Raw genomic sequence first — 60948 nt, forward strand, 5'->3', positions numbered from 1 at the left:
CTGCGCCATATCCATGCTACAAATCACTCCCTCCAGGCCCGTAGCCAGGAATTTTTTTCGGGGGGGCACTTGCTATTTGAAAAAAACACCTATTTTAATATTTATTTTTGGTAAAACACCGTGTATCATAAAAATTTCGGGGGGGGGCCCCCCCCCCCCAGGCAATGGGCCTGACTCCCTCGCAGAAAAGGAGCCGTCATGGCGACCTAATGAACAGGTACGAGTGGCGGGTCATAGTGCGGCTTCAGTCGGTCAACGTGAACAGTGTCGCGGCTGTGACGGTGGCGATCTGTGGATGATTGAACAAGCTCAACATTATAGTTGACCAGGAATGCTTGACGTAGGACGTGGTAGGGGCCTTTGTACTTTGACAGTACTAGCTTTGTCGAAAGGCCAGAAGCAGAGGAGGGAACGAGACGCCACACCAATGTTCCAGGCGAATATGACTGAGGAGGCAGGTTTTCATCTTGACGGTTCTTCTGGCGTGCTTCGTCTTTTGTGGTAAAAGAACGTGCGAGTTGCCTGCATTCCTCAGCATAGGTGGCGACTTCAGATAGAGTTGTGGACTCAGAAGTGTCCGGGCAATACAGAAGAATAGTATCCATAAATGAGGAAGGTTTGCGGCCATAAGGAAGGAAGAAGGGAGGGAATCCTGCTGTAGACTGAGTGGCGCTATTGCAAGCGTACGTAAGCATGTAAGCGTGTAAGCGAGAGGTACTGGGATCGATACCCATCACTTCCACCGCTTGATGGTACGCGTTTAGCGTCGAGTCCGTGACACATTTATTAGAGTACTAGCGCAGGCGAAGCGATCAGCGGTCCAAAACGGAGCAAGCTTGAGCACCAGCAACAACTGTCCTCGTCTTCATCTTTCACTGGCACTCCTGTCTGTGCCATATCTATGCTACAGTGTCTTTAATGTGCATGTGACATTAATGGGCACAGTCTCATAGCATGCTGCTAAGCAGGAAATCACAGTGCGACAGCATGCCTATATAAACAGTACTTTGCGGAGTGTGACTGGCGAAGATCCACAGAGTGCATCAAGTTGCATAACATTGGCTAGTGTGGAAGTACGTAAGAGGATGGATTCAGTACAGAGGTTTGCTATGCATTCATTGTGTGTGGAAGACAGTAATGGCTGAATATACAAAACAAAGTATTTATTTGGCCTTGTCTGTACGGACAGCATTGCCTGGTTGCTTTTATAATGTTTGAATGTTGTTGCATAAGTATTGGTGCGAGGTATACTGGTAGACCTTTCTTTTATTTATTTTATAATTGTTTTTGTTTCTTTTTTCTTGATGTAGAAGGGTGGGGGCGGGAGGAATGCAGAGGCACACTATGCACACACTCAAATGTAAAAATTTTGGGATAACACTAATTATTGCACTTTTCTGTATTGTGTCAGTGATGTATCAATGATTTCACTGTTGCTTTGTTTATCGAGAGAATGCAAGCTTTATATGTGCTAGAAATATTATAAGAGCTACATTATAGCTCTTATCCTCACTAGTACATGACATATGGAAATTTTCTATGAAATCGCTTGTCTTATTATTAGCATGATCAAGAGATGTTCTTCATCTTTGACTTCCACTCCATAATTGAACATTGACAATTTTTTACAAAGTTGCTAAGAATGTATACTAAATGGCAAGGTAGCTGATGACTCCTGCTTCTGATTTAGTAGAGTTGGGTGTCTTAGTAAGAAACATTCCACTGACCTCTGTCTAGCTACATTTGGCTAGTGTATGCTCTGATGTGTTTGGCAGAATGCGTAATCTTGGTGGTGAAGGTAGTGTGAGAAAACAAGGACAAAGAATTAGACTAAACGCCGCAAGTGCTTACTCGGAACTAATGATTTATTGAAAGAAATGGACAGTTGAAGGCTGAAAGAACCAGCTGTGCTGCTCTAGCAATTGAACAATCACCACGTCTTAAAATTGGGGCACAAAGGAAAGTAGGATGTTGCAGTTTTTAACGTCGACTCGTTTCAGGCAACAAATGGGGTTGATATAGGACAGTCACCAGCACTATGCAATACTGATGACAATGCAGACAACATGCTTAAACATTTAGACAAATAATGAGGGTTGTGTTCCAATAAAAAGATAAAACAAAGGGGAGAATTTATTCAAGTGGTGTAATTTTCATGGCTTCTGTTAACTGGTCATATTGAGGTGTGTGTTGAGGTCACCTTTTCTTGCTCACAGCTACCATGTCTCAGAAGTGGTGGTCATGGATTTTTTTAGTGTGAATGAGTATCTGTGTGAGTCATCGTGACGCGATGTATGTCATCTCTGGACACATGTTGAATCTCATTTACTTCAGAATTGTTGTACAATGTGCTCTCTTTCTCACTAGCATTTATTGTGCTTGCACGTATTTGAAGCGATACTCTAAAAACGTTGTTCATCTCAATGGAGAATGCAAAAGATACCTTAAATGAGCCAACTAATTCTTACGCATGCTAGGAGTTAGTTGATCATGCAATGTGCAGGCTATGCTGAAAAGGCCTTGGCATAATGTGAGGTAGTATTGTTGCCTTAAAAAAATAGGGCAGGAATGTGAATCTCTGACTTTTGCACCTTCTATTTTGTTGCTGTCTGGCTACTGTATGTTGCTTCATAGTGGAATTTAAGCCGGTGCTGTTATTTGATTGTATATTTGATTTTGTCTATCCACTTTTACATTCCATGACGAAGTTTATCAGTAATGTTTCTGGTGAATGTTGGCATGTATGATGTTCAAGCAAGAATTTACCATAATAAATGCAACATTTTTACGATTTGAAACATGTTTGTGCTTCCTTATTGGATTTAGCATTATTGTGTTTATTTCCAAAGCCACAGGCCAGCAGTTAAGAACTCGTAGAGATGTTTATTGGCATCCACATGAGCCTGAGCCCAGAGCATAAGGATGGCTACTTGGTTCCTTGGTCGAACGAGCTCACAAATGCACTTCTTATTCTTATGGAGGGAACGCGGCAAATTCAACATATTCCCGGCCGTGCAGTGGTGTCTCGTCTGTACTGTCAGGCACTTTTGTGTTGCATACTCCAAAAGGCCTCCGTACGTGTTGATACTTCCGTTTCCTTGATGCAGCCTTGAGGTACCTTCGTCAGCCTTCTGCCTTTCAGTCTCATCCTTCAGTTGCCGAAGGTTCTCTCGCCCCTTGGTGTGGGCACCGAGGTCTTCCTTTCCTGCCAGCGAGCGGATGTAGGCGATCAGGTCAACAGGCCTCTCGGCACAGGCTGCTTCGACTGTTTCAGTAGCAGACGCTTCTTGCCAAAATTATCCAGCAATGTCCTCATGTCTAGGTTTTCTGTCCTGGGAAGGCAGTTCTGTAGCCTTGTCACTAATGTCCGTAGCATTTTGTGAGTATGCATTTTCTTCTGTGAGCAGCAAGAGACGCTCTAGGAACTGCTGGATGGCAGAACGGTCTTGCATTCGCAACCGATCGTGTATTCCTGCTGCCTGGGACAACATCTGCAGAAGACGCTCCAGGGGCACCATCTGCGTCTCTCTTCCTGTCGTCTCCTTGTGCAGACAATTCACGGTATGTCCTTGCTGCTTCTTTCTTTTCTCCAATTAATCCTGCTGCTGATCGAAGACCACCTGCGGATTCTTGAGCAGCATTGAGTAAGTCTGTCGTAGTACCTCTTCTGAAGCAAGCAGCCATTTGATCACCTCGTCCGACTCATTAATCAACTTCTCCAGATTGAATTCGCACTCATTCGCCACGTGTGCCTGAGCAGCTTCCCTCATGGCTTTCTTAAGCTTCTAAGTTCTCACGAAAAGTTCGTTCCTCAAGAAGTCGTCGTTGAAGCTCCTGAGCATGCGTGTATGGGCTCTGTACTCCCGCTCACGAGCAGTCTGCTCCTCGCACAACTTCAATCGTAGCTCGGCCATCTTGGTTTCCATAGAAGGGGCCTGCTCATTCACATTTCTCTGAACTTGAACTTCACGCAGTGCGGTATGCTTCTCCTGGATAATTTGCTTGTTAGCATGGGAGGCAGACTCAAGGCTCTGACTTTTGCATGTATGAGCGTGGTCTCATAGCGCTGGAGTCTTCCTTTTTCCTTGTAGATGATTTCGCACAATTCTGTACGGTTTGCCTTGTCTGGTCGGGTGGTCATGTCCATTAATCGGGAGTCAAATATTTTTGACCATGAGGGATCGTTGCTCCCTGGGAACTTCCATCCGAACTTTTTCGTAGTAGTCAGTGTTTTCTCGTTTCCAGGTCTGGAGAGCTTACCGTTCACTTTGACATCTTTGCGCGGCTTTCGCCTTAGCTTATCTGGGCAGCACGTATACTGGATGCGACCGCTGCAGCCGAAGGACGAAATTCTTCACCTGCAATTGCTTGCGCGATGACCTTTACTGGTGCATAGGAAGCACCGCATGTCGGCAGAAAGAAGCTTCTTCTTCTCTGGTAGCGGTAAGTGAAGACTGCATGACTCCGTCAAATGCTGCGTCGATTTGCAGAAATTGCAGCTCAGATTCGTTGGAGTTATAGCACCTTAACAATGAAGCACTGATGACGCTAGGACTGCACTGTGAAAGTCAGCACTGTCATTGCCTTTGGGATGAGCTGCCCCATTGTATCCTTTCTGCTACCTGAAGCCACTCTTCTCGAAGCTGTCCAGTTCAATGGACACAAAGTGAAGCAGACGCTCTAGTTCGGCGTCACGCTGAACGTTATTGGTGGAACTTCCAAGTTGTGTTGCGCAAGACCTGTGATAGGGCCTTTGCAACTAAAGAGTCCTGCTCATGAGCCGCGGAGGTCCAGTGAGTGACTCTGCCGTCCTGCTCACCAGAGGGACTGTCAGTTTGTGCGCCCATTGGTGCAGGCTCATATTCACCCGCCTTTAAGGAGGAAATGCCGCTGCCATCTAAAGTAGTGCCCGACTATCCGCGATGCGCAGCGCCTATAGGGGCGCCGCTGAAAGCCGCGTAGCGGCGGCCGTCGGAACCGCTCGCGGGTCGCGTAGCAGACGCCTCATTTGCGCGCGTGCGATTCGCCGGTTGTGCGCGTCCCAGATAATTGCTTTTGCGGCAACAGTGTGCGCAAAGGAGCCGCACTTTATAATAGTGGACATGTGGCCGATGTCACAGCTGTGTGGGACGACATTGTCCCCATACGCGACAATCGACAACAAGCTTCTCCTACGAAGTGGAGCTCATCGTAAGTACACCGCTTTCTTTATAACGTCCCGATCACTAACGCCTGCATGCGTTGACGCGTGAACCAATGTTTTTTCTCGACACAGTAGCTTCGTTTACGTGCCATGTGCTGATATAGTAGATTCTGAGGGAGCGCTGTCGCACCGGCGTATAGATTTCACAGGGTCGGCCACGTGAAGGGTCAGCGTTGGTAAAACTTTGAAACCAGCACGATAAACTTGTGAAAAAATAAACGATAAGCTTGTCATCATCGGTGCAGAAGCGCACAGCGAACATTCTGCACCGATGATCGCATTCCAGTGCCATCAATAGATAGAATGCAGCCGATTTCGTACAGCACACGTGTGATTCCACGGCGCTTTTTTAAAGGAGCCGTCACCTGCCCTACATTCTCTCGCATTGCGCTTCGCGCCATTCGTTTTTCAAGTGAGCCAAGGTATCGCGTCTTATCAGTAATAACAACCTCATGTGAATTGTAGTGTCTACAATGCAGGCGAGGCGACCAAGTGTAAACGTAGTAGCGTTCGCTGAAAACGTAGCGACAAAAAAGAAGAAATAAAAACACGATAATCGTTCTAACACTGCCGTAAACAAAGCGCGATTGCTTAGCTTCTACGTCGTACAGCCGCAATCCACCGCCGCCGTCGCTTTCGCTCATGAAATAGCACCGGAAACCTATATATGTGCGTTACTGGCGATTTTTTGTGTGTGTTTGAGCAGCCGACAACGCAGCAGGTATTTTTCGACATCGCTGAGGCCCGCCAGAATCGTTAAATCACGATGAAAAACACATCCATCCGGACGCTCGCGGGAACACTGCTCGCCGGGCCCCGCGAGCGCTTCCGAGCCATGGCAGATGGCGTCGTCGGCGCTTTGCGCATCGCCTATAGGCAGGTCAAGAACAAGCGCGCACTCGCAATGTTACCATCCAGTGGTAATTGAGTTTTATATTGCCGATGCTTCGCTACATATAACGTCGGACATGTGCGCATGAACCAGACCAAAATAGTGTTCTGCCTACCATTCTATTTGATGAGTTACTCTCCCTGAATAGACCTTTAGCCTACAGGGCTCGGACCAAAGGCCAGGAAAGGTGCCTTGTGTGGATAGTATGGACAGCTTTGGAGATGGTTTTTACAGGAATGATATAGCTATGATCCATATGAGAATACTGTGACTTATATCGTAAACAGAATGGTCTATGCCTCTTAGTGGTGGCCATGGAAGACACGTTTGTGGTTATGTGGAAAAAGGACACTTCAATATCGAGGCTATGGCGTCTCTGTGGAAGAATTTCAGAAGTGTGCGAGCGTCTGCTTCCAAGGCAAATACTCGGGCTGTTGTTTCGTGTAATAGGCATGGTTTGCCCTGGCGAAGAGGAACGAAAGGAGAGAAAGACAACATTTAATAAAATAAAGCGAAACCGCAAGGTTATTCGGCGGGCCATGGGCGGCAGGGGCGTAGCCAAGGGGGGTGGGGTTGGGGTGTCCGAAACCCCCCCGAAAATTTTCAATTTTGCTTGCGTATATATACACGCACACATACAAACGCGCGGACGAACATACATAAAGTATGGTTGAACCCGCCCCCCTCCCCCCGAACAAAATTTCTGGCTACGCCCCTGATGGGCAGAGGTTGAGTACTCGGTCCAGAACCCCATGAGCATCGACTGCCCTATGCGCTCTCGCGACTAGATTGAGGTGGTCCTGCAGGAATTGATGCTGCGCTTGATGCTTCCCACTGTTGTGTGGTGCGGTGTGGGATTGGAAGGTTGGCTCTCATGAGCTGACACGCCCGAGTGACGTGGTGGAGCGTCGCGGCATTGTTGCTGGTATTGTGAGGGGTACCTGCAGTGATCGTACAGCGTGCAGTGCGGCAGGGAAAATGCGCTCTGCTGTCATTACGTACGTTCAGAGTGGCTTACTCTTTAAAGAAAGCAATGCATCAAGGTGTGTTCCTGTTGTGTTTGCGGTGCCCGGCCGGAAACTGTCTCGTTTTTGTTTCCACATGTCAACAGTAAGAAATAAGAGTATCAAGAAGCTCGTAAAGAACTTTTTTGGTTAGGGCATTCCGTTTGTTAGCGAGCAGAAACCCCACTCCTCCGGTATGGAGAGAGCGTGGAAAAGGAGGGTCCTTCTCCTCTCAGCTGCGACGTGCATTGCGCGCGGCATGAGCGACTGCAGCACCGCCGCCACGGTCAATACTTCCGAAGAGCAGCGCGCGAAAATCCTACTCGCTCATTTAATACGTGGCAAGGAGTGTGTAGCGCGCTCATGTATGTAGCCAGGACGGGAGAAAAAATCTAATGGGTTCAGTATGTAGATCAACTTAGACCCTCATGTTTGGCTTGTGCGAGTACCCCTTTTTTGGTTCGAAGCAAAGTCGAAGCGAATAGTAATCAATGTCGAACAATTTTGATGTTAATTTGAATCGTAGGAGGATTTGTATATAAAGCCTAAAACCTGAAGGTTTTATGTGTTGGCACATCTAAAGAAAAAGTTGGTTTTGTACACAGCAAAAAGAAAACAGGTTCATTACTGGTAGTCACATTATTTTTAAAGTCGCGTTATAGTTACGTTCTTATGCAAAAAAAAAAAAAGAAAAAAAAAGTTCGACATCTCTTACAACTCCCCGGCACAACTTTCCCTTCTTGCCTGTCGGCGCGTTTTATCGGGCATTAATTCATATACGCAGGAAGCTAAAGTCTGGAGCATGGTTAGTAGGGTAGCAGGGCGGCAGGCATATTCACTCCCTCTTGTAAACACACAATGCGACAGCTTGGAGGACCAGGCAAACTCCCTCGGCGCACACTTCGAACAGGTGTCGAGCTCGTCGCACTATACCGAAGCTTTCCAACGATACAAAACACGAATAGAAAAACGGAAACTATAGATATATATACAGCGAAAATCCACAAAACACGAAGCATACAATGAACCTTTCTGTATAGCTGAGCTACAAGCATCGCTTAATTGCTGCAATAATTCCGCCCCAGGCTCCGACCGTGTTGTATATGAAATGTTGAAACACCTGCCATCTGTAACCGAAAATGCCCTCCTTTCGCTGTATAATGCTGTTTGGTTTTCCGGCGAGATCCCCCCTGCGTGGAAAGAAGCCATTATTATTCTCATTTTAAAACAGGGCAAGGACCCATCCTCAGTTTCCAATTACAGGCGTATAGCCTTAACAAGCTGTCTATGCAAGGTTTTCGAAAAGATGATAAACAGGCGACTCCTACATTTCTTTGAAATAAACTGTCTACTTGACCCATACCAATGCGGGTTTCAAGAAGGTAGATCCACAACGGACCACCTGCTACGTATCGAGACACAAATCCGTGACGCTTTCGTCCATAAACAATTCTTTCTGTCTGTGTTCCTCGATATGGAGGCCTATGATACCACATGGCGCTTTGGCATACTTCGAGACATCTCACATTTAGGTGTACGGGGTAGGATGTTAACCATAATCGATAGTTACTTGTCCAATCGGACATTCCGTGTTCGAGTGGGCACTGTGTTGTCTCGAATATTCGTCCAAGAAACAGGAGTTCCGCAGGGTGGTGTATTGAGTTGTACACTTTTTATTATCAAAATGAATTCCTTGCGCCAGTCCATCCCACGTAACATGTTTTATTGCACTATGTCGATGACGTACAAATCGGCTTTACATCTTGCAATCTCGCAATGTGCGAGCGGCAGGTGCAAATTGGTTTGAACAAGGTAACTAAGTTGGCAGACGAGAACGGATTCAGCCTTAACCCGCAAAAAAAAGCACTTGCGTATTATACTCGAGAAAGAGAGGCCTCCATCCTGATCCGGACATTCACCTCCACGGCCAGCGAATACAGAAATTCCTAGGTGTAATTCTAGACACGAAACTAACCTTCATATCACACATAAAATATATAAAAAACAAGTGCATAAAAACAATGAATGTTCTGAAAGTGTTGTCAAGCACTACTTGGGGTAGTGACACAAAGTGTCTGATGAATTTATATAGAAGCCTCATACGCACGCGCCTAGATTACGGGGCGATAGCCTATCAGTCTGCGACACCAAGCGCCTTGAAGATGCTTGACCCGGTCCATCATCTAGGCATTCGACTTTCTATGGGTGCTTTTCGTACTAGCCCCGTAGAAAGCCTTTATGTCGAATCGAACGAGTGGTCGTTACACCTCCAGAGATCCTACCTCTCTTTTGTATATTTCCTCAAGGTGAACGCGAATGGAGAACACCCCTTACACTCTGCTATCAATGATCTGTCCACTTCAATCCTGTTTGAAAACCGTCCTGCCATGAGAAAGCCCTACGCGCTTCGTGTGAGGGGCCTAGCTGCATATCCCCCACCGTGGCAGTGGAAACTCGTAGATTGCGATGTATCCTTCGTGGAAGTTACTAAGCACGCGCCTGCTGCACATATCCGTACACACTTCCTCGAACTCCAGCACAAATACACTTTTCGAGAATTCTTTACCGATGCCTCTAAGTCTCACACTTCTGTGTCCTACGCCGCGGTTGGTCCATCCTTTTCGGATGCCGGCGTTCTGCATCCTAACACAAGCATTTTCACAGCAGAGACATATGCAATATTGGTGGCCGTTAAACACATTAAACAATTAAAAATAGACAATGCAGTTATATATACCGATTCCCTAAGTGTTGTAAAAGCTTTAAAAAGTTTGAAAAAACATAGAAATCCTGTCCTTGTTTCCCTTTACTCACTCATATGCACTATCTGCACGTTCGGACAGCATGTTGTTGTATGCTGGGTGCCAGGGCATCGCGAGATCGAAGGGAACGTGTTGGCGGACCGGCTGGCGGCCTCCGTTCACGGAAACGCTGGCGATACACTCATGACAGTCCCTGCACTGGACCTGAAGCCCATCCTAAAATTGAAGCTCAGGGCACATTGGCAGCACCTATGGAATAAGAAAAAGCAAAATAAATTACATCTTATAAAACCGCACCTTGGTAATTGGCCGCCGATATCCAAGGCACTTCGTACACAAGTAACACTCTGCAGACTCCGAATAGGACACACACATAGTACACATACATACCTTTTGTCTGGAGGCGACCAACCGTTGTGTGACCACTGTGGCGACCGCCTCACTGTACTCCACATCCTACTGCAATGCAGGGAACTAGACGCTCTCTGGAAAAAGCATTTCTTATCAATATACCTTTAGTTCCCACTCCATCCCCGATATGTTCATTGGCAAAGAACCTCTCTTTAAGTATCAGTCCCTATGTGAATATCTAAAGGATGTAAATTTCAATGTTATTTTTCCAGGCGCTCCGTAGCGCGGTCTCATCATTGAGGCTGCTGCTGTGGTAATTCTTTCAAAGCAAGCACCTGCCTCCTGGCCTTTGGGCTCAAAGGCCTCGAGGAGGCATTCGTGCTGTTTTCCCGCCTCTCACTTGTAAATACCATACTCACTCGTCATTAATCCCACACCCATAGATCACACCACTTGTCACTGCCATAATTTTATACCCTATACACCCCTTTTACGCTTCTTTATAGTTCTGGCAGACTTGATGCTTTCAGGTAGTATGCGAGGGATTATTGGTCAGCTGCCAGCTCGTAATAAGTTCACGTGCTACGTGACGCCAACAAGGCAGAAAAAGAGTGTTCCACACTCGCCGTCATGGCTACTGGCGGCGCTGACTGACGCTCCCACGTTTAAATGCACACATATGCCCTATAAAGTGGACGGGGGGATGGCCGCCGCGGTAGCTCAGTTGGTAGAGCATCGGACGCGTTATTCGAAGGTCGCAGGTTCGGTCCCTGCTCGCGGCAAGCTATCTTTTCGTCCACTTTTCTTTCTTCACAATTACCTTACATTTATTACTAAAAACATCCCCTATACTTTCCTTGACATTATTGTCTGTTAGTTCTCATTAATATTGTGTATAACAAAGAAAACGAGCCCTTGAAATTAACACTTCTTTCCTTCTTTATAGCGCGTGATTTTAGGCCTCTATACAGCCATAATACACCCTGTCATCGAAATCATTGGTCATCGCAACACCACACAGAAGACATGGCGCTCTTTGGCCACTCATGGCCCTTGCGCCACAAAACCACACTAATCAATCAATCAAATCAACTGCCCGGCACCACACAAATTTTATTTCCAAGCTCTCGCTTGCTGTTGTGGCTCAGCAATCAAATCCCGCTACAGCGAAATTGACGGGACGCGCGAAAAAGTTCGTTGTCGCGGAATTTCGTTGCAGCGAAATTTCATCTATAGACCACAGATGTTAGGAAGATCTGATGATCACGACTCGACCTTTGGTCCCGGCAAGTGCATGCATTGTCCTTTGCATTTAACTCTTGCTAACTCGGACGTACTTGGCCGCACACCGAGTGAATGTATTTTCTCGCGTATAATACGCACAAAATATACAGAAAATGTAGCGCTAAACTCGGGGTGCGGGTTATAAGCGAATTTCGGTGAGCAAGTTGGCTTCACGGTATTGCAAGGAAGGCGGCTTTGCGTCAATACGCGAGTTATGCGCGTGGGTTATACACGAGCAAATACTATATGCAGGCTACCCTCGAAGCGTGCCGAGCGCGTAGCGCCGCGAAGGAGCGTGCCAAAGTTCGCTAGAGGCTAACTGAAAACGGAAGTGCCGAAGCTCCGCACTACCACAGTCCCACAGTCATAAGCGAGCGAAAGGAAAGCCGAAACGCTTCGTGCCGTTTTACGACTTGATTGCCTTTAATCTTTCTTCCGATGTGTTAGCTGCGTATTTGAGCGTATTCGCTATCGATGATCGCGACGATAGCGACCGCGGTTTTCTGCGCAGCGGTTGCGGCAAACGGTAGTTCCGTTTTCAATCTGTGCGCGCTGGCCGTGCGCGTGCCTTTAGAACTGTGTCGTTGCTATCTGTGATCGCGTCTACCGCGGTTTTGACCGCAGCATTGCGTTTAGTCGGTGCGCGTACGTTAGATGCGCGCGTACTTTCGTGGTCGCCCATGATCGCGTCGACACGACCGCATTTGTGTTCGCAGCGGTTGCGGCATAGTTACGCCGTTACGCTTGAACTAAGTGCGCGCTGGCCGCGCGTGTGCCTTCAAAACGCCGTGGATGTCACTGACGATCGCAGGGCTTGTGACGACGAGCAGTAGTTTTGTTTTGAGTGCTACGTCAAAAACATGGCGGGAGTTCTTGAAGAACGATTGTTCCGCGGCCCACACGCGCATCAAACCCGCCGGCAGCATAATGGCGGATGGACGATCTGTCGCCGAGCATCTCAATGGCGAAAAATTTACCGGGATGCGCGTGTGGTGGCAGAAGGCATGTCTTCTATGAAGAGACGGGTCTTGCGACGCGGCCGCGCGGCTCTGGCAACGAGAAATGGTCGCGTTTCTAGCGGAATTTCGCGACAATCCTAGGCAAGCTCCTTTTCCTTATGTGGTGGCACTCGCGCAAACTTCGTTCAAGCGGAAATACCCAGAAAAAGTATTCGTTGTGACGAGACATTTTTCGCATTGTTTTCTATGGGCGGCTGACGGGGAATAAAAAATTATTCGTTTTGGCGGAAATTTCGTTGTAGCGCTATTCGTTATAGCGGGATTCGACTGCATATGTTGCGTTGCGCTATGCTCTCCGCCAATACGCGAGCTAAATCCGTTCCACAACTGTTGTCCTCTCTCTGATATCTGCGTCGTTCTTCACTGTTTTTGAGTTGCGCTAATTAATGAAAGCGTTGTACAACACAAGTACGCCCAAGCAACTACCCTTTTGTGAATGCGCAGGCGAAGTTGGTAGACCTATTCGCAACTTCCGTAGTCCTCAATCTAGCCCGCCTGCGTGATCTCAGGCCCGATCACCGATGAGCGGGACACATCCAGCAACGATAAGCCTGTTAAACCTAACCCGAGCTGCTTTGATTCGTGTCTGCAGCCATAGTCGCGCTTTAGTGCTGCGTTGACGCAAATGTATTCGCCATGGTTGTGTAAATCTCGGCAAACCGAGAAACTAACTCGCCAACAGAAGCGAGAGTATGGAGTATATACAGCCTAATTGAATGATGCTATCTTCACGGCCTCCACTTATAGCGATATCGTGCGCGGATTTTATTTCTGGTCTGTTGTAATTGGCGGTGCAAGTTATAGGCTGTAACGTAAGTTGCGCTTCAAAGTTTACCGTGCTTAGCCCGTTCAGCCAACTGTGAAGCTTTCAAACCAATGTCAATCGGGGTGCAGGTGATCTCAACACTCTAATCCGAGGTGTGGCTTCACGGCGGTCGACGCCTCCTTGAAAAGGTGGTTTCACGGCGTAGCGGCATTGTTCTTCAGTGAAACAACCTTTTCAGGTGGGTTACACGAGGAAAGAGACGTTTATTCGTTACTTTCGAATACTTCAAAATTTCGGAAATTGCGAAACGAACCACTGGACAGCGCGGTATTGCATGGATGGTTGAGAGAAACGGAATTTACTGCGCACGTTAAAATTTCTCATCCGTTCGACAATGTCGGTGACGTCACTCGCTCAGCGGGTTGAATATCAAAAGTGGGTACGCTTATTAATTGTGGCTCATTCCCGTGTCCCTTCGTTGGCCGTTTTGTGGCTCCGCTCTCGGAGGCAAGAATAACAAACAAACAAACAAACAAACAAACAAACAAACAAACAAACAAACAAACAAACAAACAAACAAACAAACAAACAAACAAACAAACAAACAAACAAACAAACAAACAAACAAACAAACAAACAAACAAACAATTAGCCGTAAATTTTGTTTGTATCCAGCTGTTTCAGAAATGCATTGAAGATTAGCCGGCAGACAAGAAACTTGGGATTCGATTGAACTAGGGGGACTTTCAATTTAATTATCCGTACTTAAGGCGAGTTAACTGTGACTAGCTTTAGCTACATAGTGGTGTCTGCTTGGCGCGATAAGACGTCGAAGAAAATCTGGTGGGGAGGGTGGTGTCGGTATTGGGAACCCGAAAGGACAGAGAAGGAAATCGCTGTTATCATTGTGACGCTGGAAACAGTGACCGCGGTAATAAGTTTTTAGATGATGTGCCTATAAGTATTGCAAGGCAATACCTCTTAGCCATTTATATATACCACCTGCCGTATGTAATGTGCGCTTGCTCACTGCCTGTGAACTGTACGATGACGCCGTGCTGCTGCTATTGCGCCTCGCCGCACCACATTGCATCTTAAGTACATGGGGGACAGTTCCCTTCCAAATTACCGCATGATGCTTATAGTGTTGGTGGTTATACAGTGAGCAACTGTTAATGGCGCCGTTCACACCGAAGTTGCCAAGCCGTGTCCCGTCCACAGCCAGACCCACACATAAAAAAAATGCTGATAATGATGCTGTCACGATGAGGACAAAGAAACTCAATTGTAAAACAGCTATTAGTACTGCTATGGCCAAAGCTATCAAACCGTGTCCCGTTCACTGCAAAGCTTGGACCGGGATGACTATTGCAATTATAATTCTTTCCGAGCGCGCTGTCAGCACCACCGACAAGTCGTGAGTGGTGTATGACAACAAGGGAATAGAATCTAATGGTGTAAGCATTACATATTTTACTGACCGTAAGAATCCCTTTTTCGTTATGGTGACAATGCAGATCAAACAAGGAAATCTTGGTACAGTAAAAGGCGTCGAAATGGGCGTTATAGAATACGGGACCTTCCCTTTTCTGTAGGCCTGGCGCTGTGCCGCGAAAGTGCCGGCGAAACGAGAGCCTTATTAAAAGCAGAAATGGCTGACAACACGTGGCCCTATTCGCGCCATATGCTGGCGCGAAAACGCATTTATGCTATATTTATGTGTATGTGTTTTCACATGGAATAAAAATAATAATGATAATGTATCGTGCCTCTTCTTGCTGGAAATGAGTCTATGTGGCCGTCTTGATCGTACACTGAATCAAATAAGACAGAGTCCAACGCGCTAAAAAAAAAAAAAAAAAAACGCCTTCTTCATCGGTCAACATGTAGTTCAAAAAGTGATCGCATCCAGGTGTCATTACATTGCTTAGGTGGTGAGGGACCGTGCTTACAGCTCTTTCGTCGTCATTCGATAATAACAGCGCAGTATATCTCATCGAAAGCGAACGTCGCTTCTATAATCGACGTGCTTTTCGTATGCAACTCCTGAGCCGAACTCATTACTTCGCTATTACGAGTATCTGCTTATTATTCATGCTCGCCGCAGTGAATATGTAGTTCTGCAGCTGAGCACAAGAACGCGGACTTGACGCCCAGTCACAGAGTCGTTTTCCGATAGGGATGGAATACGAAATCATTATCTCTGAACACAAGTTCAACTCATTTAGCTAAAATTAATCCAGATTCCTCCTCTATACGGCGATGACTCGCAGTTTCGTGTGTTGCTTTGGGACGTTTAATCAAATCAAATCAAATCAAATCAAATCAATCATTTAATGCGTCAATACATATAATACAATAAAAAAAAACCAATAAGTGTGCATAAGAAAGAGCTAAATTCAAGAGAGCACATAACTGCATGTCAGCTTAGATTAATGGTCGAGGAAGAATAAAGCGATACGACAAAAACGGCGTCGTGTTTACATCGCGTCGATTTATCTGTGTCCATCCCTAATTGCACTTTCCACGGCCGTGAGACCCGAAGTCGATAACTTCACAGAAAGCCAGAAAGACAATATTCTGAACGGTTTCTCTGTCCGAAAGCATGGATGACGCGGACGAGCGACGTCTATGAGACATGTGCAGATATTACGCGGCTGGAAGTCACGTATCCGCTGTCATCGTCAGTAGGTGCATGGAGGGACTTCCGTGCCACTGACAAAACTTGGCAGTTCTTTTATTCCTCGCCGTTGAAGTCTTCCCTCATTGTTCGGAGCGGCCTCGGAGAAGCCCTTTTCGAACCTCCGGACATGATGCACACAGATTTTGCGGCTTTTCAATCGCTGTGATCATATCTCCCATCCCTTGTAATCGTATGTCCACATGTGGTAATGTCCTATATGTCACACACACACACACACACACACACACACACACACACAGCACACACACACACACACACACACACACACACACACACACACACACACACACACACACACACACACACACACACACACACACACACACACACACACACACACACACACACACACACACACACACACACACACACACACACACACACACACACACACACACACACACACACACACACACACACACCACACACACACACACACACACCACACACACACACACACACACACACACACACACACACACACACACACACACACACACACACACACACACACACACACACACACACACACACACACACACACACACACACACCTAGCGCTAACATTCGAAAATCAACAACGCACTATGCATGCCAGTGGCATTTAATATGACTCATTAACAAGCCAAACGCGCGACCTTAGTCGTAAAATACATGCAGCAAAGATGAAATCAATCTAATAAAATATGACTCGCGGTTTTCATGTGTTCCAATGCAACGCGCATCTCAGCAAACACTAATACCCTTCGTCAGTTTTCACCAGCAGAGCTCAGTTTTCGGAAGGTGGCGGCAGCGCCTCACCTGGTTTTGGACTGCCTCCGTGATCGCCCAGCTTTGACCAAGCAAAGATGTCATGTGATGTGACGTTACGACGACGTCGTAATGACGTCACAAATTTTGGCGATCTGTGACGTCATGATGACGTCATATGGTGACGTCATCACGTGATGATGATTTTTTGCACCACTTGTGTTGTCTCCGACGCCGCGGGACGCCGACGGTCAATTTTCGCGTTTGATGAGGCATCTAAGGCTTTCGCCTTATTACGTCCTGCTCGACAGAGAGTTCGCGTGCGAAGACGATATGTGCCTTACTGCCATAGCTAATTTAATTGCAAATGGGAAATGGCAGTCATCGACGATAATATAACGGAATAGTTTTATCTTGTAACAGACCGGCATGGGTCGCGCGAATGAATGAAATATTCCACTTTGAGCGTGCCATCGTGATTTCTGGCATCACCATCGTTCGAAGGTACCAAATTTGTGCTATTATTTGATGAATAATTATTTTGCAATGCTGCACGGGTCTGCTAAATTATTAATTATTAATTAGTTAATTACCTTCGACTCATGTTGTGGTCGTGGTTAAGTTTACATGCGTCCAAAGTATAGCTGACATCCCAGCTCTAACGAAAAAAATTCTGGCAGGTACCACACATTCTGGCAGTCGATGTCATGCGAAGCAGTAGGGTAGTATAGCGGCGAGCCAAGCGTCGCGGTTGGACCGACATGTTTATGCTCTTTGAGTAGGTAGTTCTGGGTATCTCGTGGGATTACCAGGCACGTCGACTGCGCTGGCGCCCAAAGGGTATCCTATGGTTCGACGTGACGTCGACACTCACGTTAGAGCACAGATTTCAGTTTTATGGAAACGAAGTGCACGCTACGGAGCGGTGATGTGCATATTGTCACGACATTCATACCGACGCCCAAGAACTTAGCGCTCCGAAGAAGCCAGACAACTTGTCCGCGTACGCATTTGTCATCAGCAACACAAAGAAGCGAAACACTACGACCTACGACACAAATTCGTTACCTACACACCAGGCGACAAGGTATGGGTCTGGATCCCAATACGTCGACGCGGACTTTTTGAAAAAGTGCTGAGACGATACTTTGGCCCATACAGAGTCATCCGATGCTTGAACGACGTGAACAACGAGGTCGTTCCCGACAGTGATTGCAGTTCCAGTCGCCAGAAGCATTCACCCGAAGTCGTGCATGCCGTGCGGGTGAAACCGTACCTATCCAGCCAACTCTTGTTTTCCGGGTGGGTGCCAGTGCATGTGTGTGCGCTTTTCTAAGCAGAGCGCCTACCATGGAGGAATCTTTCCTCCATGGCGGCTATACGCTGCGCATCGGGACGATGCCTCTTTTGGAGGAAGGCAAATGCCACGTGCGTGCTACGAGAAAGACGAAGACGACAGCGCAAATGCGCATTTGCTTTATACAAAAGGCAGAAGGAAAAAAGAAGAACGTCCGGCGCGCGGTAATAAAAAGACCGATCTTCTGCTATTTTCTTTATCTGTGTGCTACGACCTCTGTCTAGATGTCAGGACAATATCATAAGCAGTGGTTTTCGCCGTATTCCTCCGGGTTGAGTAATGGTTGACTATAGCTTGGCGAGCCACAGGAGTCATATAATGTTTATTACATTTTTACGAAAGCCGATAGCCAACACTGCAACCACGACTGACGTTGCCCCGGCATGATGAGCGTACATGGTCTTTTTCAGAAGCAGTTTTAGCACTATAGCGTGGCTCTGTGGAAGCGGGGGGGGGGGGGGGGGGGGAGGGATACTTGATTGCCACGCAGAATGCCTGGGTTCAATTCCGGCTCTAACCGTGATTTTCATTCTTACCGTCTCTCTGATTCTTCCCTCGACAACGCTGCCGACGCTGGTACCGGATTTTCTGCGACACAACTTCCTTAAAGGGATCGACAACTGCCCAGAACATGAAATGAGATGACTCCACTAATGGAAGGATTGTCCGTCGCATTGACTCAAACCAACCGCTTTTTTTTTTTTTCGTGAGAGGTGGATTTATATTTTTATTTCTTGATTGAAAGTCGCGAAAAAGGACCTGTGGCGCCTCTGTCGGCAAGAACATGAACGATCCGATGTACCCGGTCACGTGACCTTTGATTGTTGTACGCGGTCGATGATTTTTCTGTTAGTATTGAAATATTGTTTGCTTCTTTATATTAAAAGGTATTACTCCATAAAAATGTACATATAGGCCTGCGTTAGTAGTATGCAATAAAGTGGCGCTGCCTTCGCGTGACGTAATGATCCCATGCTCGTAAGCGTGTCTTGAGCAACTTTTCAGCATGCTCATGCAACCGTGCACGCAGTTTCCAGGTCGCTAAGATTTTGGAGAGACATAGTTTTACTACCTACATTTTGTCTCAGAAATGACGCGCGCTGCTACTTGGCGCGGCCGCGCATATGCGTATGACGTTTTTGATGAGTTGGCTTGGCTCGTGCATCGAGAGAGTAACGACGCCGGGACAAGCCATCCATGACACAGGCGCAGGCAACTTTCAACGCATGCGCACACAAGGCGGTACAAATAGAGGGAAGGTGTATGATGCCACATGATCTCATTGTAACAGCTTGTTATTTAAAAAAAATATAGTTGAAAAGCTCTAAATAAAGGTGGTTAAGCATAGTTACAGGAACTCCTTCGAAAGCAGAACAACGACAGCTTTCACAAATCGCGAGAAGGGCTGGCGGCATCGCTATCAATTCTCAGCATTGCTGGGGGAAAGGTACGTCCGTGTTTAGAGCCTCTCAGATCAAAAAATAAACATTGCTTGTAAAATTACTACGCGCTCTTGGGATTAACTATAGCAGCTACAAACACTGCGAAGGGTGAGGTTTCTGTCGCGCCGTAAAAAAAAAAAAATGGGTCGAGAAAAGTCAGTTGTCGGTCCCTTTAACGCTATCGCGTTGAGATTTTCAGAGTCTGAAATCGCCGTTCCTGGGTTGATATAATCTGTGAATCACCTGTGGCTCATACCCACATTCCATGGGCCGTGGTATGCGGGTATGTGCCACACGTGACTGAGGACAAGGTTTTCATGACGTACGTACGCATCTCGCTATTAATGTAATGCCCTGGTCATCGTGTTTGTCATACACCAATGCCGTCCCATGCGAATTTTAGTATGTGTCACGTTAAAGGAGTTCTGACACAAAAATTTTCGCCCCGCGTTTTTTTGCTGCAATGTGTTGCTGGGGTCCTGTTAGTCATAACACGGCACATCGTTTGCTGCAGCGCGCGACAGATAATAAATTACAAGCTCCTCATTACCGACGCAGCCTCAGTTTCGGTTTGACAGAACTCCAAAAACGACAAGCCGCCGGGTGTAAAGTCCCTAGATTTTCTAGGGACTTTAGCCGGGTGCAGCTGTCACCACCTAGCGAGTGAAACGCTCGGTCACGTGAGCACACAGCACAGTGACGCATTTCCGCGCGGTCTGTCGTCGTCGGGCTCATTGTCGTCTGATGGCGACGATTTTCTTGCAGCGGGGATGGAAGGAATTATCGACGTGGCGAACAACTTCAGGTTTGACCCGCTGGCGAGGAGCGATTCGTCGGGAAGCGCGTCAAAACAGAAATGGCGACTAGACGTCATCATAACTTGTACCGGCTGAAACGTTTACGTAGGGGAAGTAGGGGGGTCACCTCGGGTCACCTCCGAGGGTGTCAATGCACCAGGTGCGGCCTATAATGCTGGATCGCGCTCGCGAACTTCAAGATTCATATAAAATACCTTCCAAGCTTTATTCGCTGTCGATATTTTGCAGATGGTACACGCACGTACACGGGAATCGATCCAGCAGGCTATCTCGGCGGCGAAATTTTGTGTCAGTACCCCTTTAAAAAGACGGCCACGAGAGCGCCCAGACGTATGCAGATAGATAGATAGATAGATAGATAGATAGATAGATAGATAGATAGATAGATAGATAGATAGATAGATAGATAGATAGATAGATAGATAGATAGATAGAAACGGTCAAAGTGCCTTTGGTCGGTGAAGAAATGCTTTGCATGTAAACGCCAATACATTGCGATTATGATACATTCAGCGTAAGATTCCCAGCCTTCTTTCGACAAAAGGGCACTTATTGCATGCTATATGCTTGGGTAATTGAGCACAAATAAATAAACCAAATCTCAATATTTGAATAAAGGGCGGGCGTTGGCAGCAAATTAGAGAACCAGAAGTGGGCGTTTCTCATCGCCCCTATGCTGTTCTGGCTTCTTAAACACACGAGAAAACAAACAAACAAACAAACAAACAAACAAACAAACAAACAAACAAACAAACAAACAAACAAACATAAGGAAGCAAGCAAAATAAATAAATAAACAAATAAATAAATAAATACATAAATAAATAGATGTGGGCATTGAAGAATGATTCACGCGATCAGAAAAATTTAATTAATATCAATAAAGAAAGCAGAAGGTACCAGTGGCGGCAGAAAACAAGGAATAAACATGACGTGATGGGGGGCGCTATAATATAAAGTTATTCCTTTGCATTCCTTCCACGTGGACCTTCGTTTCTCCCTCAAGTTGCAGGAGGAAGTCACGACCGCATCACTGGGTTCTCATCGAGCTCAGCCTTGTGCACGGGTGTCGTTGCAGTCTTTTCTACAACACAAAATTTCCCAGAGTCATGCTTGCCACATTAGGGAAGCAAGTGCTCCGAAGTTGTCACAGGTGGAAGTGACTTTCCAGAGAGTTATGCAACAGGCTCTGCATAACTACATGTAGCAACCTGCGTAGGTGGCTGCTTTAAGGGGGTGACGACAGAGAAAAAGGACTTTGTTGTGGGGGGTGACGGCGCCTCTTCCTCTGGCAAGGCAGCTCTGACGTCGCGTCTTGAACATACCACAGGTGGACGGTCTATTGCAGGAACGAAACCGTAAGATTGCCCGAGCTCCCCGCTCTCCGTTGTTGCCGGAGTTTCTGGTGTGTCCGGTGCCTGGAGATGGTCTTCCGGCTTTGACAACGAACTCTCCGCTTCGGAAGGGCAGACGGCGTAACCCGGAAGCGACTGCTCGACCTGTCCTTCCTGCACGTGGAGTGCAGCCGTCACCGGACCCACCGATGGTTTCCGCGGCATTTCGAGGGGCTCCGTGATCTGCGCAAAGGGTAAGCTGATCAGCTCTCTCAGCTCCACGTCACCCTCCTTCAAGGTGGTTTCCCCGCAGCTCCGTGACCAGCTATCCTCCGGGCATTTGACGTGAGTGGGAATCACTTCTGGAAGCACGTCTGAAGAGGCGTCCGACACGATGAAAATCTCGTCGTCCTCTTCTTGATCGGCTTCGGAGGCGCTGATCACAATCACCTCTTCAGCAGTTCTGGCTTCCTCTGTGACGGCATTCCCCCTGGAGGCTGCAAATTCTGGCAAGCAAAGAGAGAATGCAGACATCCCAGAGTAGGAACGTGACGCATCACTTTCGGAGGAAGTGGGCGTGGCCAGTTCTTCGACATTTGTGACCGCGGTCCTGGAAGTGTGCCTTCCGGTGACTGCAGCTGTTGGTGTAGGAGGCAGGGTCACCGAAGACTCCCGAGAGCACGGCTGCGACGCTGCTTCTGCCAGCTCGGTGCCGCCGTCGCTTTGCAAGGGAGTGGCTTCCATCGGCCCGATGGAGAGTGGGGGCGGGTTCGAGAAGCGACGAGGCATCTGAGGTAAAGCCATTTCTTTGGGAAAAGCTGGTCATTCACTAACTGGTGGAAGGCGTGCTTACTGGTAGAAGCCGTGGCAGATCGTCTTCTTCTTCTTCTTGCGGTAGATTGGCCAAGCATTACATTAGGTTATAGCCACAGGGAGGTTCACTCTGCAGTGTTTGATTACATACAGGAAACAAAAAGACTACCATGCTAGTTTATATTGGCTTATTTTCATTACTAATTCCAACCGTTGTTACATCCGTCAGTCATCACACCTGATAGTCTGACTGTGTGCTCTACAGAATTTCAAGTATTAGCTATGTTTTTTTTTTCTCTCTTTTAGTCTACAATTACAACGTTTATCTTTAGCCTAATAAGTATTTACCTCAAAGATCCTGCCGCCAGGTTCTTGGCCCATCCCCCTTTGTGGGTAAGCGCCACTAGTAAGAGGTCATCATCATCATCATCATCAAATCGCCGCCGAGTCCCCAAGTCTTCGTCTTCGTCGTCCATCGGTGTTCCATCCAGATCTCAATCATCAACAGCCTTGTCACATAGCTATGACAGTAAGGCACCTGCCGCCTTCGCAGACACACTCTATGAGGATGCGGAAATACTTTGCTGGTGTTAAAGGGGTGGTGTCATCAAATTTCGAGGCTATAACAAGCCTGTTGTGGGTTTCTTCTGTATGCAAGGACATTCCACACGAAGGGTCTGCCACAGCAAACGTTTAGAATATATTTTAATTCACTTCCAAAGTGTACCTAAATGCCCATTCTCCCGATCGAAACCAATCGCTAGCGCGCCAACACTGACGTAGATCTGTAGGATGGGCAACGAAAGTTGTAGTGACGTCGCACCAAATCTGCTGTAGTAACGTGAGTGACCTTCGGACCTCCGCCAATTCCGCAACGTGCATACCGGCTCTAGTAAACTAGAATATATTCTAATTCACTATAGTACCGGCAAAGTATCGGTTGCTACATCACTCGCCGAGTTTCGATCGCTTCCTGGCTCAATGCGTCACAGCCTTGTGGGGTCACGTGACCACGCTTCCTACACTTCTACGTCACTGCCCAACCTCGGCGTCCAGAAACCGAAACCGAAAGTTGTCCACATCAAAAGGCGATATTAAATTATTTAGCGAGAATACAGGAATCTTGGTGCGTGCATCATGCTTCCTGGAGCTATAGGAAACGCTTACAGCAAAGAACGCGCAAGCCACAAATTTGGTGGCACCACCCCTTTAAGTTACACTGGAACGATTGATTAACAAGAGCTTGTTAAATAACCTCCTAATTACCAACTTGAGGGCAGTTGTCAAAAAGGAAAAGCTGTAGGAAGTCACTACATGCGGCTTAAAAAATTTTTAGAAATAAAAAAAAAATCGCAACGAATTTGACATATCCGTCATCGATTCAAGGGCTCGATCGAAACCGAGCGCGCCAGGTTCGCAGGAGGGGCTGTCACTGTGTTACGTGAAATCGAAACTTCTCGTGGCGAAGAAGCGATAGAATTTTAATGAAGGCGTTTCTCGGCAGTATGTTGTCGTGGAAAACGGCAAGTCATCTCACTTGCACCAGCGGATTGCACCACTGGTACAACCCCCTAACCTTTGCATGTGATGTTTCGTGCGTATCATTTCTTTCGCGTGGTTCACTAGAAAGCAGCAATTCTCTTCCGGTTTTTCCCGCATTGTATAAAGCGCAAAACTCTGGTGCCGCCACTGCGGCGCTTCTTGCAGACACTTTGTCGGGCGAAAAAGTGTTTTGCGCATATTTACAGTTTAACAATTGAGGAACCATTCCACTTTGTGACGGTGTATGACCAGCAAAGCTGTTCAGCGCATGGCACAGAGGTGACGCCAAGGCGGCCAGTTTGGTATGAAAGGCTAGGTTGTGAACGTGCCCATCAGGCCCGTAGCCAGGAATTTTTTTCGGGGGGGGGGGGGGGGGCACTTGCTGAAAACCTTGACTACTTGAGAAAAACACCTATTTTCATCATTTATTTTTGGTAAAAACACGTCCTTCACCAAAATTTCGGGGGGGGGGGGCCTAGCCCCCCCCCCCCCGAAATTTAAATTTTGTTGGTGGTTGCCCGTAGCCAAAAGGGAGGCCTAGGCCCTCCCCCCCCCCCCCCCCCCCCCCCTGGCTACGGGCCTGGTGCCCACCAACGCTCACACTACTGTGCAGTCTACCTCGAGACATCGACGATGTCATCGCCATCGCTGCAACACACCGTGGGAATTCCAGCTTACAAAGGTTAGACTAACGCCCGTCCCCTAAAAGTCGGCTTCACTACTAAACGCAAGTGCACTGCTGGGAAGACATTTTTCCCAGGGCAATAAGCCGTCTTATATGAAATTAAGGAGGCCCTAGGGCTTTTTAAAAATTACTTTATTAATTGTTTGCTCTTGTACCGAGGCGCCAACTGGCGGAGTAGACATTCTTGAAGAGAACTTCTTCTTGACCTAGTTGGTATTCCTTACTTAATGACATTTTGCCGCTAGTGAAAACAACACACACAAGAAAGATACGAACACGACGACATGGGCGGCCATGTCGTCGTGTTCGTGTCTTTCTTGTGTGTGTTGTTTTAACTAACGGCAAAATGTCATGCAGTTGACATTCTTGTTGTTCTGCTCGTTTTTCCTCGTAGGCACGTTGCTCTTCGATGGTCCTAATCACGGTGGTAGAAGAAAAATTGCGGGCAGTTTGCACTAAGTCGCGCAAAGCTTGGCACAGCGAAGCACGGCCCGTCGCCGCTCGTACTCCTCGTCGATCGAGATGTGCGGCTTCCTCCTCGAGAGTACGCAGCGGAGGTTGCGTGCGATGTCCCCATCGGTGTACGTGGCCTAACTACTGCGCATGCACGGCTTGACCGGGTGGCTCCCTATCTGGTCGCTAGACGACGAGATGCTTGCTTCCTCTTTCTTTCTCTCTCCAGACTTCTTTTTCTCTCTTTCGTTGATGTTCCCTCTGTCGCTCCTTTTTTTTCCTTCTGCATTTTTTCGCTCTATTTCTCTCTTTCTCTTTCTTTCTGTGCTACGCTTTACTCTCCCCCTCCTCCTTTGCCTCCTCCTCACCATCACACCTCTCCTCCTCACGCTCACTTCCCTTCCCAACCCCCTTGCTACACTATACTATACAAGGCTATGCTATTCGCTGCTAGCGTGCTTGAACAAACGAGTGGTTAGGAAACTCGCGGTACGCGGGCTCGAATCCCGCCCCGTGATGGTTTCTATTTCGGCAAAATCTTTCTCTTTCTTTATACCTTTCTTTCCACCTCTCTCTCACTCTCTCTATCTTTATACCCGTTCTCAGGGTTATTACAGGCCGCGCCGTAGCGGTGAGTAGTGGGATCTGCCCAAATTCTCTGGTAATATCCATTCATGATGATGATAGATTCCGCGCACGGCCACACACTTTACGCAGAGCTAAAACAGCTTTGCTGTTAAAAAATGCGGTAGATGCCACTTATTGTATGAATCACTTTCAAGCGAAGCAGTCAACAAGTAGCAGCCTTTGTCGTTTTTTTTTTTTTTTTGAGCGAAGCGTTACCACGTTGAGAGAGAGAGAGAGAGAACAACATTGTGTTCCGTCACAGACGTGGGGAAGAGCGCCCCCCGCGCCCACCCGGCTATTCCCACTGGGGACCGACAGGTCTAGCCTGTGGGCCCTTGTCGCGGGCGTATCGGACGGCCAGGATTTGGTCTTACGACTTCGGGCTGTGCAGCATGGCTTCCCATCTGGGCTTGCTGTAGCTCGGGCCTAGCGACCCGCACTCCAAGAGCATCGACGTCTCTGTGTAACTTGAGTAGTATGCATTTCGTGAGCTTGCCAGGCATGACGACTTCAATGGCGTGAAGTGGGTAGCTCTTGGAAACACCGGCGCGCAACCGCCGGTGTTTCCACCTCCGGCGGCGCCGCGTGAACGGCGCGGGGTTCATCGGATCGGCTGCGGCGGCGTCGGGGGGGGGGGGGGGGGGGGGAGGAGGGGGTAGATTAGGGAGATGGTGGGGTAAAAAATTTGTCCCTCAAATTTCGAAAAAAATCTGTTTCAACGAAAAAGCGAAGCTGTGAATGCGATAGCGACATGTAATGGTTTACGAACTATAGCTAGCAGTTAACTTTTTGATTCGATCTCGCGTAACCCTACAAAACGCTGGTGTATTGGAATACGGCCGCTCCCGGGAGAGAAGCGGTTTTCGTGCAGTTTGTCGTATCAGTGGTCACAGCACGAAGCGGGAGACCACAGCGCGTAGAAGGGTATACGAGCCGTTTGCTTATGTCTGGCGAGATAGCTCGCGCGCCAGCGCTCTCGACCGCGCCCTTACAGTGAAATTTCACAGTTGCTACTCGAAGCAAGCACGCAGCCTCCTCCCCCGGCGTCCCTTCATGCTCCTTCTCCCAGCGAAAGACCGGCGGGGCGTTTCCTTTCTGGTTGAGGAGCAATCGATGGCAGGCCTCGCCCGCGGGCTGATATATAATCGCATGTGCCCTCCGTGCGACGGATATGGCCAGCTTGTTTCATCTCTGCGTAAGCCGTGTTCCTCGCCAGCGCTCGCCAGCTTTTACTCGCGGGTAGAACATGCGATGCGCGGAGCGATGTTGTCGATTTGCACTTTATACGGAACATGATGGCGACTGTGAAAACCTGCCCAGGGTCTCCATATAATGGTATCGCGATAAAAAAATATCCAGAAACCGTGGATACGGGCTCGCCTTTTTTCTGGAGCGCTGCATTGTCTTCTTTGTAAAGAGTTCGTCAGTTGGAAGAATCAACTAATCCGGCGCCTTTTTCATTAGTTTAGTTCACGCCTTCACTGCCCTTCTTAGGCGTAATCTCCTCGCCACTTATTTCTTTATAAAGCACGCGTACAATGTCAGCACTAAGCGTTGAACGTATCAGGATTTCGCGCTTGTCGGCTACACCCTATTAACTCCACTTGCGCAGTCGGAAACGCACAAAATGGAGCGAAATCAGTTGATCGCGCACGGTGGCCATGCGAGATAAGGAAGAACGGGTGGGTGACTGCATGGCAAAGCAGGGTGCGAGACAACTGACGAGTGATAGTTCTCGTATATGAACCAATCGAGAGTACCCCCAGTGATGCCACGTGAATCACCGTTCTGGCGTCACTAAGTCCGCCAAACACACGAGGAACGCTAAGAGAGAATAACTCGCTCGTTTTTTAACAGCGAAGGAGTTCTAGCACGGCGTAAAGTGTCTGACCGTGCCCGAAAACTATCATCATGAACGGGTATGTGCCACAGAATTTGGGCAAACCCCAGGACGTCGTGGCCTGTAATAACCCTGATGGGTGAGAGAATGAGTACAGAGAGAGAGGGGAGGAAAGAAAGAAAAAAAGAAGTAAATAGAGAGACGGAAAGAAAGATGGGAGAAAAATTCTTAACGATGCCTCTCGAGCAGCAACTGTGAACTTTGATTCTAAGGGCCCGGTCGCGATCGCTGACGGGCGCGCTATCTCGGCAGGTATCAGCGGTCGGCTCGTATAATCTTCTACGTGCTGCGCTCTCAACGTGAAGAGACTGTGTTAAAAGTGCAGCTCTCCCTATAGTGGCCGTATTCTTTTACACCGCGCTTTGTAGAGTTACGCGAGATCGGATGTAAAAGAGTTAGCTGCCAGCCGTACTTCGTAAAACATTACAATTTGTTGTTGATCGCATTCATTGCTTCGCCTTTTCGGTGAAACTGTGATTTTTTAAACAAATACCTAACAACTAGCCCAGCTATCTGTCTTTTTTTCTCTATGGCTGAAGTGCATTCCGTCCCTCTCATTTGTGTCGAGAGTTGTGAAAGCATATCGTGACTTCAAAATGACGTTGCAGAAGAAAACCGAAAACAGCGGCCGGGCTCGCCGAGATCCGGCCAATCAGCGGCGGCTGAAATGGACAGTCCATTACACAGACGCATCAAGAAGAGGTCCCTCGGTGAAGTGGTGTATTTTATGTCACGATTGCCAGTTCGGGTTAAAAGAACAGACAAACGGCGGCGGCGCGGCGGCGCACAGGTCTACTTCAAGGTCAGCGGTGGAAAAAAAAGAAACTCACAGGGCCCCTTATGTATTCGCCTAAGACACGGAGGATGGAAAGAACAGAGGAGGGGCCCTGACGTCACTCTCGGTGAAGCCGGAAGTCGGCCATATTGACCAGGCAGATCCTCCTCTCTTATTTACGTGCAAACAGCGCAGTGGAAGGCGCGTCGCTCTCTCCCGCTCGAAAAGCACGTGGGCCGCACGGCGCGCGTGCCGTGGCGATTCGAAACCAACTGAACGGAATTCAAGACGCTGGGCCAGCGCGATACCGCTGGCGAAATCATTTCGTGCGTTGCAGTTGCGCACGAGCCTACAGCGTTCGTCGGCTCGTCTGTCTACCCTTGAATGCCCTTCTTCAGCGTCCGAGGTGAAACAGCAAGGAGCGCGCGCATCTGCTAGCAGAGGAGCGCGCGAGCGTCTGTTGGCGGTTAGGCAGATTAGGGGCCTGGCGTTTCTCGCGTCGGCTGCGGCGACGGCTTCCGTAAGTGACGAAACGACTGTAGTGAGTGCACGCAGTACGGAACGTTCGACTAGCCATATCGTTCGGTTGTCAAACTGTGCTTCGCCTACGAAGGTAAACAAGCAGAACCAAGTAAACAAGCGTTCGCTTGCATAACCGAACCTAGCCTAGCTAAGCCGCAACCATTATTTTAAACGCTTAAGTTTTATGCTGCTGCTTTGTTTTTCTTTGTTCGGGCTATCAGCCACAATGCGAGCTTGACGCGGCAATAGAGTACGAATAAAATCCGCGTTATCTCACGGCACTTAAGAATCGGTGATGACCGACAGAGCTCGTACTTCACGTACGTACGTATGTACGTACTTCATACATTCCGGCATACAGACCCATGGCTAAACCAACGGAAGTTTACGAGCACAAACACGTATTTTCATGATGGCTTGAGCAATTGCTTTAACTTACTGAACACGCCCCGCCACGGTGGTCTAGTGGTTATGGCGCTCGACTGCTGACCCGAAGGTCGCGGGATCGAATCCCGGCCGCGGCGGCTGCATTTTCGATGGAGGCGAAAATGTTTGAGGCCCGTGTACTTAGATTTAGGTGCACGTTAAAGAACCCCAGGTGGTCGAAATTTCCGGAGCCCTCCACTACGGCGTCTCTCATAATAATATCTTGGTTTTGGGACGTTAAACCCCAGATATTATTATTATTAACTTACTGAACAAGGCCGCCACTCACCGGGGAAATGTGCTCCAAATACGTACGTCATCTGCTTTATCCGCTGCACGGTACGTGAATACCCGCTCGTTCCACGCACTGTTGAGGCCCCGTGGCTACCAACAGGATTTGTAAACGTTGCTCGGTACAATAACCACCGGTGAACACGGCGTAGCGAACAACGCGGCACAAAAAAGGGATATCCGCCACGGTTCGGTACGAGATACATGAAAGCGTTCAAGCCGCCGCCGTTAAGCCAGCTACAGTGCACCACCCGTCGCGCCACGTAACCATAGCAACGCCGCCATTGTGCCCTGTAGATATGGCCGCCATGACGTCATTTCCTCCACACTTTTCTGTCAGTGCGCCGGCTGGGCATGCCCTCTCCTCTGTTCTTTCCTTCCTCCGTGGCCAAAGACTACTCGAAGGCGAAAGCCTTTTTTTTTTTACTCAGTCGATGTATTGCTCCTGACCGTCACCCTCAAAAAGCTTTCGGAGGGTGGCGGAAACAGCTCACCTGGTTTCGCACTGCCTCCGTGATCGGCCCACCTTGACTAAGCTACGATGTCATGCGATGACGCCATCATGTGACGTTACAATGACGTCGTAATGACGTCACATATCTTGGCGATCTGTGACGTCATGATGACGTCATATGGGGACGTGATCACGTGATGATGTTTTTTTTTTGCATCACTCGTGTTGTCCCCGACGCCGCAGGACGACGACGCGGATGGTGAATTTTCGCGTTTGATGAGGCATCTAAGGCTTTCGCCTTAATATGTCCGGATCGACAGAGAGTTCGCGTGCGATGACGATAGGTGCCTTACTGCCATAGCTAATTTAATTGCAAAGGGGAAATGGTAATTATGGACGATAATATAACGGAATAGTTTTATCTTGTAACAGCCCGGCATGGGTCGCATGAATGAAAAAAGTCACAGTTTCACCGCAAGGGCGAAGCAATGAATGCGATAGCAACAAATTGTAGTGTTACATGAAGTGAGGCTGGCAGCTAACAGTTTTGTATCCGGTCTCGCGTAACTACAAAACGCTGTTGCAAGAGAATACGGCCGCTCCAGGGAGCGATGCTCTCCGCATAGTCACTTCGCGTTTAGAGCGCAGCACGTAGAAGGGTATACGAGCCGCCCGCTGTGATGGCTTTCGAGATAGCGCGCGCGCCAGTGATCGCGACCGCACCCTTAGATTCAAAATTCAAAGTTGCTCCTCGCGCGACACCTCCCCCCCCTCCTAGCGTCCTCGCGTCTTTTAAGGCTCGTTAAAGTCGGACGGGGCGTTTCCTGTCTGCTTCGATGGCAGGCCTCCCGAGCGGGGTGATGTTATCGCATGCATCCTCCGAGAGACGGCTCGTTTGAACTCTGCTTCGGCGGCGTTCGTCGCCCTCGTTGACGCGCTTTTACCCGCGGTAGAACATGCAATGCGCGGGTGGATCTTATCAATTTGGACTCCAAACCGGAAGGACATGACGGCGACGGCAACGGCACAAACCCGTCGAGACTGTCCATATAATTGCTGTCGCAATAATATTCCACTTTGAGCGTGCTATCGTGACTTCTTGCATCATCATAGTGCAAAGTAAAGTACCATATTTGTGCTATCATTTGATGAATAATTATTTTGCAATGGTGCACGGGTCTGCTAAATCATTAATTATTGATTAGTTAATTAATCTCGACTCATGTTGTGGTCGTAGTTAAGTTTACATGCGTCCAAAGTATAGCTGACATCTCAGCTCTAACGAAAAAATTCTGGCAGGTACCACACATTCTGGCAGTCGATGTCATGCGAAGCAGTAGGGTAGTATAGCGGCGAGCCAAGCGTCGCGGTTGGACCGACATGTTTATGCTCTTTGAGTAGGTAGTTCTGGGTATCTCGTGGGATTACCAGGCACGTCGACTGCGCTGGCGCCCAAAGGGTATCCTATGGTTCGACGTGACGTCGACACTCACGTTAGAGCACAGATTTCAGTTTTATCGAAACGAAGTGCACGCTACGGAGCGGTGATGTGCATATTGTCACGACATTCATACCGACGCCGAAGAACTTACTCAGCGCGCCGAAGAAGCCGAACAGCTTGTCCGCGTACGCATTTGTCATCAGCAACACAAAGAAGCGAAACACTACGACCTACGACACAAATTCGTTACCTACACACCAGGCGACAAGGTATGGGTCTGGATCCCAATACGTCGACGCGGACTTTTGAAAAAGTGCTGAGACGATACTTTGGCCCATACAGAGTCATCCGATGCTTGAACGACGTGAACAACGAGGTCGTTCCCGACATTGATTGCAGTTCCAGTCGCCAGAAGCATTCACCCGAAGTCGTGCATGCCGTGCGGGTTAAACCGTACCTATCCAGCCAACTCTTTTTTTGCCGTGTGGGTGCCAGTGCATGTGTGCGCGCTTTTCTAAGCAGAGCGCCTACGCTGCGCATCAGGACGATGCCTCTTTTGGAGAAAGGCAAACGCCACGTGCGTGCTACGAGAAAGACGAAGACGACAGCGCAAATGCGCATATGCTTTATTCAAAAGACAGAAGGAAAAAAGAAGGAGAACGCTCCAGCGCGCGGTACGAAAAAGACCGACCTGCTGCTGTTTTCTTCATCTGTGCGTTACGACCTCTGTCTTGACGTCACGACAATATCATAAGCAGTGGTTTTCGCCGTATTCCTCTAGGTTGAGCAATGGTTGACTATAGCTTGGCGAGTCATAGGAGTCATATAATGTTTATTACATTTTTACGAAAGCCGACAGCCAACACTGCAACCACGATTGACGTTGCCCCGACATGATGAGCGTACAGGGTCTTTTTCAGAAGCAGTTTTAGCACTATAGCGTGGCTCTGTGGAAGAATACATCACTGCCACGCAGAATGCCTGGGTTAAATTCCGGCTGCAACCGTGATTTTCATTCTTACCGTCCCTCTGATTTTTTTCCTCGACAACGCTGCCGACGCCGGTAGCGGATTTTCTGCGACACAAGTTCCTTAACGCTATCGCGTTAAGATTTCCAAAGTCTGTGATCGCCATTTCTGGGTTGATATAAACTGTGAATCACCTATGGCTCATACCCGCATTCCATGGGTCGTGGTATGCGGGCATGTGCCACACCGTTACTGAGGACAAGGGTTTCATGACGTACGTAGGCATCTCACGATATTAATGTAATGCCCTGGTCATCGTGTTCGTCATACACCAATGCCGTCCCATGCGAATTTTAGTAGATGTGTCACGTTAAGAAGACGACCACGAGAGCGCGCATACGTGTGCGGCTAGATAGATAGATAGATAGATAGATGGATAGATAGATAGATAGATAGATAGATAGATAGATAGATAGATAGATAGATAGATAGATAGATAGATAGATAGATAGATAGATAGATAGATAGATAATCAAAGTGCCTTTGTGTGGTAAGGAAATGCTTTGCATATAAAGGCCAATCCAATACGTTACGCAATTATGATACCTTCAGCGTTAGATCACCAGCCTTCTTTCGACAAAATGGCGCTTACTTCATGCTATATGCTTGGGCAATTGAGCAAAAACGAATAAGCCAAATCTCAATATTTGAATAAAGGGCGGGCGTTGGCAGCAAATTAGAGAAGAACCAGAAGTGGGCGTTTCTCATCGCCCCTATGCCGTTCTGGCTTGTTAAACACACGTGAAAATAAACAAAGAAACGAACAAACGTCATAGCAAGCAAGCAAAATAAATGAACAAACAAATGAATAAATAAATAAATAAATAAATAAATAAATAAATAAATAAATAGATGAGGCCATTCAAGAATGATTGACGTGATAGGAAATATTTAAATAATATCAATAAATAAAGCAGAGGGTGCCAGTGGCGGCAGAAAACAAGGAATAAACATGACGTTATGGGGTGCGCTATAATTCAATTTCAATTTTTTTCAATTTCAAAATTTGTTTTATTGTATTCTTGTACAAGGAACAAGAAACAAAAGGATGTTGGGGCTAAAGGCATATAGCCTGACAGAGGACCCAACACCCTTGTACACAGTTCGTACAGCAAAATAAAAAAAAACAAATAAAAAATACAGCTTTCGCGACATCCAGACCATCATGAACAAAAGAAGCAATAGAGAAAAAAATAGCTGACAAAAAATGTCATGTTACATTGAATCTGTCTGACTATACAAATCTTGTACATAACATAATCCCTCAGGATAGAATTAGACTATAACATTAGAGGCATGTGATACATAACGTTTTTATAGTTTATACAATACATGCAGTACAAAAATTCCAACTCCTAACTACTATCATTGCTAGCATCAGTATTTTTTTATGATCCATCAAACAGTATGTTTTCCTGCATTAGCACTTCTTTAACTTGTACCTTGTACACAATGTAAAACTATTCCTCTACGTTCCTTCCCCGTGGACCTTCGTTCCTCCCTCAAGTTGTAGGAGGAAGTCACGACCACATCGCTAGGGTTCTCATCGAGCTCAGCGTTGTGCACGGGTGTCGTTGCAGCCTTTTCTACAACACAAACTTTCCCAGTGTCGTGCTTGCCATAGTAGGGAAGCAAGTGCTCCGAAGTTGTCACAGGTGGAAGTGGCTTTCCAGAGAGTTATGCAACAGGCTCTGCATAACTACCTGTAGCAACCTGCGTAGGTGGCTGCTTTAAGGGGGTGACGACAGAGAAAAAGGACTTTGTTGTGGGGGGTGACGGCGCCTCTTCCTCTGGCAAGGCAGCTCTGACGTCGCGTCTTGAACATACCACAGGTGGACGGTCTATTGCAGGAGCGGAGCCGTAAGATTGCCCGAGCTCCCCGTTCTCCGTTGTTGCCGGAGTTTCTGGTGTGTCCGGTGCCTGGAGATGGTCTTCCGGCTTTGGCAACGAACTCTCCGCTTCGGAAGGGCAGACGGCGTAGCCCGGAAGCGACTGCTCGACCTGTCCTTCCTGCACGTCGAGTGCTGCCGTCACCGGCCCCAGCGATGGTTTCCGCGGCATTTCGAGGGGCTCCGTGATCTGCGCAAAGGGCAAGGTGATCAGCTCTGCCAGCTCCACGTCACCCTCCTTCAAGGTGGTTTCTCCGCAGCTCCGTGACCAGCTATCCTCCGGGCATTTGACGTGAGTGGGAATCACTTCTGTGAACACGTCCGAAGAGGCGTCCGACACGATGAAAATCTCGCCGTCCTCTTTTCGCTCGGCTTCGGAGGCTTCGAAGGTGCTGATCACAATCACTTCTTCGGCAGCTCTGGCTTCCTCTGTGACGGCATTCCCGCTGGAGGCTGCAAATTCTGGCAAGCAAAGAGAGAATGCAGACATTCCAGAGTAGGAACGTGACGCATCACTTTCGGAGGAAGTGGGCGTGGCCAGTTCTTCGACCTTTGTGACCGCGGTCCTGGAAGTGTGCCTTTCGGTGACTGCAGTTGTTGGTGTAGGAGGCAGGGCCACCGAAGACTCCCGAGAGCACGGCTGCGACGCTGCTTCTGCCAGCTCTGTGCCGCCGTCGCTTTTCAAGGGAGTGGCTTCCACCGGTAGGGTGGAGGGTGGGGGCGCGTTCGAGAAACGATGAGGAGTCTGAGGTAGAGCGACTTCTTTGGGAAAATCTGGCCATTCACTAACTGGTGGAAGGCTGGAAGGCGTGGCAGATCGTCTTCTCCTTCTTCTTGCGGTAGATTGGCCAAGAAATCGCCGCCGAGTCCAAAGTCTTCGTCTTCGTCGTCCATCGGTGTTCCATCCAGATCTCAATCATCAACAGCCTTGTCACATAGCTATGACAGTAAGGCACCTGTCTCCTTCGCAGACACACTCAACGAGGATGCGGAAATACTTTTGCTGGCATTAAGTTACATTGGAACGATTGATTAACAAGAGCTTGTTAAAGAACTTCCTAATTACCAACTTGAGGGCAGTTGTTAAAATGGAAAAGCTGTAGGAAGTCACTACATGCGGCTTACTCTACCTTTTAGAAATAAAATAAAATCGGATGGATTTTGACATATCCGTCATCGATTCAAGGGCTCGATCGAAACCGAGCGCGCCAGGTTCGCAGGAGGGGCTGTCACTGTGTTACGTGAAACCGAAACTTGCCGTGGCGAAGAAGTGATCAAATTGTAATGAAGGCGTTTCTCGGCAGTATGTTGTCGTGGAAAACGGCAGGTCATCTCACTTGCACCAGCGGATTGCACCACTGGTACAACCACCTAACCTTTGCGTGTGATGTTTCGTGTTTGTCATTTCTTTCGCGCTGTTCACTAGAAAGCAACAATTCTCTTCCTGTTTTTTCGGTATTGTATGAAGCGTGAAACTCGGGGGCCGCCACTGCGGTGCTTCTTGCAGAGACCTCGTCGGGCGAAAGGGTCTTTTGCGCATATTTACAGTTTAACAATTGAGGAACCATTCCACTTTGTGACGGTGTATGACCAGCGAAGCTGTTCGGCGCACGGCACAGAGGTGACGCGGCGGAGGCCACTTTGGTATGAAAGGCTAGGTTGTGAACGTGCCCATCAACTTTCAAACCATTGTGCAGTCTACAGCGAGACATTGACGACGACATCGCCATTACTGCAAAACAGTGGGAATGCCAGCTTACAAAGACCAGACTAACGCCCGTCCCCTAAAAGTCGGCTTCACTACTAAACGCAAGTGCACTGCTGGAAAGACATTTTTCCCAGGGCAATAAGCCGTCTTATATGAAATTAAGGAGGCCTTAGGGCTTTTTAAAAATTACTTTATTAATTGTTTGTTCTTGTACCGAGGCGCCAACTGGCGGAGTAGACATTCTTGAAGAGAACTTCTTCTTGACCTAGTTGGTATTCCTTACTTAATGACATTTTGCCGCTAGTGAAAACAACACACACAAGAAAGATACGAACACGACGACATGGGCGGCCATGTCGTCGTGTTCGTGTCTTTCTTGTGTGTGTTGTTTTAACTAACGGCAAAATGTCATACAGTTGACATTCTTGTTGTTGTTCTGCTCGTTTTTCCTCGCAGGCACGTTGCTCTTCGATGGTCCTAATCACGGTGGTAGAAAAAAAAAATGCGGACAGTTTGCACTAAGTCGCACAAAGCTTGGTACAGCGAAGTAGTGGTCCCGTCGCCGCTCGCACACCTCGTCGACCGACACGTCTAGCTTCGAGAGGCACGGCTTCTTCCTCTGGTGTACGCATCGGAGATTGCGCGCGAAGTCTCCGTCGGTGGGCGTGGCTGGCTACTGCGCATGCGCGGCTTGACCAGGTGGTGCGGTACCTTGTCAATAGACGACGCGATGCTTGCTTCCTCTTTCTTTCTATTTTTTCTCTCTTTAGTTGATGTTCTCCCTGTCTCCTCTTTTTTTTTCTTTCTGCATTTCTTTCTCTCTATTTCTCTGTTTCTCATTCTTTCTGTGCTACGCTTTACTCTCCCCCCCTCCTTTACCTCCTGCTCACCATCACATCTCTCCTCCTCACGCTCACTTCCCCTTCCCACCCCCTTACTACACTATATTATACAAGGCTATGTTGTTCGCTGCTGGCGTGCTTGGATAGCCGAGTGATGAGGACGCTCGATCGCCTTCGGACGAAGGGTACGCGGGTTCGAATCCCGCCCCGTGAGGATTTTATTTTCGTCAAGAATCTTTCTTTCTTTCTTTCTTTCTTTCTTTCTTTCTTTCTTTCTTTCTTTCTTTCTTTCTTTCTTTCTTTCTTTCTATACCCGTTGTCAGGGTTATTACAGGCCGCGCCGTAGCGGTGAGTAGTGGGATCTGCCCAAATTTTGTAGTAATACCCATTCATGATGATGATAGATTTCGGGCACGGCCACACACTTTACGCCGAGCTAAAACAGCTTTGCTTTTAAAAAATCCGGTAGATCCCACTTATTGTATGAATCACTTTCAAGCGAAGCAGTCAACGAGTAGCAGCCTTTGCCGTATTTTTTTTTTATTTGACTGAGCGAAGCGTTACGAGGTGGATCGACGTCTCTGTGTAACTTGAGTAGTATGTATTTCGTGAGCTTGCCAGGTACGACGACTTCACTGGCGTGAAATGGGTGGCTCTTGGTCCGACGTAACGTCGCCACTCACGTTAGAGTAGAGACGCCTGTTTTAGTGCAATGAAGTGCACGATATGGTGTGATGATGTCCATATCATAAGTAGAGGTCGTCGGCGTATTCGAGCAACGCTTGATTATGGCGTGTGGAGCCATAGGTGCTCATATACAATGTCTAATACATCCTTATAGAAGCGAATATCCATCGCTGCAACCACAATTGTCGTTGTCCCGACACGACGCCCGTATAGGGTCTTTTTCCGAAGCAGTTGGAAGCACTGGCGTGGATCTGTGGTAGAATACTTGAGGGCCATATAAAAAAAGCCACAGTTTCCCCGCAAGGGCGAAGCAATGAATGCGATAGCAAGAATTTGGAATGTCACACGAAGAACGAGAAGCAGCTCGATACTTGCAGCGCGCCGCTGAAGCACAAAGAAGGAAGCCCGAAAAGAACGCAGAGGCGTGCACAGGGCAAGCGTTGACTAACAAGTGTCGCAGTTGTTACGTCTTTGTGCTTGAGCAACGCGCTGCAAGTGTCGACAATGGAGAATCAGACGCTCTTAGATATTTCTTTTTCTTTTAAACTGCGGTGCGTGGAGTGACCCCTCTGCGTCTCTTGCCACACGGGGGCGTCTGACGCAAGGTGTGCCTAGAGTTACTGTATATGCTACCTTTATATATACAGTAACTCTAGGTGTGCCCGGTGTTCTGGAAGGGAATGAATTATGACCTCCTACAACTTTCCCACGAAAACAACTGCCTTCAATTTGATAATTAATAAGGCAAAAATAAGTATTTGTTAATTAGTATCTTCAAGGTAGGACCTGTGCGCCGGACCAATTATCACCGGCGGCGGCGCGTGAACGACGCGGGGTTCATGAGATCGGCGGCGGCGGCGCCGTGGGGGTGGGGGGAGGGGGGTAGATTAGAGAGTTGGTGGGGAGAAAAATTTGTCCCTCAAATTTCGATAACAATCTTTTTCAACGAAATAGCGAAGCTGTGAATGCTATAGCGACATGTCGTAACGTTATACAAACTATGGCTAGCAGCTAACTTTTTTATTCGACCTCGCGTATTCCGACAAAATAGGGATGGTAAAATCGACGAACGATTAATCGATTAATCGATTAAAGGTCCACAATTAATCGATTAATCATAATCGATTTGTGCCCTTCGATTAATCGAATTAATCGATTAAAACCATTCGATTAATCAATTACGGCATCCCCCACTCCCGCCCCCAACCTCGCCCCTTGGCCGGAGCGCATGACTGCGAGGCGCGCTATCCAGAGACTCAGACCCTGAACGCTATCCTTAGACGTAGGAAGTTGCAAAGCCGAATACTACTACTTTTTCTGGTTCTATTTGGGATGCCGTCGATCGCACACTTCTACGCAATTGCGTTGCACTGGAGTAGGATCCGATGAACGAAATGCCTTCTCGGTTCAAGACATACTATAGTAATGTTACTAACAGCGCAAAAAAAGGACGAAGGACCAGGAAGAAACACAGACAAGCGCTACCAGGCAGCGCTTGTCTGTGTTTCTTCCTGGTCCTTCGTCCTTTTTTTTTTTTGCGCTGTTAGTAACATTATGGATCACCAACTTGCCCAACGAATCGCTCTCTTAAGTTATACTATAGTAACCCTGTAGTCGATCGCCGCACCAATCCGAATTCACTTGAGACTTGGCACAGCATGCGAACTGGCCTAGATCATATGTTTGACGTTGCAATGGAGTATTTGCCAATTCCTGCGACGTCAGTAGCATCCGAGCGCCTTTTTTCGCATGCTGGATGTGTGGCGACCCAAAGGATGTGTCGGTTGTCGCCCGAGCATCTCGGCCAACTGACATTTCTTCGCTCAGTAGAAAAAAGCATGTGGTTCGGAGCAGCAACCCCATGAAACAAAACAGAAAAGGGGACTTTTGAGCAAGTAAGCAGCACGTGGATTCGCCAACTTTCAAAAGAGAAGTTTATTCTTTTCTGTAAATTTCATACGTGCCAGCGCATCGTCTTGTTGCTTATTTTGTTCGTGTTTGTTTTTTGCCGCACTGTTTCATCGTGTTGCCGCATAAACGCATGTCTGCTTACATTTAATAAACGAGTAGTTTTCGTCACCTGTAGTGTCAATCGAAACTTTCTTTCTATTTTATTCAACCCTCAGATATTACTCGATTCTTGTGTAAGTGCGGCATTGTAATATGTGCTGCTTATTTCCTCACTTGTTCGTAGTGCCGTTCTGTTTTACTCTTTAGCAAATAAAATATTGTTTAACAATGAAAGAGAGAGAGAAATAATATTACAAGGCAGAGAGGGTGGCCTGAGCTTGTACGCCCCTGCCTGCTACTCTGCGCCGGGGAAAACGCAACGGGGGAAAAAGAGTGATGAAGTACGATGATGGGGAGATGATTAGGTAATCCGTATATACATAATAAGACACGTTTGCTAGCGTAAAGAGGAGAAGGACGCTAGTAACCATATTTTATTATGCTGTAACAACTAGCCCAACTGTCCGTCTATAGGGTATATATACCATTTTCATAATTGTTGAGCTAACTTTCCTACGATGTAGTTAGCTCAATTAATGGCAGCTAGTCACTTCTTCAAACAGAGTGTTCAAGCGCGGTTTGCTTGCGCTGGGACGCGGAAAGTGTAGACTCGGCTTTCTTGACACGAACGCGCATAATAGACAAACGCCAGCACGCGCAACTACGACCTCGTCTCCACTTGAAGCACGAAAGTTGCTGCCATTAGTTGAGAGAAAATGTAGCGCAGGAATGCGCACTCGCGAATTGTGAAATGGGTCTTATCGACCCTTTATGTAATCCGCAACTTTACGCGTCGGTTTACCGAACGTCTAGCATCCAGTGCATTATTACTGAAGAAGTGACCTTGAAGCTCTTAGTAATACTGCATGGTCGCGTATTTAGGGAGAAATACAGCTTTCAGCTAGAGGCCCCCGTCTTCTGATGTGACAAGAAAGGACTGTCGCGCAATTTATGTCGTAATGTCTGGTACACTAGATAGCGCTCACAGTTCAGGATGTACGCACGATTGAAAAGGTGTGAGTGGCGCCGTGTTACGGCAAAGAGCAGGTAAAACCTGCGGAGCATAGGTCGGCAAAAATGTGGAGCTCACTCAGACTCACTCATGAAATATATTTTGCCCTTTGAGCTCACTCGGACTCAGACTACCAAAACTTTCTCAACCGAACTCACTCGGACTCGGACTCACTGAAATGTTTCTTAGCCGGACTCACTCGGGCTCAAACTCACCAACATCACTCAGACTCACACTCACGGCTCTATCTGAGTCTGAGTGAGTCGACTCATGAGTCCGTTAGCGTATAATTGGCTTCTTCTATCATGGTGTCACTGCTCTTTAACACCAATATCTCGTAAATTGGCGCTCGACTTGGCGCCTTTTGATCTCGTACCTTCAAATATGTTATGAGTAGTCGCAATCCAGTATGGACATTCTTATTGAAAGAGGTGACTCACACGAGATTTTTTGATCAAGAACTTCCTGTGAAAGAGTTTGCGGGTGGAGGTCAACCTGCCCCCCCCCCCCCTTTTACGTAACTCACGCCTCTAATTAATAAATATAGAGCTGGTGTATGAACGCTAGTGCTTTGAAGTGTGAGTCAGCGGGAGTATAAGCGTGAGCCGACATAAGGGTGCTAGTGACGCTGAAGTTGTGTACATATAACAATAGGTCGGCAAAAAAGTGTGGAGCTCACTCAGACTCACTAAAGAAATATATTTTGCGCTTAGGGCTCACCGGACTCAGAGTCACCAAAATATTCCGCTACCGCACTCACTCGGACTCAGATTCACTAAGATTTTTCTCAACCGGACTCACTCGGACTGAAGCTCACCAAAATATTACTCATGTGGACTCACTCAGACTCCGACTCATGGCTCGATCTGTCTGAGTGAGTCTGAGTGAGTCGACTCATGAGTGAGTTTGCGACCTATGTGCGGAGTATACTGGCGCAGCTGCTGTTTTTTCTAGCCGGGAGGCAGAAACTCATGTCACTCTATTTCCCGCAATATTATTTAGAACTAACAGGCAATAATGTCAAGGAAAGTATAGAGGATTTTGTCTGTAATAATTGGGATGTCAATGTGAAGAAAGTAAAGTGGACGAAAAGATAACTTGCCGCCGGCAGGGACCGAACTTGCGACCTTTGAATAACGCGTCCGATGCTCTACCACTGAGCCGCGGCGGCGGTCATCCTCCCGTCATAGGGTACACATGTGCATTTAAACCTAAGAATGTTAGTCAGCGCCGATCGCAACCATGGCGGCGAGTGTGAACACTCTTTTCTGCCTTTTGGCGTCACGTAGCAAGTGACCTTTTTTTACGAGCTGGCAGCTGACCAATAATCCCTCGCATACTACATGAAGGCACCAAGTCTGCCAGAACGAGACCTTCGCTATGAATGAAGGAAAGAAGGTGACTTTTAGGGGCTCGTTTTTCTTTGTCATACACCCTTAACATCCCCTATACTTTCCTTCGCATTATTGTCTGTTAGTTCTAATTAATATTGTGTCTAACAAAGAAAAACGAGCCCCTAAAAGTAATCTTCTTTCCTTCAGTCATAGCGAGGGTCTCGTTCTCACAGACTTGATGCCTTCAGGTAGTATGCGAGGGATTATTGGTCAGCTGCCAGCTCGTAAAAAGATTACTTGCTAGGTGACGCCAAAAGGCAGAAAAAGAGTGTTCCACACTCGCCGCCATGGCTGCGATCGGCGCTGACTAATACTCCTAGATTTCAAAAAACATGGCTGATCCCTCTGCCATAACAATCGGTATAACACGAAAGTGAAACGTGTCTTCATAGACGTAGTTGAGCGTTTGTTGTGCATTCTTTCGCGCCAAGCGCGAAGGAATGAATGCTACAGCATCAAATTATCATGTTACGCGAAGAACGGCAAGCCGCTCGAAACATGCAATGCGCTGCTCAAGCAGAAAGGACGCGCGGACGAAATACACAGGATGAGCGCGAACTGTCACAGTTGTAACTATTATTCTGTGTGAGCAGCGCGCTGCTTTCGCAAAAGCGCCCGCTGCAGTCAGCGAGGTGACCTTCAGGTTCTCAACGGAAACTTGCAGGCAGAGCGCAAGACGTACAGACCACCGAGATCGCGAGATAAGCGCCCGCACGAGCTTTAGCACGAGCGACCACGCCCTGTTGAGGCGCGCGCTAATCCGTGTGGGGGACGACTTTTGAAGCGCGCTCTTCTAGAGTCTACGCTCTTCGAGCCCTTCGCGCCATCTCGCTAGTGATAACGAAAACACGCTGTAACGCCGGTCTCTGAGTATCGCCACCGGCAAATGGTGTACATAAATAGCCCGCCGTTAGCATAGCAGAGAACATGCCGTCTGTGGCGGAGTCGTTTCGCGCTGCGCGCTGGCGATCGAGACGTCGTAAGTTCGACTCCCAGTGACGGAACTTTTTCTTATAGTTTTTTCTTTGCCATATGTGAGTCTTTATATTTTACAACGTCATATCCGTGACGGAAATGCGTCAGTGGAGCCGTGGTGGATCCCGACATAAAACACTTTCGTGTTAAAATGCACACGTATACCCTATGAAGTGGACGGGGGGATGACCGCTGCCGTAGCTCAGTGGTAGAGCATCGGACGCGTTATTCGAAGTCGCAGGTTCGGTCCCTTCCGGCGACAAGTTATCTTTCCGTCCACTTTACTTTCTTCAGATTATATCCCAATTATTACAAATAACACCTCCTATACTTTTCTTGGCAATATTCGTTAGTTCTCATTATTATAGTGTCTAACAAAAAGAAAAACGAGCCCTAAATGTTTCCTTCTTCCGCTTCACGCTTGCCTGTACGGATGGTCTGTTTGAGGCCAGTATATTTCTGTGTAATCTCTGCATAGGTGACCTCAAGAAAAAGATCGCGTCAGTCCGCAATATATAGTATGTAGGGCTTCCACAATGTCTAACCGACAAACAGAGAAAAGATGCCTTGCTTACTAGAGCGAGCGTCTTATTTAATTTCTCCTCGCGTCTCTTTTACCTTTCTGGGATTTCCTCACCCTCCGCGCACTGCATATTTCAACTGCGACTTTCCAACCAGTGTGGTCCACGAACGCGCCTCCGGTTTCGATGAGCTCGAGTAGGCAGGCTTCGAGAAAATACGACCTGCTGCCGAATAGTCCAGGGATGATGGCCACAGATTGTTGAATCCGCGACATCAACCAACGACGACAGGCCTCTTGTGTCCAGTGTGCGAAAGTGCGAATTTTCGCACACTGGACAAAAGGAGCCCTTCGTCGACACCTTCGAAAGTGGGAATTTTGGATCGTCAACGCGTCTAATAAAAAGATTTGGGCCCGTATTAAACACGAACGATGCCTCTGAAACAAAGCGATATCGATTTTAAAGCACCCATTAAAAATGTCGATTAATCGATTTAATCGATTAAAAGTTTCTACCGAAAGCAATTAATCGATTAAATGCTAAATCGATTAGCGATTAATGATTAATCGATTAAAAGTTTTAATCGACCATCCCTACGACAAAACGCTGGTGTATTGGAATACGGCCGCTCCCGGGAGAGAAGCGGTTTTCGTGCAGTTTGTCGTATCAGTGCTCACAGCACGAAGCGGTGAGATCTCAGCGCGTAGAAGGGTATACGAGCCGTTTGCTGATGTCTGGCGAGATAGCTCGCGCGCCAGCACTCCCGATCACGCCCTTATAGTGAAAGTTCACAGTCGGTAAGAAAATGCTTTGTATATAAAGGCCAATCCAATACATTACGCGATTATTATGCCTTCAGCATTAGATCACCAGCCTTCTTTCTACAAAATGGCGCTTACTGCATGCTATATCCTTGGATAATTGAGCAAAAATGAATAAACCAAATCTCAATATTTGAATAAAGGGAAAGGGCGAGCGTTGGCAGCAAATTCGAGAACCAGAAGTGGGCGTTTCTCATCGCCCCTATGCCGTTCTGGCTTGTTAAACACACGCGAAAATAAACAAAGAAACGAACAAACGTCATAGCAAGCAAGCAAAATGAATAAAAAGATAAATAAATAAATAAATAAATAAATAAATAGGTTGATGTAGGGATTGAAGAATCATTCACGCGATCAGAAATATTTAATTAGTATCAATAAATAAAGCAGAGGGTGCCAGTGGCGGCACAAAACAAGGAATAAACATGACGTTATGGGGGGCGCTATAATGCAAAACTATTCCTTTACGTTCCTTCCCCGTGGACCTTCGTTTCTCCCTCAAGTTGTAGGAGGAAGTCACGACCACATCGCTAGGGTTCTCATCGAGCTCAGCGTTGTGCACGGGTGTCGTTGCAGCCTTTTCTACAACACAAACTTTCCCAGTGTCGTGCTTGCCACATTAGGGAAGCAAGTGCTCCGAAGTTGTCACAGGTGGAAGTGGCTTTCCAGAGAGCTATGCAACAGCCTCTGCATAACTACCTGTAGCAGCCTGCGATGGTGGCTGCTTTAAGGGGGTGACGACAGAGAGAAAGTACTTCGTTGTGGGGGGTGACGGCGCCTCTTCCTCTGGCAAGGTAGCTCCGACGTCGCGTGCTGAACCTACCACAGATGGACGGTCTATTGCAGGAGCGGAGCCGTAAGATTGCCCGAGCTCCCCGCTCTCCGCTGTTGCCGGAGTTTCGGGTGTGTCCGGTGCCTGGAGATGGTCTTCCGGCTTTGGCAATGAACTCTCCGCTTCGGAAGGGCAGACGGCGTAGCCCGGAAGCGACTGCTCGACCTGTCCTTCCTGCACGTCGAGTGCTGCCGTCACCGGCCCCACCGATGGTTTCCGCGGCATTTCGAGGGGCTCCGTGATCTGCGCAAAGGGCAAGGTGATCAGCTCTGCCAGCTCCACGTCACCCTCCTTCAAGGTGGTTTCTCCGCAGCTCCGTGACCAGCTATCCTCCGGGCATTTGACGTGAGTGGGAATCACTTCTGGAAGCACGTCCGAAGAGGCGTCCGACACGATGAAAATCTCGCCGTCCTCTTCTTGCTCGGCTTCGGAGGCTTCGAAGGTGCTGATCACAATCACTTCTTCGGCAGCTCTTGCTTCCTCTGTGACGGCATTCCCGCTGGAGGCTGCAAATTCTGGCAAGCAAAGAGAGAATGCAGACATTCCAGAGTAGGAACGTGACGCATCACTTTCGGAGGAAGTGGGCGTGGCAAGTTCTTCGACCTTTGTGACCGCGGTCCTGGAAGTGTGCCTTTCGGTGACTGCAGCTGTTGGTGTAGGAGGCAGGGTCACCGAAGACTCCCGAGAGCACGGCTGCGACGCTGCTTCTGCCAGCTCGGTGCCGCCGTCGCTTTTCAAGGGAGCGGCTTCCACCGGTCGGGTGGAGAGTGGGGGCGCGTTCGAGAAACGACGAGGAGTCTGAGGTAGAGCCATTTCTTTGGGAAAAGCTGGCCATTCACTAACTGGTGGAAGGCGTAGAAGGCGTGGGAGATCGTTCGTCTCCTTCTTCTTCTACTTGGGGTAGACTGGCCAAGAAATCGCCGCCGAGTCCCAAGTCTTCGTCTTCGTCGTCCATCGGTGTTCCATCCAGATCTCAATCATCAGCTATCTTGTCACATAGCTATGACAGTGAGGCGCCTGTCGCCTTCGCAGACACACTCTACAGGGACGCGGAAATATTTTGCTGGTGTTAAATTACACTGGAACGATTGACTAACAAGATCTTGTTAAATAACTTCCTAATTACCAACTTGAGGGCAGTTGTTAAAATGGAAAAGCTGTAGGAAGTTACTATATCCGGCTTACTCAATTTTTAAAAAATAAAAAAAAAAGATCGGAAGGAATTTGACATATCCGTCATCGATTCAAGGGCTCGATCGAAACCGGGCGCACCAGTTTCGCCGGAGGGGCTGTCGCTGTGTTACGTGAAACCGAAACTTGCCGTGGCGGAGAAGTGATTAAATTTTAATGATGGCGTTTGTCGGCAGTATGTTGTCGTGGAAAACGGCAAGCAATGTCACTTGCACCAGCGAATTGCGCCACTTGCACAACCACCTAACCTTTGCGTGTGACGTTTCGTGCTTATCATTTATTTCGCGCGGTTCACTAGGAAGCAGCGATTCTCTCGCTGTCCTTCCCGCATTGTATGAAGCGTAAAACTCGGGGGCCGCCACTGTGGCGCTTCTTGCAGAGACTTCGTCGGGCGAAAGGGTCTTTTGCGCATATTTACAGTTTAACAATTGAGGAACCATTCCACTTTTTGACGGTGTATGACCAGCGAAGCTGTTCAGCGCATGGCACAGAGGTGACGCGGCGGAGGCCACTTTGGTATGAAAGGCTAGGTTGTGAACGTGCCCATCAACGTTAAAACCACTGTGCAGTCTACCGCGAGACATCGACGATGACATCGCCAACACTGCAACACAGTGGGAATGCCAGCTTACGAAGGCCAGACTAACACCCGTCCCCTAAAAGTCGGCTTTACTTTTAAACGCAATTGCACTGCTGAGAAGACATTTCTCCCGGGGCAATATAAGACGTTTTATATCAAATTAAGGAAGCCTTATGTCTTCTAAAAATTATTTTATTAATTGTTTGCTGTTGCACCGAGGCGCCAACTGGCGGAGTTGACATTCTTGAGGAGAACTTTTTCTTGGCCTAGTTGGTATTCCTTACTTAATGACATTTTGCCGCTAGTGAAAACAACACACACAACAAAGATACGAACACGACGACATGGGCGGCCATGTCGTCGTGTTCGTGTCTTTGTGTGTTTGTTTTCACTAGTGTCAAAATGCCATACAGTCGACATTCTTGTTGCTGTTTTGAGGGTCCTAACCACGGTGGCAGAAAAAAAAAAATTGCGGGCAGTTTGCACTAAGTCGCGCAAAGCTTGGCATAGCCAAGCAGTGGTCCCGTCGCCGCTCGCACCCCCCGTCGACCGACACGTCTAGCTTCGAGATGCGCGGCTTCCTTCCCGGGAGTACGCAGCGGAGGTTGCGCGCGATGTCTTCGTCGGTGGGCGTGGCTGGCTACTGCGCATGCGCGGCTTGACCAGGTGGTGCGGTATCTGGTCACTAGACGACGCCATGCTTGCTTCCTTTTTCTTTGTTTTTCCTCTCTTTAGTTGATGTTCTGTCTGTCTCTCCTCTTTTTTTTTAAATGCGAATGCATTTCTTAGTCGGGGCATGTCAGGCGTCTGTCGGTGTCCGCGCGCCGGCAGGTGTTATCTCTCCGCTCTCACTCCCTCTCCCATAGCAACAGCTGCGGGCGTGCGCGCTTATCCTCGCCCCTAGCAACCGGAACAGGTGGTGTGGGCGGAGTAGCTGAGAGTGAGTGGAGAGGAGGAGCGCGGTCTGGCGTGTGAGGGCGCTCGCATCGCGGGAGCTCGGCGGAGCTCCCGCGTGTGTGGAGAGAGTGTAGGAGAGGGTAGGTGCAGTGCTTCGCCGCTCCTTCTCTCGCCGTTCGCTCTCTCTCCTCCCGGCGCCCCACTCTCCCGTCCGCTCGCTCGCACGTATATATAAATGGAGTGAAGCGCGCGCCTCACTCTCGATCGTTCGCTGGCTGGGCGCCTCTCAAGGCGATGGCAGAAATCGGTGAAGGCGAATGTCTGACGGCAACGGTACCCCTAGCAAGAAGTGTAAATTTACGCCATTAAAATTACTACGCCGTGTACTCTCGGCGCAAGAAATGCATTCGCATTTCCTCACGATTCTCTTTTTTCTTTCTGCATTTCTTTCTCTCTATTTCTCATCTTTTCTGTGCTACGCTTTACTTTCCCCTCCTCCTTTACTTCCTGCTCACCATCACATCTCTCCTCCTTACGCTCACTTCCCTTTCCCACCCCCTTGCTACACTATACTACATGCTCTCCAATGATTGCGTCAATTCCTGTGGCGATAAAATTATGGATTCAATATTTACTGATTGAGGAATTAGTTTTTTATGTCTGAGAAAGCCAAATAGTGCTCTTTTGTTATTTGATTTCGAAAGAAATTCAAAATGCTTTTCGTCATACTCCACTTTCGCTTTCGCGACTGTACGTTTAAATGTACCTGCAATGAATTTATAATCTGACCAGTTTTTAGGGCATTGATTGTGTAGTAGCTTCTTCCAGGCGGCTTTTCTACGCCTGTAATCCCGAGTGCAGTCATCATTCCACCAAGGCGACATCGACTTTTGTTCAACTGAGTGAACCTCAAATTCCGCTTTTCTGCGCGACTCCTGTGCACGTGAGAGCATATTTGGCTGCCATATGTTCTATTAACCACTCATTGTTCTTTTCGGTAATATCGACATTCAGGTCACCAACTAATACAAACGGTCTATTCTTGTACTTGTCATAATTACACAATGCCGTGTCAATGAATGTCTTGATATTCCCACTCGACAAATTGGGTGCAAGGTACATGGTCATGATGATGCATCCGTCAAAATCGGTTGCAGCATATTCACCGTTGTGGCTCTGTGTCGTTGGTAGCAGTTTCAGATCTTGTGCCTTTTCTGTTTGTTTGACATATACGGCCACATCAACTGCAGGACGCTCTGCATCATCGATGCACACGACTGGAACGTATCCTTTAATATACGGTCTTTTGGCGCTCCACGTCTCAGTAAGACAGAGAACGTCCACCGCAGTAAGTATGGGGTCCCGTTCCACATCGTCTACGTGGGCATGCAAAGTTCCAACGAAAGCAGTTTGCTTTCAGCCATTTTATTTACATTCCTCCTGGCTTCTTCTACCTCATCTTCTAGCCTCTTTTCCGCCTTCTCCAACCAATTCCTTTGGTTCCTTTGGAACTATACTAAAACTAGCACCATCTAGCGATATTATATATATATATATATATATATATATATATATATATATATATATATATATATATATATATATATATATATATATATATATATATATATATATATATATATATATACATATATATATATATATATATATATATATATATATATATATTGTTAAGGTGTTTAATAGACAGCACTCCAACGACAATGAGTAATGGCGACAGTCACGGCAAGGCACGAACTCCCTGCGCGAGCGGCGTTCTTCTTCAAGCACCAAAGAGGACGACCCACTAGAGGCGCTGGAGAGGGTAACCCATTACCATGTCCAAGGCTTCTCTACAATTACCCCGGGTACGAAAAGGGAGCCGTCCGGCGACCTAACAACTCGTCACTATGAGTGGGTCCTAGTAGGCCTTGAGGCGCTCCACGTTGACAATGTCGCGCCTCGACGGCGCATGTCCGAAGCTGGTTCGATGGGTTCGATCAAGTAGTTGACCGGGGATGTGCGCTCGACGACCCGGTATGGGCCTTCGTATTTCGGCAGCAGTTTTGAAGAAAGGCCACTTGCAGTGGTAGGGACCGATATATATATATATATATATATATTATATATATATATATATATATATATATATATATATATATATATATATATATATATATATATATATATATATATATATATATATAATATATATATATATATATATATATATATATATATATATATATATATATATGGAGCAAGCGCCACCAACGGCATAAGGAGCTTCGCCCCTAAAACTGTGTCAGGCGCAATGGACAAAATAGGACCACCCAGCGACCACCGTGCGAGATTATCTGCTATCTCGTTTATTAGTATGCCACAGTGACCTGGAACCCATAGCAACCGCACGCTACGCAACTTTTTGGGATTAAGGAAGTGAATGTATTCAGAACAGGGGACTCAGAAGCAGTAGAAGATAAAGATGTACATACTGTCAGCGAATCAGTAACTATAACAACTGATGACTCATTTACTGGTAGTTTTCGACGGGCTAATATAATTGCTAGGACCTCGGCTTCGAATATGAGAGTATAACCTGGGAGGCGCAAGGAGTACGACCATGATAAAGCCTCTGAAAATATGCCCACTCCCGCTTTCTCTTCACACATGGATGCATCAATGGCAATTATGTTATCTATGCCCAATCGAAGTAAATCATCGTCTAACTTGGTTGGCTGGTTGGTTCCTTAAGGGTATAGCTCAACCCACTACGGGGGATCGGCCACGAAGCGTGCGGCAGTAGACTTTGTGAAAAAATAAAATAAAAGGAATATGCGAAAAGATAATTTATAGTAAAAAAATAAAAATAAAAAATAAAAAAATGTTGGGGCAATTTTGATTTTTTCCTTTTTTTTAAATGGAATGTTAATTAAACGAGTGTTAAATAATAGAATTAAATAAATAAGTAATTACAGAAATTTAAGTAAGGGAATGAAATGATATATCTAATTATAATATTAACATGGCAGCCTCTTTGTTTCTTTAATATAAATGAATATGGCATCATATATGCCCCTGTTGCATTGCCCTAGTGCTGACGCCCCCAGGGAGAGTAACGCCGATGTGGAAAGCTCAAGGCCAAGTTTTTGAAAAGGAGGTTTTAGAAATATTTGCCTTATGCTTTGGTATCTTCGACATTCTGTGAAGTAGTGCTCTATTGTTTCTGCTTGATTACAATAATTACAGTTAGGGGAAGGAATGAAACCAAGCCTGTGTAAATAAAAATTTAGTGACGGTATTCTGCATCGCAGTCTAGTTAACGTTACTTCAAATTGCCTTGTACTACACCATGTGCTATTCCACGAAAACCTAAGGTGCTGAAAATCTGTATTGTTTAGGACAGAAGAATTAGTACGTTCTTCTTGCATACAAAAATTTCAGAATCGTGCGATCGTGTTATTAGAAGACGGCCTCAGAATATTTATGACCGGTCCTTTGAGGGATGCTGCCGCCAGAGTGTCCGCCGCTTCATTTAATATCAGTCCAGTGTGGCCTGGTACCCAAACCAACCGGACGTGCCGTACGTGATTGGGCATATATGAGAAAAGTTCTGTTAGGCAGCTCGACGGCTGTGGCACTGCTAATGCCGTACACACAGACAAGGAATCCGTTAATATAACTGCTGAAGAGATATGTACTGGGAGTTTCCGCAAAGCAAGAATAATTGCGATTAATTCTGCCTGGAATATTGGTGTGAAGTCGGGCAAACGAAGGGAAAATGATCAATTTAGTGCTGCTGAATAAATTCCCACCCCTGCCTTCTCATCAGTAACAGAAGCATCTGTGGCTATTACTGAATTTATCTGTACGTTTTTAAGGTGGTCTTCCAACAACCCATTTAAATATCTAATGGGCAATAACTTAGCATTTTTTGGAAATATGTCATCATATTCTATTACTGCTGTGTGTTATCCGGTAGGCTGTGGTGACTGTCGAGCGTTCCTTTGCCAATCCGGGGCAGGTACAAAGGAGGTGCTCGAGGGTCTCGGGGTCGCCGCAGCGGCTGCAGGCCGGGGAGGCGCAGCGACCCTTCAGGTAGCGGCGGGCCGCGGTCCACACACAGCCGGTCCGCAGTCGCAGCAGGGAGGCTCGTTCCCTCCTGGTGAGGCCCGTCTCTGGGAGAAGCTTTGGTCCCTGCACCGTCGATAACATGGCGATTATTACAGGCACGCACATTCCCCACGCCCTCGCTGTATAGTCGCCTCTACCCATACGAGGCAAAGCTTAAGGGGCGGCTCACGAACCTGTGGCGCGTGATGATGAGCATAAAGTAGGCTTTCATTCGAGTTCATCGCAGTATTTATACCGCCTTCGTGCTAGGGAACCGAAATAATGACACAGTATGTAGCCCAAATATCTTTGCATAGTTCATCGGTGTAGCATAATTTTTAATTACGTGGGTAAATGTAGACCGTAATAACGTAGAAAATTGATTTAAAAGAGCCTCGAACTCTTGTTTTAATATTTTCGTTCTTTTTCAGTGAGTGCGTTTGGGTATATTATATCACTAAATGTCACTTGTAATGGCTCCAGGAGCTTTTGCACGAAAATTATTTGAGGGCGATGCAGTCGAGACCATTCACTTTCAAAAAATGTAGACGGCTCCCTGAGAAATACATATTGGGAGCGTCTGTGTTGGGAGGCATATATGTTTAGAAATGTTTGAACTGTTAAAATTCTAAAACCTAGTTTGAAGACATGGCAGGTTTGTTTCATGGTAAAGTATATTATTAGCTACAAATTTTGGAAGTCCGAGACATAAACGTAACGCCTCACGTTCTATAGTTAGAAGGGGGCGTAATTTATAAGCAGGTCGCCCACGGAACAAAATGCATCCAAACTCTAATATTGGACGTACATACATGCAATAGATCATTAACAATGTTTTTCTACGCATTCCAAAACGAGTGCTGCTGATTCGTCTTAATAATCCAATTGCACGTGAACCTTTAGCTGCAATGTACTCAATGTGCGAGCTCCAATTAAGATTAGGCGTCTATATTATACCCAAATATTTTAATGAATCGACCTGTGGAATAAAGGCCTGGCCGTACATAAGTGCGATATGCACGGGGAAAGCCAATGGAAAAGCAAGAAGAGCACCTTTGTTAACATTCAGAGACAAATTCAGGTCATTAAGCCATATTTCGATCTCATTCAAATATGACTGTAGAATGTTGTACAGCGAATGTACATCACTGGAGGATGCAAAGAATGCAATATCATCCGCGTATACATACACTTGCACGTCGTTACGCGACGGAATCGAACTTAGTAATATGTTGAATAAAATGGGCGAGAGAACTGACCCTTGAGGAACTCCCCTTGTTTGTTTTATTTTTGAGAAGATAACCCGTTCTGCGAGCAATAAAATGTGCGTCCAACAATCCTATTAGCGGAAGGCGTGGCACATCTTCTACTCCTTCTTCTTGTTCTTGTTCTCCTTGAATAGGGGCTTATACCATATAGGGGAAATAATAATTATGACCATGATATTCCAAGGATGATTGGCACTTAGCAATCAGGTGGCTTGGTCAAAAGTCGGGCTGATAAATCATTTGCCGTAGAACAGAAGGTTGAACGAGTTGGTTACCTATTCATGGTGAAATTTCAGCGCCGCGCACAATTGGCCTGGTGTGCGACCGATGGCGGCGCTGCGAACGGCGCCTGTATGACGTCAGAGCGGGGATTCGCGCGCTTTCGTCTGCTACATAGGCCCAGCGCTGTGTTGAAACCACCGTTGTGGTAAATCTCAACAAAAAAGCAGTTCAATTGTTATCCTGCGTATGGTGGCTACTGACGCTGTTCGAACAACCACGGGACTGCTTTTAACACTAATTTAGAACTACAGCTCTTTGTTTCTTAGAACTGCGGCCACTTGTCTCCGCGGAGAGTTCTGCGCAATGGTGAAGTATTGCTCTGTGCCTCAGTGTACTTCGTCCGCTCGTGAAAAAGGCGTTAGCTTTCACAACTACTCTAAGGACCCGAAGCTGAAGAAGGAGTGCATCGTCAAGCTAAGAATGGGAATGCGCCCCACGCCTTCATCGACCGTGTGCAGCAATCACTTGGCAGACAGTGACTTCTGCTACCCACCGTACGCGCCACTCTTAGGTAAGCTTGTGACCACGTTTAAGCGCCTCGCCAATACTTCAGCCGTTTATTGCACGCAGGCTATAAGCATAGGCGACTTACACCAGGTGCGGTGCCGTCCCACAACCTGCCGCGAAGGCCCCTAGACAAGGAGCCGACGACGCCTCCTCCGAATCGCCTCGCACGTAAGCGCGCCTCGTGAGCTCAGCTGAGCGGCGCAGGATATCTGAGACTACGGCTGCATTTGGATGGTGTACATACGTATTTTACTTATAAAGACAAGCGCGCGCCTAGCAGAGTGATTATCATAAAGTCATAAGCGAAACCTGTTGCTGCTGTGTAGTGCACATTCTCTAAAAGTTTTCACCTGAGGCAGTGCAGACACTTTTTAAAAAGCGGAGCTCTTTAAGCTTTTCGTTAGGCTACGTGGCTTGAAACTGCACCCAGCTTGCCTTTGCCACGTTAATCTCTGTGGCCCTGTGCGTGGTATAATCAGCGATTAACTATTTGTTATATTCTAATACCCATGCGACAGCCCTGTGCGGTATTAATAGTATGAACTACGACGTAATATCGTTCTCACTGAACCAACATTACGGGACAAACTGCGATCATGGTCATCGGCAGGAGGGTGCGCAACAAGGCGGCACTTGCGCACTTGTTTGCAGGACGAGAGCTGCGACGATGATGCGATCTCCGTTGACGGCCTCGACCGCGCATTTAACAACGTGGCCTGCGTCGTACACCGCCTCGCCCTCGATGAGGCACCGCGACCTTTCACAAGCTTTATCTACATACTTGTAGATGCTAGAGAACGGAACGCTTACTGAAATATCGAGAGAAACACCCAAACTAATTAGTATCGTACGGCAAAAACACGATAACGAGCGAGAACACTCACACATGGTTTCACTTTCTTACCAGCCATGCGATCGGTGGCATCCGGGGGATTTCTTGGCCCTGCCGATTGGGCCGCAACTAAAACAAGTTCAAGATTACACTCGAAAACATTCGTTGTAGGCGTTAGTTGACCGTCGCGAGGCTGTTCGTTCGACAATGTTCCCGCCTGAAGCAGACGATCCGCGTACAGGAACAGCGGCTGCTGCAGCGCGGTTGAGAGCGGAGTCCTCGCTCTGACGTCACACGCGAGAGGGCGTCACTCCAAGATCTCGAGGCCAATAGTAGAGGACACAGTGCAGGGGAGAAGCCAGTGCTTGGTTGTCCCCTACGCAGCGTCCTTGTCTTGTGCGCGTTGAAATGTCACCATAATAAATCATAATTTTAACAATCTCAACTCATACTACAAATTGTGGCGTCAGGAGAATTCTGTGGCAGAATACGAGGAATAGACGAGAAAATGCCCACAAGTCTTATGTCTTCATCTTCTTTGCCATCCAACGCTGTCAAATCAAGATCCTCGTCATCAGCTGTCATGTACAAAAGCTGACGTCGAGGTACCTGTTGTCTTCTCAAAATGACCCCACGTCGAGGCGGAAATACTTTGCCTCTGCTATAGCTTCACAGGAAAGCGTAATTAACAAATTATTGCTAATTAACTTTTAATGATCAGCTTCATGGCAGTTGTTTACACGGAAAAGTTGTAGAACGTCACAATCTCTGTCACATACATTTTAGAAATAATTAAGTGTGGCCGAGGCCTTCGTAATAGGTGGGCAGCTTTAAGCTAGTGTCCCGGTATATGCTACCACAGGCTCCCGTAGGGAGCATATGCAGTCACTCTACTTTAAGCCATCCACTTGTTACGCAGTTCACGGGCGTGACGCCTCGGGCAATTCCGCGCTTCTGTCACACGTTAATGCATCTGTTAACTTGACTCCTCGCCTGACGTGACGCCCGTGTAGGGTGTTTTTCCGAAGCAGTTTCAAGCACTGGTGTGGCTCTGTTGTAGAATACATGGCTGCCACGCAGATGGCCTCGGTTTGACTCAGGCTCGAACCCTGGCTTTTAAAGGGTCCCTCACCAGGTCTGATCATTTTGAGCTGACCAGCGCAATGCATACGCTGGCCGTTCACAATCACGTCTTCCAGAATTTGCAAAGCTACGCGCCGCGGAAGTAGGTCACATTTCAAGCTGAACACCGCTTTCCCTTCGTCTCGCGGGCGCGCGCCCAAAGAAGTATGGTATGACGTGCTACTAAGAATGGCCCTACGTAGACATCTGTGCTCTGACGTCGCCCACGTGACACCACAACAATTATTTTACGTGAAATGTGTAGCTTGTGTAATTTGTTGATTGAATAGATTAATGAAATTTGAGAGAAATAATAAGACACACAAACGGAATGTGTGCGAGTAGTTTTTTTTTCTTTTTTACTGCGAATCGCAGCGGGATGCGGGACTAATCCGCCTCCGTTTGGCATGCGTTCGTGTTCTCGTGGTTTGCGCGTCGAGCAGACGCCAGCCCTGACAACGCAACTGTGTAATTTTCAACCCCGTTCCAGCGCTCATTAGGCTCATTTATCCTCCTGCGTCTACCTAAATCTTCATGCTGCACTGGCTCTTGATATCGCTAGCCTCGTGCCCGTACAAATGTCGCAGCTGTCATGCCCGTCCCGCAGAAACAGGCAGTACACCACAGAGAACACCGACACAACGCCCACGGCCGCTAAAAAAAAAATGGTAGCGGCCGTGCAACGCCGATCGCGCGCTCGATTTGACTCGGGCACGTCATGCGCACGTGAGCATCCATGGTGTTGATGCGTATGCGTCATGTGATCCTCCGGCTCCGATGCCGAAGAGGCCAGGTAAGGGATTTGGCTTGCGAAGGCTACACGGGGCGAGTAGCAAGGGTCTGAAGCTCGCCTCCTCGCATCATGGTTTCGTGCCGCTACAAATTGTTGTTTTTCTGAGCTCGTAATAAACCAATTTGAAAAATTCTTGCGGCATAATGCTCTTCATTCGACACACAACAACTTCCAGCGTCCAACTAAAGTTTGATATGTGGCCTGGTGAGGCGCCCTTTAAGGTGAAAGCCTTAGGTGCCTCATAAAACGCACAAATTGACTGTCGGCGTCGGCGTCCCGCGGCATCGGGTGCAACACCAGTGATGCAAAAAATCATCATCACGTGATGACGTCACCATATGACGCCATAATGACGCCTCAGATCGCTAAAATTTGTGACGTCATCATGACGTCACGAATTTTGGCATGACGTCGCGTAAGGTCACGTGACGTATCGTAGCTTGGTCAAAGGTGTGCCGATCACGGAGGCAGTGCAAAACCAGGTGACGTGCCTCTGATCCTAGAGGCAGTGCAAAATCACACTAGGTGCACAAAGATTTTCTGAGGGTGGCGGGGCAGGATCAATGCATCGGCTGAGAAGGAAAAGAAGATGGCTTTCGCCTTCGGGTTGTCTTAAGTGAATGCATAAGGGACCCTCTGAGTTTTTCATCTTTGCATTCATCGAGATTTTCCACTCACGGACAACGCCGCCGACGCCAACACCGCATCTTCTGCAACACGGGCTCATTAACGTTATCGCGCTAAGATGATTGCGCCCTAAGTAGCGCATGGAAATAGATTAAATTGCATTTTTTAGGAGGTAATAATAGTTTTTCTGTCGGAACTATATGCCGTTAATTCAAATGTTAAAGGAACTTAATTAAGGTACTTGATATTGCAAATGATTTGTGCATAAAATTACTCTGGAGGCAGATAAAATTGATGACCGAGTAATGAAATGTAATAAATGCAGTGCACATTTCTTTAAGAGCTTTGAAAATTTAGCTGGGATGCTGTGCAGATACCTGTAATCTGCTGTGCAGATTTCCTGTAAGACGAAGTGACTTGCGCAAGTAGGCTTCTCCCCATAAAGACCCTTGTTGTGGCGAAGCCATATTTAATGGTGCCCTCTCCCCTTCGTGTAGGCACAATTATTACAAAACGGCATCGGAACATTGGCCGTAATAGCTTCCTCCTTTAACCCTTTGTGCGACAGCGGGATACATACGTCCCACTTCTCCGGCTGCACAAAAAATTTTCTCCCACATCACCCGTTGCAATTAGCGCAGCGCTATGCCACTCATATCTTGCGCAAGTCTTCGTAATCTCGAGGAAAATTCTTTTACCACGCTTTCGAAGGGCGGAAGAAGTGTTACAATGGCGTTGAATTTTGATCAATTTTTTATGATAGCTTCTGAATTTTCCTCTTCTTCAGATAGAATGCCAAATGCCTATAGCTGCTATAAGCTTTTCCCGGTAATCCTGAATGGTGATTTATTTATGTACTATCGCGCTCAGTATGAGCTACATTCCGCGAGCGCGTGGCCGAGTGCTCTGCAAGGTTGCACAGTGACGCCGATCTTGGCATATTTTCGAGTTACTGGGAGAGAGTTTGTCTGTTCCTGCGAGCGCGCATCGCCTACACGCGTTCTCCCTCGCCCTCGTTTTGCCCTGCGGTGATATCAGCTTAGAAAATGATAACTTCGCGGGTGAAAGCAAGCAAGTGGGGGCGATACGCGCTCGCCCGAGCAGCCATACTCTCTCCCGATAACTCGAAAATATGCCGAAATCGGCGCCACTGTACAACCTTGCAGAGCGCTCGGCCACGCGCTCGCGTGATGTAGCTCATACTGAGCGCGATAGTACGTACTAGAACAAATACGATACAGTTAAAAAAACAAGACGAATAAGTCAGTGACGAGCACTGAACATATGTCCGCTGCGTGAGTGGGAGACCTCAGACGGGAGGCTTTGAACCAGCGCAATCCTTTGTCGCAGTATTTCGTGCTCTTTCCCGCGTGGTTTCGTGTGCGATTTCGGCGAGTTAGCGGGGCGTGTTTATTCCTTTGCCTGAGCTTCCGATGTATCTTTATTTTTTTTCTCTCTTTTTTTTCATGTAGTAAGGTTTACACCAACCAATTCACGTAAAAAATTATTGCACGATATAAAATTTGAAGGCAAGCACCGATAAAAATATAGTATGGCGCAAACTAGAAGTTAATTGTTTCTACGCGCATTTTGAGAAATTTTGAAGGCGCCAGTGGCTCTCCATATAGGAGGAAGATTAGAGGAGGAGAGAGGCGACAAGGGTGAGTGGTGCAAGTCAGAAACTTATCGAAGAACCTTAATGCCACACATATATTGTTCAGAGCTTTCTTAAGTGTGTGCCTTTGCAACGATCAAGAACAGAGAGAAAAACGGAAACTGCGATTAACGACATAAAGTTGAGAACGTTTCCTTTGCCTAGGTTTCGACTATATGTCACGCTAGGCGCATTTTGATGCAGGAGTAAGCAATAACCTCCGTTTATTAAGGTCTTAGAGCCCTTTAGAGAAACAGAAGTAACATCTTTCATAGCCCATACGCAGTTTTCGCAGGTAAAATCCCAAGTAAGCACGCAAACAGTTAAATAAATAAATAAATAAATAAATAAATAAATAAATAAATAAATAAATAAATAAATAAATAAATAAACCAAGTAAGCAAGATCAAGTGGACATTCAAAATTGCGTAACGACGCAATAAATTTTTAATTTTTATTAAGAGTAGGTTGCGAGCATAGGTCGGCCAAATAATTGCAGCTCACTGAGACTGACTCAAGGAATATATTTGGCTCTGAGAGCTCACTCGGACTCAGACTCACCAAAATTTTCCTCAACCGGACTCACTCGGACTCAGACTCACTAAACATTTTCTCAGCCGGACTCACTCAGACTGAAATTCACCAACATATTACTCAGCTGGACTCACTAGAGACTCAGACTCACGGCTTCACCTGAGTCTGAGTGAGCCTGAGTGGGTCGACTCATGAGTGAGTTTGCCGACCTATGGTTGCGAGAAATCAGGATGACGTGATCGCGGCTGTTATGACCTATAACTATATTCCTTTAACTATATTGCTATAACAGCAGGATGTCCAACCGTTTTGCTAGGGCTCTTATCGAGCTCAGCCATGTGAACGGATATCGTTGCAGTCTTCTACAGACCTACAGTCCCCACTCTCGTGCTGGCCACCTTTGGAAGGAGAGTGATCCGATGTTGCCAAAGGTGAAAGTGGCTTCACGGAGAGCTATGCAGCGCACTTTTCATCACTACTATGACAGCTTGCGATGGTGGTCGCTTTAAGTGGGTGACGACAGAGACAAAGGAGTTGGTTGTGGCGGTGACAACGCCTCTTCTTCTGGCAAAGCACTTCCGACACTGCATCCTGAACCAACCAAAAGTTGGCTGTCTTCAGCAGGAACGAAACTAAGATTCCCTGACAGCCCGGATTTTCGGTCGCGCCTGAGTTTCCGGTGTGGAGAAGGTATTCTGACCATGGCAACGAATTATCCGCTTCGGAAGGGCAGACGGTGCAGCCAGAAAGCGACTGCTTGACTCGCCCTTCCTTGACGTCGAGCATTGCCTTCACAGGCCCCACCGGCGGTTCTCGTGGCATTTTGAGAGGATCTGTGAGCTTCGCAGTAGGCACGCTGATCGGTTCTGTCAGGGCCACGTCACGCTCCGCCAAGGTGGTTTCGCCGGAGTTCCGTGACCAGTTGTCCTCTGTACTTCCGAAGTGAGTGGGAAGCACTTCTAAAAGGTCGTCTGAAGAGGCGTCTGACACGATGAAAATCTCGTTCTGTTTTTGTTCGGCTTCATAGGCACTGATTACAGTAACCTCTTCAGTAGCTCTGGCCTTTCTTGTGACGGCGTGGCCCTTGGGAGTTTTCAAATGCTGGCAAGCGAAGAGATATTACAGAGCCCCCCCCCCCCCCCCCCAGGGCAGGACCGTGACGCATCACTTTCGGAGGAAGTGGTCGTTACTAGTTCTTGAACCACTCAGAACTC

General features: G+C 47.5%; 2 protein-coding genes across 2 annotated transcripts in view; one reads left to right on the forward strand and one right to left on the reverse strand.

Moving 5' to 3' along the window:
* LOC119398046 (uncharacterized) overlaps positions 1-2798 on the forward strand; it is a 10451-nt gene extending 7653 nt beyond the window's left edge. The window contains exon 3 of the mRNA XM_037665311.2: positions 1-2798. This exon is cut by the window's left edge and continues 3550 nt beyond it. The gene's annotated coding sequence lies outside the window, so the exon portion shown is untranslated.
* An 18573-nt stretch (positions 2799-21371) lies between these two features.
* Positions 21372-46147, reverse strand: LOC119379210 (uncharacterized). The gene is made up of 4 exons (XM_037648437.1): positions 45326-46147; positions 34471-35277; positions 21803-22475; positions 21372-21436 (listed from the first exon to the last, which is right to left on the reverse strand). Exons 1-4 carry the CDS (start codon positions 46145-46147, stop codon positions 21372-21374), a joined length of 2367 nt encoding a protein of 788 aa, XP_037504365.1.
* Between the last annotated feature and the right edge of the window lie 14801 nt (positions 46148-60948).

The sequence above is a fragment of the Rhipicephalus sanguineus genome, chromosome 1 (genome assembly GCF_013339695.2).
Source record: "Rhipicephalus sanguineus isolate Rsan-2018 chromosome 1, BIME_Rsan_1.4, whole genome shotgun sequence".
Taxonomy (NCBI): domain Eukaryota; kingdom Metazoa; phylum Arthropoda; class Arachnida; order Ixodida; family Ixodidae; genus Rhipicephalus; species Rhipicephalus sanguineus.

Bases quoted from the DNA above. Each gene is read 5' to 3' on its own strand.
- LOC119379210 (XM_037648437.1), bottom strand. From the start codon at position 46,147: ATGGCTCTACCTCAGACTCCTCGTCGTTTCTCGAACGCGCCCCCACTC. The intron at 35,278-45,325 runs GTAGGTTCAGCA...GCTCTACCTCAG, and splicing joins CAATAGACCGTCCATCTGTG to ACTCCTCATCGTTTCTCGAA. The intron at 22,476-34,470 runs GTATGTTCAAGA...GCTTTACCTCAG, and splicing joins CAATAGACCGTCCACCTGTG to ATGCCTCGTCGCTTCTCGAA.